At 43.1% G+C, this 66756-nt stretch overlaps 3 protein-coding genes across 7 annotated transcripts; all 3 read right to left on the reverse strand.

Moving 5' to 3' along the window:
• Positions 1 to 502: 502 nt before the first annotated feature.
• RBM38 (RNA binding motif protein 38) lies at positions 503 to 14827 on the reverse strand. Of its 3 annotated transcripts, XR_009275369.1 has the most exons (5): positions 14501 to 14827; positions 13692 to 13815; positions 13024 to 13078; positions 1392 to 1949; positions 1059 to 1297 (listed from the first exon to the last, which is right to left on the reverse strand). XR_009275369.1 is itself a non-coding variant. In XM_058814460.1 (4 exons), exons 1-4 carry the CDS (start codon positions 14666 to 14668, stop codon positions 1015 to 1017), a joined length of 675 nt encoding a protein of 224 aa, XP_058670443.1. In that variant the 5' UTR covers positions 14669 to 14827; the 3' UTR covers positions 503 to 1014. The 3 variants fall into 3 exon arrangements, 2 of the variants coding, with proteins under 2 accessions (XP_058670443.1, XP_058670444.1); XM_058814460.1 differs by lacking the exon at positions 1392 to 1949 and having other exon boundaries at positions 503 to 1342; XM_058814461.1 differs by having other exon boundaries at positions 1100 to 1949.
• A 12530-nt stretch (positions 14828 to 27357) lies between these two features.
• On the reverse strand, positions 27358 to 34960 carry RAE1 (ribonucleic acid export 1). Of its 3 annotated transcripts, none has more exons than XM_058814486.1 (12): positions 34802 to 34960; positions 34299 to 34395; positions 34062 to 34166; positions 33393 to 33485; positions 32915 to 33001; positions 32399 to 32485; positions 32093 to 32164; positions 31486 to 31593; positions 31073 to 31179; positions 30894 to 30969; positions 30194 to 30388; positions 27358 to 28686 (listed from the first exon to the last, which is right to left on the reverse strand). In XM_058814486.1, the coding sequence occupies exons 2-12, from the start codon at positions 34386 to 34388 to the stop codon at positions 28600 to 28602; spliced, it is 1107 nt and encodes a 368-aa protein (XP_058670469.1). In that variant the 5' UTR covers positions 34389 to 34395; positions 34802 to 34960; the 3' UTR covers positions 27358 to 28599. The 3 variants fall into 3 exon arrangements, with proteins under 3 accessions (XP_058670469.1, XP_058670470.1, XP_058670471.1); XM_058814487.1 differs by having other exon boundaries at positions 34842 to 34957; XM_058814488.1 differs by having other exon boundaries at positions 34882 to 34932.
• A 943-nt stretch (positions 34961 to 35903) lies between these two features.
• Positions 35904 to 46999, reverse strand: SPO11 (SPO11 initiator of meiotic double strand breaks). Its single transcript, XM_058814906.1, has 13 exons — positions 46902 to 46999; positions 44712 to 44825; positions 42238 to 42326; positions 41570 to 41636; positions 41269 to 41377; positions 40583 to 40669; positions 39233 to 39269; positions 38901 to 39010; positions 37910 to 38009; positions 37379 to 37416; positions 36656 to 36732; positions 36352 to 36463; positions 35904 to 36107 (listed from the first exon to the last, which is right to left on the reverse strand). The coding sequence occupies exons 1-13, from the start codon at positions 46997 to 46999 to the stop codon at positions 35988 to 35990; spliced, it is 1158 nt and encodes a 385-aa protein (XP_058670889.1). The 3' UTR covers positions 35904 to 35987.
• Positions 47000 to 66756: the final 19757 nt, after the last annotated feature.

Below are 66756 nucleotides of genomic sequence, written 5' to 3' on the forward strand. Positions count from 1 at the left end.
ACCTGCCTGTTCTGCTGGATCTGAGACACCCTCAGCAAATCCCCTTAACCAGGACAGGGCTCTGGCAGACTACTCTCTTTCAGAGAAATTCCATTTTAGAAAAACAACCCCCAACTTATTTTAAGCAAATAACAGAAGGAAAGTGATGGCCCGAAAACCCTGGGACGAGATCCCATCTGCCCCTGCTGCCTCTGGAGCTGCACCAGCATGGCAGCACCTCCCACCCTCTGCAGCACGCAGTGTGAGGAAGCAGCTGGCACCAGCCCACGGGGTTCTGTGAGCTCAGAACCCCTGAGGTGCCTCAGGACACGCAGAGCAGGGCAGTGTGGCACAGGCTGCAGGATGGTGGCAGCCCCTGACGCCTGCCAGCGTGGCAGCAGGAGCTCCTGTCACAGCCCACCCTGGCACACTGGAGGAGGGTGAAGCCCAGCATGGGCAGCCAGGTGGGCTGGGAAATACCCCCTAAGGCAGCCAAGCAAACATGGTACCATACAGCATGGAATAATCTTAAAAGTTAAAATAGTTTATTGCTGTCTTTGTAGAAATGCACTTACATCGCCTGTTCTCTTCCTTTATTTGGCTGTTGGATTACAGGCATAAAAAGGTTACATTTACCCATTTGTTCAGTGACATAACACCTTTTTCTCTACTGCTCCACTCATGATATTCTCCCAAACCTTGCTGGCCAACAGCCCCAAATCTCTTTTACATAAATACTGTAAATGTCTCCATAGGTTGCAGCATTGTAACAAAAGATCTACCAAAGTAGACAAAATGTTCAGTATTCTTGGTTGGTTTTTTGCATTTAAAAATATACCTAAATTTGAGATAATCTTAACAGAGTAACAATTACAATAAGAAAATAGTACAGTGCGTTGACTAAAGGAATATTCTGCTCTCCTTCAAGGCAATATTCCCTTTTGCATGTTGAAGTGATTCAGCAATTACTTAAGAACTTTTACCTACATACAATAATTTAGTAAAATGAGAATTAAACAAGGCAGATACTTACTACTATTCTTCTGTCTGCAATTCACAGCTCATGCGAATAAAATCGCAATAAATATTAAAAAATAGTTTTTCTTTTGCTTTTTTTTTTTCTGTAAGGCATCTCTGAGTATTACAAAGTTTTTGTACAACCAAAAAATAAGATTGCTTTTTTTCCATGTTCTCCAAGTACCTCTGTACCTCACCAGTAAATAAGAGGATTGTAGGCTGGATGAGGAAGGAAGGGGGCAGAAAGAAGACCACAGGTGATGGAAGCAGACTGCCATGTGTGCAAGAATCTGTCGCTTTCCTGTGAAACATTTCAGCCGCTTTTAGAACATCTTCAAGACAGTATCTGTCCAGATTGAAGGGAAAAAAAAAAAGGGGGAAAAAAACAAACTTACCAGAAGTCCACTTTCATAAGCACAATCAGACTGCAAGGATTCGGGGGTTCGCCCTCAATACTATAAATAGCTTAGGCATCAATATGCACCTACATACAGGGGAATAAAGGGACGGGGTGATTTCTTTTTTTTTTTTTTTTTTTTTTTTTTTGTGAGCGTTTGTTTTGTCTCTTTTATAATTTTTTTTTTGTCGTTTTGCTGTCCTAGTGGTATCCTTGCAGGGCGGGAGATTGTCCGCGAGGCCGGGCGGGCCCTCACTGCATGCGGTCGGGCTGCAGCTGCTGCGGTTGGTACTGCACGAAGGCGGCGGCGGGCGCCGCGGGGGTGCCAGCGCTGAGGGGCGGCTGCACCGTGCCCGTGGTGTAGCCGTAGCCCACGAAGCCGGCGGCGGGGGAGGCAGCGTAGGGGTACTGGTCGTAGGCAGCTGTGGTGTACTGGGAGTAGGCTTGGCTGGCGGCCGTGTAGTCGATGTAGGGAGACGTGATGGACTGCACGGGGGTGGGGATCACCACGCTGGGCTGGATGATGGCTTGGGGGTAAACATAGTGAGGCGTGAGTCTGTGGAGGGAAAGGGAGAGAGTCAGCGAGGGGCTGGGGTGGGCACAGCCCGGCTTCCCCTCAGATTCATGTGCGCCAGCCATGGAAATGGTGCTGCCCAGCAGTGCTGCCCTCGAGCGAGGGGATGAGAAGCAAACACTCCCAGACCTGAGGGTAGTGCAAGGTGAAGCATGGGCTGCTATAATACACACACCCTGGTCCCCACAGCTTGTAATCCAAGCTGCTGAAATACAAAATAAGCTCGCTGGAAGGCCGTGACACAGCCACCGGCTCACCTCATTTCCTCGGCCTGTCCCTGCCAGCCTTTCTGCCTCCTAAATTGTCCATGCAAACTTGGGTGAGGGTCCTGAGCACCTACAACCCCTGGGGGACACCTCAGCAGCAGGGACGTCGTGTCACCCTCCACGTGTCCCACCAGGGATGGCCATTGACCCCAGGCCCTCCTGCCTGCCAGGTGTTATCAGTTACTACACACACCATGTTTCCACAACACCGCGTGTTTAGGGAATGCTACAGGGTGTTTGTTGTAAAATACGAGATATTAATGCTGCTTTCCTCCTCCCAGTAGCTGGCAGGGCGGTGACACTCCTGAGTCCATGAGCTGTCACATCGGCCCCTGGCATCTCCGCTGCCCTTTCCATGAGGGCCCGAAAGTGCAGCTTCTCCCAGGCTGCCCCTGCCCTGAGGAGCTGTGCTGCTGAGAGCAACCTAACAATGTCACACTCAATTAAAGTCCATAGATGGAGGGATCCTGGAGGTGATTAATGCAGAAGTGCCTACTAATTTGTTAGAAACTGCTAATGAGGAGGAAAGGGGAGGGGGGAAAAAAGCATAGAAATGAAAGGGCTGTATTTTCCAAAGGGCTCATGTCAAGTCAGGCCTCAAACAAGGCAAAAACTGTGCAAACCTGAAGGTTTAGGTACATCCACACAAACGGCCATGGGCCAGGAAAAATGGGGAATTTATGTGGCCTGAAGAGTATGGCAGGGTGACACATCTGGGGTTTGTTTAAGAAATAGGGGGTGCAGGCTATCACCAGCAAATGGACCAGTGCCAGTGGAAGATCAGAGCCACCTGGGGGAGAAGGTCCTGCCTGCTGACCCACATGAGGCAAAGCCATCCCCTAAAAGCTTGTGCCACCCTGTCTCCAAACCCAACTCATTTTGGCCAATAAAAAAATCCCCAAGGCAAAACTCTGCAGAGAGATTATGCAGATTCAAATATTTTGGGGATTTTTGTGTGGATGTGTGTGACAGCACATTTTCAAATACAACCACTTTTAAAAGCCTCCCACAGGCTCTTCACAAGGCACAGGGCTGTATGTGGTTAGCCTTATTCCATCTGAACGTCCTAAATCTTAGCCACCACCTGCAGCATGCTGGGGTCCACCTGGGGCTGGTCCCTCCTACCCAGCACCTACAGGGCTGTTCCCACTTGCTTGACAACCAGCACTGGATGGTTTAATCTGCTCTTCAGACAGGAGAAAGGCTTCCCACAAACAAGGGCTCATCTGAACGAGTTTTCTCTCCTTTTCCCACTCCCATATGCAGTTTGTTTTTGCTTGAGACAATTTGCATGACAAGAGAATGACTGCTCTCCTCTCCTCTCCCCACACAGCAACACTGCCTCTGAAATCAGGCTCCTTCCATATGCCCAGGGAGGATGGATGGTGGTGAGCAGCACCTCAACCTTGCATTCAGTGCAAGACCTTCTTCTGAGGCCACCAGACACCCCTGGACAGCAAGAGGGACCTCACAATCCTCCAGCCCATAAGCACACCATCCCCAGCATCATCACCCTGTGGGTAACAAGAATGACATGAGGCAGCAGAAATGCACAGAATCCCTTTTTGTTCAGCTCTGATCTAAACTGGGGCCAGCAGAGCTGAATCAGAGCTGGAGCTCAGGCACCAGCTCAGCCCAAGGGCACTCCATGTCACACACTCACACCAGGCAGTGGCAGCCACCTCTTGGAGGAGCAGGGCTCAGTCCCACTCAGAGGTTCCTCTGGCTGTCACTGGAGGATTTTCTCTTTCATTTTAAGTAACTCAGAGGTGCAATGCTGCTCCTGGGCCTGCCCATGGTTATTGCTCCAGCCCTGGTGGATCAGCCAACATCCTGCATCCCAGACTGGGATGGATGCTCTGGCTGCTCCTCACTTCTCCCTGCCACCAGGCTTCCTGGTACTCCAGGGCCCAACAAAGCTAAAATCACTCCACAAATGCAACAAAAAATGCACAATCCACTAAAAACCACCCGGTGGCAGGAGCAGAGAAGGGGCCTGCACTTTTCCTGCCCACAGGAATTCCACCTGTGCTCACCAAACAGCCAGGACAGCCCTGGCAATCCAGCAGAGCATCACTCTGCCTGAGCAGCTCCTCCATGTCCCCTGCTGCCACCCAACTGCTCTCCTGAGCTGGCACAGCCCATGTGGGGGACGTGGTGCCATCGGGGTGAGTGGCCATCCCCAGCTCATCCCAACAAACTCTGCACTGTTGGCTTTGCTTTCACACACAGAGCTCCTCAGAGACAGCAAATCTGCAACATCCTGCACTGCATTTTTCCTTCAGCAAGGAAAAACTCCGGCTTCTCAGTGCTACTTGCAATAAAAAGCACCATTAGCTTGGAAGGCAGAATGTGCTGCTGGACCCTCAGCTCTCAGAAATCCATCCCACCAGCCCAGGGCATGCACAAGCACACATCACTCACAATAGCTGGTACTGCACTAAAAAACCACACTCAGCAACTCCAAAAGCTGCTTCTAAAGGGGATGTCGATGTAAAAGGGAAGGTTCTCTTGGTCTGTAGGATTTCAATAATTCAGCTAGAAATTTCAATCAAGGTATGATGCAATTTGGTCTTCTGAATTAGGTGGACAGATGGCAATTCATCAATCAAAATAAACACACAACTCAAAGTAAGGTCACTTTGATGACTTGCAGCTACAAACAAAACAAACCAGTGCAGTAGGATAAAGTTCTCTGCTGGCTACATTTAGCATCCACAGAAAATCTTAAAAGTATTTCCCCCTCTTCCATTATTCCAGAACATGATCTTTCAAGAGATAATTTTTTTTAAAAAGAAAGCTGTTCTGGAGTTCTCTTTCTAGAAAACAGCAAACTCTAATCTGAATTTCTACAGGATGAGTCACATCTGTGTTTTAAGATGCCTTTCCCTTCCTCCCTCCCTTGCAGTTCTCCTCCATCCCCCACGATGGGCCCTGCCAGCCAGGAGAGAACTTCATCAAAAACACACACGGTGTGATTATAAAACACCAACCAAGTGCTCAGCCGTGGCCACCACACACCAAAGTCACCCTGTGAACAGCAGATGGACGAGATGCTGCTGGCACCGCCGCGGGCACAGGCACCCAGCACAAGGAGCAGGGTCAAACCTCAGAGGCAGGGTCAAAGCCCAGAGGCAGCAGTGGCACAGGAGGGACAGCAGGGACTTGGCAGGGCCCTCGTGGTGCCAGCCCACACTCCTGACTGTGTGGCACCATGCCCCAGCAGCCAGAATTGAACCAGAACAGGGATGGTTACAGAGCCGCTGGCACAGGGACACAGGCTCTGTCCTGCTTTGGTGGGGACACAACAAAAGGGACCCCGTTGAGGTGCAGGCCTGGGTGGAGATGTTCAAACATGTCAGGGAGGCACCCATGACCCCAGGCAGATGAAAAAGTCCCTTTCAAAACCTGCCATCACCCAGCAGCAGGGCAGGGCTGGCAGGGGGACAGCAAGGAAAAAAGGACAAGTCAGGAGGAAATGTGTCCCACTTCTCTAACCAAACACTGGGGAAGAGGAACAAGCTCTCATCAGCAGAGCTCATCTCAGAGACACTTCATGTATTTGACTATTTTGTATCAGATTTACACCTAAAATGTGCTTTAGCTGCACCTTCTCAGGACTTCCTACACATGAGCCATGAGCTGTTCTGCAAGCTGCTCCTGCACGCTGCATGAGTTTGAGAGCAACAAGGTGGGAGTTCCTGACCCCTTGATCTCTGCCAGCCCTGCTGGGAGCTGGTTTTGTCAGCTCTGAAGAGGTGGAGACAGCTGCACCCCTCTGTCAGGAGGGACACGGCATCACACAAACATTTGGGAAACAAGGAGGGGCACAGGGCTCTTGGCAGCCTCACAGAGATCAGCACACAAATGCCACCACCTCGACCAGCCTTTTATTCCTTGAAGAATAAAAGAAACAGAGCCCTTTGTGTCTGCCACTGAAGGCACAAATTCTGGCATTTGACCCCAGGAATTTGGCCTCCATTTCCACTAGAGCTGACCCATTGGCTGCCACAGGGACACCCACACTGCCACAGCACGTGATGGCAGGGGGTGCTGGGGGTGCTGCAGCGCCAGCTGAGCACAGCCCCTGCTGATGTGACACCTCCAGGCACTGCCTGCAGGGCACACCCACCCAAAGGTGCATTTTGAAGTGGGCTCCTGAGTTTCAAGCTGCTCTGGGAAGCACACCCCACACTTGCACTGGCAGTGCCAGGGCACCACGGCACAGCTGGGGATGCAGGCACACATCCTGTGTGACTCACACTCCAAGGAATCGCTCCTGAGGGACACTCCCAAGCCAGCAAGCACTCACCTCGAGGAGACACTCAGTAAACGTGTGTGGAGTGCAGGCAGGGCTGGCCACAGGTATCATACGGGCCCCAGCCACGGTGACAGGCTGTGGAAATGTGAGAAATTCAGGTGCTGTTCTCAGTGCAGACATGAGGAGGAGGCTGCAGGATGTCCCTGCCTGCCCGCCAGGACTCCCACTCCAGGAGGGGATCACAGTTTATCCACTAACACCTGTACAGATCAGGACACGGGCTGTGCCCTGATCACTCCACCATCCCTCACCATTCCCTGACAGAGCTGGGCTCTAACCACAACATGACAAAGCTCCAACTCCTGAAATGTCCCCACTAAAGCTGATTTAAAAATGCCCTGAAATGTCAACAGCTTCTGCCTCATCAGCCAGCTACCCCAGCCAGCTCAAAGTCACACAGGGATGAACCCTGCAGCTCCATGGGATTTATCATCACCTGCTGCAATACGACACAAACACAAAATAGCAAAGCAGTCAAGGCAATTTCTGCTCCTCTTGTAACTGATTTGCCTGTCTGCCTTCTCCTCATCCTCCTCTGTCCCTCTGAGGAGATGCACACAGCAGCCTGTGCAGACAGGTACAGGACTGAGCTTCCTGCTTCCCTGCTGGGAGCAGATGTCACCGCATCAGTGGCAATCACCAAGGCATGACATGCCACAACAGACGGTCCCAGACTGCATCAGTGGGGGGAAAAACAGAAAGAAGCAAAAAAAGGCTGCAGACCAAAGAGGGGAGTGCACCTCCCAAAGATCTAACACTTTTCCTCAGCTTGACCAAGAGTCTGAGATCAACATGCTGAGCTCCACCAGGAGTTACAGCCAGGCTCAACAGCTTTATCCTCTGCATCTTGCTTCCCCCACACCCAAAGGAAGAAGGAAAAAAAAAAAAAACAACAACCTATGATCCTACACAAAGGCATGCTGGGCCAGACCAAAAATAGTTTTGGAGAGAAGCAGGCTGAAAAACACTCAGGTAGCAGGAGATAACATCTGCCTGAAACACGAGCCATCTGGCACCAAGGAAAAAGCCACATGGAAGTTTATCCACAACTGGTCAGCTCTCCAGAGAATGAAAAACCCCTCCCCTTTCCAGTTATCAGCACAGCCAAACCAGAAATTAACTGTCAGAAGAAACAGGGACTGTTTCACACCAGTGCATGACAGGAACCTGAGTCCTTAAACATCCTTGTGTAGGATGGTAGGGAAAACCAGGGTCTCCAACAGGTCAAGTCAGGAAGCCCCAGAATTCTGCCCTTAACTGAGCTCTCCAATTTTCTTCTGCAATTTAGAGAAAATTGATGGCAGAAACATCTCTAAAGTCTTCTGAAATACCTGACAAGTTTTGGAATAATACACATTAGTGACTACTTTCAACTGGTTCCATTTTTAACAGACTTTCCTTCTTTACACGTGATCCCTTCCACTGAACTTTAATTAAAACCATCCACTCATTTGATTTATCTAAACCCCTCTCTTGGAGATTAAGTGTTTTGAAGTAGACTGTTCAGCTACAGAAAAAGCAATGAAATCTCTCTTTTTGATAAAAGGCCTGCACTTAATAAAACAAGTAATTAAGTAATTTCTCAGTCAAGAAAGAAATTCCATTTTAAGAGTTTGTGATCTCAGCTACCAATTGCGCCTTTGTGGCAGTAGAACATTTAAGACATCTCAATCCAATCCATCCACACCTTCCTGCAAGCTGGAATCATGGGGGATGCCTGGATCCAGCACAGGTTTTCCAGCCTCTGCTGCTTTGGCCAGGACAGCTCAACTCTGACAGAGGAGAGCTAAAAGCTGGTGACAGGGAAATTGCAGGGGACAGCACAACTCTGTTTACAGCACTTGGAGACTGAGAAACAGGAGACTGAGCTTTAACTCCGAGGTCCAGGACTTTTCATCTTTTGTGATCATGGAGTATATTTAGTTCTGGTATGTAGCTTGCTCCCATCCGTGGGGAACAAGTTCTTCATAAAAGTCGTATTTAGAAGTGACCCGGTGTCCTTGCTACCAAATTATCAGCACAACAACTGTCTGGTTCCCTGGCTGGTGCCCTCAGCGCCAGGGCAGGGTGCCCAGGGCTGCATTCATCATTCCAATTACTGGGCATGTGCTTAATACTATGAGTTGGGGCCCATATGCCAGCAGCTGCTCAAAGGAAACATGAGATCAAGCACAAGCTGAGCTGCTCTGGAAATTCAGACGTGTGCATCTATCTGCCACATTGGGACTCTGTGGCACCAGCCACAGCAACACAGGTGGGTTTTGGATCTGCCTCTCCCCAGCTCCTGCACCAACGGGAAAGGACTCAGGCTTCTGCTGCTGAGGAGGATGAAGAGGAAATCCACCAGAGGCAATGGAATCACAGAGAAGATAGCACAACTCAAGCCATGTGCTGCAAAGACAAAGCTAGAGCCAGCTCAGGCTCTCTCCATCACACACAAGCCCATGCCCTGACTGTCCAGGAATGGCTCAGATCCTTCACCCAGAGCCTGTCCCTCGCAGCAGGTCTGAGCTCACATCATTCACATAGCCAAGTGTGAGGTCACTGTATCAGACCATGCTTTTGTATTGTTTTACAGGCAGAACATGAGCAAATTCTGCCCCAACCCCAAAAAACAGGCACACCAAACCCTTGGGCCTGACACCAGCATTTGCCATCTTGAAGTAGATATTCAAGAAAATTCTCAAAGTTGTCTGAGTTGCTTATAAATACATGTTTATGCTTAAAAAAAAAAACTAAATAAAATAACTAAAAAAATAAGAAAGGGATTTCTTTCTGACTGGCAAGCATTTGGTCTGAACAGCAGTCACCATGCATGAGAACCAGCAGCTGAAGCCGTTTGGAAAACGGATTTGGACATTTCTTAGGAAATGCCCCCTTTCCCCCCCAAGCTTTCATGTTCCTGGCACAGGCTAACACCAGGTGCTGGGTGCTCCATCCCCATGAGCCTGGCAGGGTGGGATGGGATTCTGCAGCCTCCAGCTCTGGGCAAGTGGGCAATGGGAAGCTGGAGCAGGGGGATGCCAGCTGACACAGGCTGGGCACAGCACGTGCCCCTTTTATAAGCATAACCACAGAAAAGATGAAAGTTTGTTGCCTTTTATTTTTAACCCAATAGAGAAATTTTAAGGATAAACAGCTGCAAGGGAGGCTGGGCTGACACAAAGAGAGACTTTCTTCACTTCCTAACTGCAGCAGCATCAACGCGTGAAATTTTAAACTCAAAGGGATTTAACTCTTTCTGATGTTGCTGAGGCCAAATGTGGGCCAGAGGCAGGGGGCCACCAAAACAAGTAACTACACACGGATGGGGTCTCTGGAGCAATGACATCCAACGTGCAACTATGGAAAAAGCTGGATCCTGCCACAAGAGACAGCTTTATGTTTGCAAGAGCTCAGTCACTTACTCAGCCACTGGTAGATCTCCCACACAGATAGCTCCTTCGCTGAGGCACAGCCACAGGAATGCATCTGCCATATGCTGTGTCCAGAGCAGCAAGCACAGAGGAGAACCAGGGAATCCCCACTCCCTGCACAGACTCAAACCTGCCTCCCCCTCCAGAGTCCCAGAGGAGGGAGCCACGAGGTGGGACCAAGCAGCTCTGCCACATCACCTGATCACATGAAGCATGGCAGCTGCAGGGACACGCTGGCACTGCCAGGTGCCTCCAAGCAAAGCACAGTCTGCAAGCCCCAGGCTGAGCCCCAGGCCCAATGCTGCTTCCCTAAACTCAGCAGCCGGATCTCCAAGTCACAGACAGATCCTTTGCCTTGCATTACTGTTAAGATCTCTGGTTACAACAGGCTAGAAACTTCTTTTCCAAACAGGATTTACTACTGACTCCGTGCTGTCTGCTGCGCAAGTGCCTCCCCTGCCAGGACAGCAGAAGGAAGGAGAGAGGCTCCTCGTGGTTTCTCTTTCTGTTCCGCATAGCCCTGGCAATATTTACAGCTGCATTGAGGTGTCTGGGGCTGGGGGGGAAGCCTTCAGTCTATAAATAATCCTCTCTGGTGTTTGGGTAATTTTCATAGTTTCCATTCATTTCAGGTTTCACCAAAACCTGCGTTTTGTGGCTTGATAGCTGGGACATGAGTGGCTGCTTGCTCTTTGTTAACTGCCCAGGAGTTAACGGTTCTTCATTCATTCCTGCCCTGCCAAGCCCAGCTCGCTCACCAAGCACCCTGTGCCCCATGACAATCATCTTTTGGAAACCACAATGCCAACCCCCGGGCACAAACACTTTGCAGAGGCAGGAACTGCAGGAGGGAGAGCCAGGCAACATCTCACACCAGGGGCAAAGCAGCCGAGCCACTGCGCTCCCTTTGGGAAAGGTCAGGATCCACCCGGCGTGGTGCAAACAGACAGCAGCAATTCAGTGACAGACCCTGACAAACTCCTCATCTACCACTGAGGGCCAAGGAAATTGTGGGTCCAAGGGAATGCAGGAGTGGAGCTTGGCAGGCTCTTAGTTTTGTTGGTCTACTGAGGAGACAAAGAGGGAACTGGCAGCCAAGCTCTGCTGCTCAACTGAGCACCTGAGGCTTTGCTCAGAAGCCACAGAGCAGCACCAGTTGTGGTGCTCAGGTAAAGGTGGTGCTCAGGTAAACACATTCTGCAAAACCTACATTTCCAGTGATTCTGCTGCAGCAATGACTGAATTCAATTAAATTCCTGTTTACTGATGCTTGCAAATAATGATATATAATCCCCTGCCTCCAGCCCTCCATTCTCCTGGTTCCTGTCTCTTGGCAACTGATAAATAATTTATAATGTTCTCCACTGTATGTGCTAACTGCAGCTCTGCTGGTTTAATGATGAAACCAATGCCTAAGAACTGCAACAGGAACTGTCTAGATCATAAGGAACATGTAATCAGTCGATCCCACATTCCTCTGGATGTGAAACCAAAAGCAAACTGTTGGTAAAAAAAAAATGCTTTCAAGAGCTGCGGCTGCGGGGTAGGAAGGGCACCCAGAAAACTGCAGATAATCTGCGAGGTGCTCCTGCCAAAAAGAGGAGTTTTAACGGGCTTCACCACTTTGTTCTTCTCTGCTCCCATGCACGGCAGGACTCGCCAGAGGCTGCTTTCATTGGCAACTTCTCTCCTGCACTGCCATGCAAAAGCCTCTGGGTTTGCATCTCAAGGTGCGGCTGCTTTGGGGGCTGTGAAAGCTCTTGCAGCCCCCATGCAAGGAGAACTATTAAAAAGCAGCATTTGGTCTATGCAGACTGATGTGGCTGTTGCCCTGAAGAAGGGGAGACTCTTCCTTTCATGGCAGATGTTTTTCAAGGCCTTCAGCAGTAAGTGCTTGTGAGAAGTAGCGTTTGAACCCCACACAGCACACGTACACGGGGCGTGCACTATTGTGGCAACACAGCCTCTCACATCCAGAAACTCAGAGGAATGAGATTACCCAGGCAGTTGGCAACTGCGGCTATAAGGGCAGAGGAATGAAAGTTTTATTGTTAGCAGATTTCTTTTTTCTTAAAAAAAAAAAAAAAAAAAAAAAGGAAAAAGAGAAAGAAAAAAACACCCCAAAAAAAAAGGAGCGGGGAGCAGGGAAGGGATGAAGTATTGCTGTTGACAAAGGCCAAAATCCCATCTATTTATATTAGAGTCACACAAAAACCACACCAGGGCAGTGCTCAAAAGCACTCATTTAAAAAATGCACCTACTTTCTTAATGCTCTTAGAAAATAATAATAAAAAACCTTATCAATATTCACTTTCTGAAATGGTGTAAAAAAAGAGCTGCATCAATCATTAAACAGTTAAATGAGGGCAGTATGACAGTCACTATTGTTCTCGTGAAGCACACTTGTCTTTTGCCGAGCAGCTGCCAGATCCTATTAGATGTATAAAAAGAGGACTTTTCTAACTGAGTAGGGATGGTATAAGCTATTGAAAACAGCAGACAAAAGCCCACTTTTGCAGACTATTCAAGCCTTGTATAACATCTGTCCAAAATCAATTTTTGACCTAATGTTACTTTCATTAAGTAACAGACTTTGTTTCCAATGCAATTTGTTTTCTAGGATAAAACTGTATCCTAAGCGTTATTACGTGGGAAATGGCACAGAGGAAGCAGAGGATCTTATTTGAGAAACATGAGAACAGAATTTGCTTAATTGTTTTGACACCTTAAGTACTATAATAGAGAAACTATTTTCCATTTATTTGAATTCCTGTGAATTCTTGAAGTTGGCAAAACAGCGAGCAATGCACTGGGTTTATTATGACTAAGATTTACTGAGGATAAAGAAGGATCTTTGGGAATTACATTAAAGCTGACAAATGCACAAAACTTCTGAAATCTCCACCAGAAATAAAGTACTCTGAACATTAACAACAGCTGTTGAAATTGTCCACTCCTGATGGCGAAGGCTTTTTTCACACATTTTAAATAATGAGGAAGTTGATTTGTGAATCTGATCTCAAACAGACCGTTAGGAAACATCTCCACTTACCCAAAGGGTCTTTGAATGAAGGCTGGATGTAGCTGCTGCACACCTATGGTAAAACCTAAAAAAAAAGTTCAGAAAAAAAAAGAAATATTAATGAATGGCATCCATTGTACCATTCAACTGGTAACACACAGGCAGAATTACAGCACACGTCTTTGCATTTGATCTGCTATGCATGTGAGCAAATTCAGAGCCCCATTTAGAAACAAGTTAAATTTAACATGCATATGTGATATGCACGAGGAGCAGATGGGAATTCATGATGAAAGCCCAGTGTGAATGTGCTGCTATGGAACAGACAATGGGGTATAAAGCCTTATTTTACACACTGCGTACTGTGGTCATTAAACCAAAGGCAGAAATGACAAAGTGGATCTTGCAGTTAATTCTCATGTAACAAAGAGGTTAACGGGCAAACAGATCTGCCGTGGAAGGAAACAGCTTTAACACAGTTATGTGAACTTTGCTGAGTAACATTAGTGCAGCAGGGCTGAATAAGAAGATACAGCAGAGAGGTAATTGGACCATGCAGTGTCCTCAGCCAACAATCAGAACTATGGTGGACAGATAAATGTGCATTGTCAGATCAGATGATTCCAGCCCGAGGTACTTGTTTCCTTGTCTTACAAGTTATTCTAATACAGAGAGATGTGATCTCCTGGATGCCTCACCAGTTTGAATACTCCGTGGTTTTGCTCCCAAATACGCCAGGTTCACATTTGCTTTCCTGCCGTCAATGATGGGGTTTGGGTCTTTGCAAGCTCTTTCAGCAGCAGCTCTGTCTGCCATGGTCACCTGGAATCGAGCACAGCCTTGTTTGTAGCAACAGCGCTTTGTAAACACTCCAGCAACAGGCACTAAAGTGGAGTTTATTTATTGTTCTATTTTGAATCGGGAGCCGAACTCCCTTCGTGCAGCCTCGCTTGCACGGCGAGACGGGAAGGGCTGCTGGGACCCGATGGAAAAGCGGGCGCTCCCCCCCGCCCGGTTTCCCCGCTGGGCCGGTGCCAGCTGCTTTCCCCTGCCCTTCCACCTCCTCCCGTGCCTTTTTTAAGGAGCTGCTGGAGCCCTTCCCGAAACCCCCAGCTCAGAAGAGCTCAGGGCAGCTGCGGCGGGATGCGGGGACCCGCACGGACACCGGGAGGGGGGAGCAGGTGCTGAACGAACGGCACGGCCTCAGACAACACGGGGGGCTCCTCCCGGGCCCCAGCCCAGCCTTTGTCCCGACCCAGCCCCTCGCTCCCGCAGCGGCACAAGCTCCGCGGCAGCCACGGGACGGGCGGCGGCTCCGCAGCGTCCTGCACCGGGGGGTCCGCCCGGCCACACCCGGACTTTGTCCGGGAGTCTGTCCGGCCGCACCGGGACTTTGCCACCGCACCGGCGGGCTCGGCAGCCCGGGGCTCGCTGCCGGCCCTTCCCCGGGGCGGCGCGCGCAGCGCCCGTCCCGCCGCGGAGCGGAGCAGAGCGGAGCGGCACTTACAAAGCCGTATCCTCGGGATTTGCCGGTCTGCCGGTCCGTGATCACCACCGCCTCCTCGATGTCCCCGAAGACCTCGAAGTACTTCCTGAGGGAGGAGTCGGTGGTGTGGTAGGGCAGCCCCCCGACGAAGATCTTGGTGAAGGTGGTGTCCTTCTGCACGGTGTGCATGGTGCCGGCAGCGGCCGGCCCCGGCCGGCATCCACCCCGAGCAGAGCCGCGCCCCGCCGAGCCCCCCGCGGCGGCCGAAGGCAGCGGAGCGGCGGCGGCTCCCGGGCCCTACAGCCGCCTCATGGCCGCGCCTGCAGCCGAGCGCGGCCCCGCCGAGCCCGCCGGTGCCGGTGAGTAGCGGCCGCCCCGCCGCCGCCGCCGCCTTTGTAGGGCCGCGCGGCCCCGCCCCGCCGGCGCGCAGGGGCGCTCGGGGCGCGTAGTCCGGCCCCGCCCGGGGGTCCCCGCGCCCCGCCCCGAGCCCGGCACCGAGCCCGGCAGCGCCGCACACACCGGGGGCTCCCCCGCTGCCGCACACACCGGGGGCTCCCCCGGCCGGACCCTCGGGCCGGGCCCCGCGCTCGCTGCAGCCCCCGGCGGGGCCGGGCAGCGCTCCCGCCAAAGATCCCGCCTGGGCAGCGCTGTCCCGCACCCCTGCCCGCTGCTGTTGCACAACCATCGCAACGGCGAGCGCTCGGTCCCCGGCAGGCTCGGGCACGGGACAAAGCCGTGGGCAGCTGGCAGCCCTTGTGGCACGCGGTGGAAGCAGGGCAGGAGGAAGGGATGGTGTTGGACGGAATCGCCAGGGAGAAACAGCCAGGGAGGGGTCGAAGAGTGAACAAAGGTTCAGAACTATCTGTCTTTTCTCCAGCAGGTGCTTAAGCCTCCTGCTTCTCCACTGGGCACCTGGATATGCACCTGTGCAGCCTCTCTGGGGACAAGGATGCACCGTTCCCATTCCCACTGGTAGTCAGCAGTGGGGCTCTCCACCGTCCTCCTTTTGCATTTTGTTCCATGAAAGGAACAGGCAGCTCCAGCCACTGACCTGACCTGCAGGTTTTCTGCCCTGACCTGCGATTCAAACCTGGGAGAATTGTTACTATAAGACAGCCCCATATTTGCTGCATGTAGCCCCTGGTCCATAACTGCAGGAAAACAAAAGCTGAAAACCCAACCCACCACTGGGGAACTCAATGGTGGGGTGCTTGCAATGCTTTAATCCCTCCTCTCCAGCATCAGCTGGAGTTTGGGGTGTGGGACAGGATCACAAAAATCATTATTTGTTCATACTTTCCATCACCCAGAATCTCAAGAACTGCCCCTCTGCCTTAGGTTTATCATTTCTCAGAGAAAGAGATTTTTTGCAACATGATAAATGCAGAGATAACATTTTAGAAAAAAAAAAAAAAAGCAAGCCAGTGAAGTTCTAAATCATCATCATCTACTTTGGCTTCTATACAGCAGGTTCAGACTCTGCAGACACTTTTTTTGTTACAGACCCCACCGAGAAAAGCCAGTTATTTCAAGAGAAAGGAATGCATTAATGTCTGCACTCCATAGTTATTCATTAATATTTTTCTTGCACTGCTTCCATAGTTCTAAACACCCTATGCTTCATAAAAGAGAGAGGGGGGGGAAAAAAAGCCAAGGAAAGCCATTAAGCTTTCAGTCCTGAACCACCAGACTCCAAGACTAGGGTGCATTTCCTTTGATTACTGTGAAAGAAAGATGGAGCTGGGCCAGCAGCACCCAACATCACTGAAAAACTGACATCAAATGGATGGTCCATGGAGCCTTTGTGTCTTGTGAAGCTGTGCCTGGTCCATCCAAACAGCCTGGAACACACCTTTGGGGCCAGGCTGCAGCCAGGGGCTGGGGCCTCTCCACCCCCTGTCACCCCTTGTGTCTGCATGACTTCCACCACAAACTGCACATCAGCTGCTTCCTGGGCTGCCCGAGCTAATGACAGCCCCGCTGGCATTCAGGCACTGTCCTTTACAGAGCTTCATTCTGCTCCAAATGATGGCAGAGATTCAAACCATCCAACCAGACTCTGGCTCCTCTGCAGGGCAGGCAGGGCTGGCAGAGCTCTCCAGAGACACCAGCAGCATCTCTGTTCTCCATGCTTGCGCTTGTCGGGGGTGGGAAACAGCACAGGCTTTTTCTTCTTCAAACACGAGCCCCACATCTCTCAAAGGAGAAATCCCAGCTCCTCTTCTTCCCTGGAGGCAGGAGCAGGAGTTTCCTACAAGAAAGGAGCTCAGGCTCAACCTGTGCTCAGTGAGCAGCACAAACCCCCGGCAGCAGCCTCGGTTCTGCCACATCCTGGAAAGCAGGAGGGGAAATGAAATCTCCTGTCTCATGCTGCAGCTATTGCAAACACAGGCTCTAATGAGCTGTTACCACAAACACAGCAGGAAAGGGAAGAGAAAATGAGTGAGGATAACTTTATGGAAGTTAATGAGTTTGCTTTTATTTTTTTCTGCCTCGTTCTCGTGAAAAGCACTCATCCTCCTCAAAACACCTACAGATAAAATCCAGCCATCAGATTAAAGCTGCAGGAGTTTGGCAGAGCCAGTTTGCTGACATCTCCCATGCTTTTACTGCAACAATAGGAGTATCTGAGAAGAGAAGAATATATTTCAACTTTCTTTGAGTTATCTCAAAGATAACTCCTGTAAAAACAAACATATCTCAAAGTATGGAGCTGCCTTGGAGAAGGCAGGACATTGCTTAGCACAAATCCAAGAGCAGACTGCAAGCAAGGAGAACACAGACCTGATATAAGCTATTGTAGGGTGCATTTAGTCCTTTGTTGTTATTAAGAAATAAAACTACACAGGTCAGTCAATGAGGAGGCTGGGAGAAAAGTCATGTTTTGCTATGGGTGTACAACCATCCACATCCGTAATGTACAGGATTTGTATTGCAAATCCAGAGCATCCTATTCTTATTCAGATTGGGAAGATTAATTTTATGATAATTCAGCACAGTTAAGAGGACTCACTGGGTTTTTCCTTACCTGTTAATACATTCCTCAAGGCTCAAGCAAAATTGATACACAAAGGCTCCTTCTGGTGGATTTCAGCAGTGTTATCCAAGAGGTGGAATGGAAGAGCTGTACCAATGTGCTGGATTCCACTGACAATCCTAGAGAAGGTGGCACTGCAAGGCCATCCAGGTACAGAACCATATAGAAGTGGTCCCTGCATAAAGATTAAAAATAGATTATAGCAGGAAGTTGTACCTTTGGGAGCACAAGAACAGGACCGAGGTGGGGAAAGAGCAGCAGGGAAAATGTTCCCTTGTTCCCTGTTCCTTGGCCTCTGCAAAGCCCCAGAGGCCCTTCTGTTCTTGTCCCTCCCTTGGCAGTGAAGCTCTGTGCTGCTCTCCTGTAGACTTGTCTGAGCATTTTCCTTCCTTCCCCCAGTGTCTTTGGGAAAATTGATTTGAGACACCCCAGGTCTGACCTGCAAGCCATTGAAGAACCTGCCTCGTTTCTTAGCAAGCTGATGGGCTTTATTTTTAAAATGGAGCAGGGCTGCTGTGGAGCTCTGACCTTTTCCAGTTCCTGCTGCTGTTTAGCCAAGACTTCATTGCCGTAGGGCAGTGCCCTCGGGTTTTGCCATGGATACCCGCTTATTGCAACAACAGCACATGAAACATCCCCCAGAGAAGCTCCACAGTTAAATAAGTTAACTGGAGAGCAAGGCACTTACTGTGGGAACTGTTTGGTTTGTTGGTTTTGCTAATGCTCAGTCTGGATGCTGGCCACCAGCGAGGCTGTGAGCAGGGAGATCTTGAGGGAGCTGCATCCAGTGGCATTTGCTTTAGGTTATTGCAGGGAATTCTGCGTCTGGGTCCTCTGTCTCAGATTTTTTGGTTTGGTGCCCTAAGCACACCATAACAATTGCTTAGCCCAGAGCTGCTGCTGCAACAAGAATTGAAAAATGAAAATCATTCTTCTTTGGGCCACTTGTAACAAAATAGTTGAGCAGAGGGGGTTCCCAATCAGGGCTGCTCTTTGGCTTTGGTTTCTGTAGGAATCCTCCAGAGTATTTTCTCTTCTGGGTGTTCCAGAACTGGGCATGCTGAGTGAACTCTGTTTCCTTTTGCTGGCTGCACTGGCTACACAGAAGCAGATCATCAGCTCTAGTGGGCATCTAGAGTGACCTGATTTATTATTCCAGTAACCTGCATTTAAAAAAAATATGGCTATGGGCATTGGTAACTCTGGGACTGAGAGAACACAAATGGACACCTCACTCAATTCTGCTGGACCACAAGCATGTGTTAGAGTGTGGCTAAAGGAAATGTTATTAAAAATCTAATTCTACTTCCTCAAACTCTCCTGCCCTCCCATTTGATGTCCCTTCAGAAAATGAAAATTGCATATCTGTGCCATGACAAAGGACAAACAGAATCATGGTAATTGCAAACAAGATTCCTGAAAAAGAAGAAGTCTTGGAGGAATATTGCAGAGCTCATAACTACTTGGAGGATCTTGCCACAGGAAGTGCACTGCAAGCCTTGGACATAAGTCTAGATGAAAATAAAGGCATAAAATATGGCCAAGGAAACTAAGAGGCTGTGCCATCACATTGCTCATACTCTGCACTGCCAGCAGGGAGAATGTCTGATATTCAGGAGTCTTGTGCTTTGCTCTTTGTGCCACCATCACCATTTCCCAGGAGTTTCTCAGAGCACAGCTTGGCCCTTTTCCTTCCCCATGCCCTTGTGTGTCAGGGGAGGATGAAGCACCTGCTTGGAGCAGGAAGGACCAGGTCAGCAAGGAAAGGTGCTTCAGTGGAGCCTGTGGTGGGGCAGATGTGCTGCAGCCACCCTGAATGGGCACACCTGCATTTCTTGGTGCTTTTTACTCTGCCCTTGGGGCATTTCTCCTCCACCATCTGCAGTTCTCTGTTTGTGCAGGTCCAGCTCCTGGGAGCTGTGTGTACAGACTCTCCCCAGCCCTGGCAAACACTCTGGGGAGCTGGAATGACACTGGGCTGGGGATTGTCACAGTGTGACAGCAGGGAGCTGGGCTGGCTCTCTGAGCAATCAAAATACTGCCCTTGATTAGGATGGTGCCTTGTTTGCTGGCATTGCTGGCATCTCTGCCAAATAGTTTTGTCATCATCACTATTGTAATGTCTTGGCCTAGAGCAATGGTAACCCTTGCCTTTCCTGTGACTTGGGGATGATCTCTCTTTAACCTCTTAGAGAATGACTAAGGAAAAGTGCAGGTGTTCATATTGCAGCTAAATTATGCAACAAATCCAGGAAACCCTTCACTAGCTGATCTTAGTTTCTTCTTTACTTCATAGAAGGCAGGAAGGGGATGATAAAGGGTTAGAAGCAGAAAAGGAACAGGGCAAAGCAAACAGCTCATGGTGGTTTCTGGGACAGAAGTTTCTCTCCAGATTTTCTACCACATCTCCATTGGCAGTAAGCAGTGGGGAGCAGGAGCTGTGAGATAGATGCAGGAAACATTTTCCTGCTATGACAGCATCTAGATCTCAGCAGAACATTAAATATGTAGGCTAAAATACTGCCTATTTCTCCATGGTTTGGTGATGTCATGGAGGAAGAGTCTCTGTATTCCCAAATCTGCAAGGCAGGGCATTGAGAGGAGAGACAGAAGGATTAGGAGATGAAACCACTTGTTATCACCTGCTAAACACAACCTCCAATAAAGATTCTGTTCCTTCCCTGAACCCCTGCCCAGAAACTCTATCTCTCTTTAATGGAAATATGGTCCCATCTCTCTCAGGCTGGGATTTAATCATCACAAGGGCTTTCCTCCCACAAAAAGTTTTTTAGAAAAAAACATTCCATTTGAGTCAAACATGCAAACTACATCTCAAAATAGTTAAACAAATATTTTTTCTATTTCAATTTTATGTTGTACTTGGGGAAAATATTAATTGTAACTTTATACTTCTGAAGTTTGAAAACCATAAAACTACATTTTAAAATGAACAAGAAATCATTTAATATTCTTTAAAGGAAGGGAGCAGAAAAAGTAAGGCCTTTTAAAACAGCATTAATAATTATATTTTTTCCAAATATTTGTGGAGTTAAACTAAGTGGTATTTTCTGATTTAAAAAAAAGGAAATGCCAGAGGGCTTCTAACAATCTCTGCCAAAGCTGCCAGGGCCACATCCCATGACCTTTTCATGGGAGTGCATGTGACACTGGTAGCACAAACTGAGCAGGAACTGTCCACCCACTCCAACCAGGGAGCAGCCAGGACACAGAACAACATTAAACAAGATGTCTCAGCTCTGGGATGTAGAGCACAGCTGTATGGACACAACAGATATTCTCAACAGCAGAAGACTCTCACCCATGGATCCCCTCCTTAACCTCATGGTCCTTTTCCCCAGGTTGCTGTGTTTTAGTCCTCACTAATCCAGACCCTTCTGTCACATCACATCCAATGAGATAAATAATCTGTCTACTCTGATATCACTTTTCCACTTGTGATACTTGTAGAAATTGTTTAATGCCCACAATGAACCTGGCCAGAAGAACATACACAAAAAGAAAAAGTGTTGGCATGGCAATTAACCTTCCTTAAAGGTTTTGTTTGAAACTCTTAGAGCCTTCTAGTTACCATGTCTACTCTATTTAAACACAAGGCAGCAAAGGTTCGTTGCAGTGGCTCTGAACAGGATATAAACACAATTGGAATGTCAAGACAACAAACCAACATATCAGATACAGAAGCTTTTTCCATGGAGCCTGGAAAGGTATTGAAAAAGAAAAACAGAGTTACCTGCACTGAAATCTGGGCAGGATGATTGCAGCTTCTGCTTGATCTCAAAAAGTCCAAAATGGGCCTTTGACAAAACAAAAAGAACCAGTTACAATGGTGCCCCAGCAGGGCAGCACAATCACTGACTGGAGGGGACAAAGCTCACCTGGGCAGTGCCACTGGCTCCTGAGAGTCCAACATCCACATCCAGTCTGCTGGAGCAGTGATTCCTGGTGGGGAAAAGCCACCAACAGCTCAGCAGGCAGCAACACGATGTCCCCAACACGGCCACAGGACAATGGCATCAGCTGAACATGACAAGGGGAACAAAGGCAGGCCAATCCTGCTAAATCACACAGCCCAGTTAGTGCCCATCATGCCTTTAGTTAGTGGGGAAGCACATGGAGAAAGGTACAAGACAAGAAAGAGGGCAGGTTTTGCATCCTCAGGAGGACAAAAAGGCTGGCAGATGGGCTGATTGTAATTTGAAGTCCAGCTTGTGAATGAAGTGTGTGGATCAGTACTGAATGAGGAAATCCATTCTGCTGCTTGGAGTGTGGTTTTCCTTCTGCCAGCCCTGGGGTGCCAGGGCCAGTCTTACCTCAAAGAACATTTTCATCAGCCTACAAGGAGAAAAAACCACTCCTCTATTTCCAGACCAGTGTGGCTGTGACAGCACCAGCCCTGTTAAGCAGCAAGTAGGTCACTAGTGGGAAATGTTACCCTGGGCCAAGCCACGTTCAGAACAGTTTGGGGAATTAAATCATCCTCTCTGTCATCTCCCTGCTGCTGTTTGCAGGACCACCAAAGAAAGGTGCCCAGATGATGAAGTGGATGAGCTCAGGCATTGTGGCAGACACAGGTCAGCACTGCAGAGTGGCCCCAGCTGCATCACACAGCCAATGGCTGAACAAAAGCTGGAAGGGCTCAATGACAAGGTTTTGCTAAGCTGTTCTCTTTAAATAGACCATCTTTCTGTGGTTCTTTGAAAAGCTGTTTCAGCCCAGTTAAAGTGTTTCTGAAATGCTACATACTCATGTTTGAAGCCTGACAATGTTCCACAAATGCAGATGTTCTTCTTTACAATTATATAGATCCTGCTCTGTAAATTAAACATTAATGCCCAACCAACCAACTGCTGTCTGCAAGCCTGCTGCTACAGACCAAGAATGGGCATTACTTAGGAAAGGGAGACCTCCAAGGAAAAGAGTCAGGTATCTGCAGAAAGCAATTACCTGTCAGTGAGTGATACCTGACTCCAAATAAATCCCACTGTTACAGCAGGAGCATGGCAGACAGCTGTCCTTCCAAAGAAAAACAGTTGTAAAAATTGTATTTGAGCTGCAGTTTAGTCATTTGAGAATAGTTTGAGCTAGTGCATTATCTCTGCCCTTTACTGACTGCAATAATCATGGCATATTCCAAACCAAATGGATCTCCCTGTGCTGTAGATCAGTAGTGAGCTGTGTTTTATAGGCAAGGGAAGGAAGGTGATTGAACCAGTTGGCAGGGGGTCAGAAAAGGACATTTGAGCTTACACCCTTCTGGGAGATGGCACAATTGTGAGCCAGTACCTTGGGAAGGGTTGAAGAAAATCCATTACCTGAGTTTTATTTCACAGTGTTCCCAGGAAATGAACATTGCCCCTCTCCTTGTCTGTCCAGCAGCAAATCAACAATCTGCATTTAAGAAACATGAATGACAGAAAGCCCTCCCTGTCAAACTGCATTTGTTAATGCAGCCCAAGGACAGGCTTAGCTGACCTGGGTGTTCAACATGCAGTTTGCAGCATTCTCCCATTCCTGAAACAAACTCGTTGCTGGATCTCAGCCCATCCACACCTCACACTACAAAGCAGTTACTGCCTGCAAAAGACACCCTGGGCAGCAAAGGGTAAACTTTCCCTACACCCAGGCAAGAGCATTACCCTAATCTCTTATCTAGGCTGCTTTTCAGTGGCACTTGATACAGGAGCTATACCAAACACTTCCTTGAAAACATAAAGCCAGGGATTGGGTTACACACGATTCCAGATCTGTGCCACCAGTAAGACAAAAGCTGCTGTATTACCTGGCACATGCTGCTAAATTATTGAAGTGTCCCTTCAAACTGAATATATTCACTGCATAATTAGTCAACAGAAGAAAACGGTCTCTCTTTACAAAGCTAATGCTGGCAGCTATTGTATCTTTTATGCACTGTAACAAAAAGCATTTGCAGAACTGATGCAACACAAACATTTGGAATTACTCTGTCCATGCACGAGTGTTCCCAAGGCACATGCTCCCCTTTGTGGTGCTGCCTCAGTCTCATGTACCTTGCAACCAAGACCTAAAAATGTGAATTACTTTTCCCAGCTGTAGCACCATACCCATTCCAGAAGCAGGTAAATGGTGCAAACACCTGCAAGTTTGCTTTGCCCATGAGGAAGAAGTGAGATCAATTTGGTCACTCAGGTCCCATTCTGCATCAAGTGGGACCTACCTGGAGCTCTCAGCTCACACTGCTTGCAGCTGATGCCACTCCAGGGGCTCTGCTCTCGTGGGCTTGTCCCTGCTGCTGATTCCTGGGGGCACTGCTGCTCCAGGTGCACACAGAACCAGGGGCAGTCCCAGCAGTCTCCCACAGCCAGCTGCTGTTGCTCCATTTATTCTGACCTGGCAAAGGAAGAGCAGCAGCAGATTCCTCTCAGGGAATGGCTGTGCTGCTGCTGAGAGCAGGATGGGCCCTGCACTGCTGTGTATAAACCCAAGCTTACCTGGAAATGCAGAGATGGCTTCCAGCTGTTAGAACGCCAGCTGCAGGATGAAATGCAGTTCTGCCAGCTCCAACCCACAGCCCAAGGTGTGCAAAGACAACATTCTGTCAGTGGAAATATTCCTGGGTTTTTCCCCTTTGAATTACACCTGTTGCACCTGACACTAATGGGACAGATGGGTTCTTTTAGGGGTTTTTGGCAGAATAAAGACAGCACTAAATTGTAGTTACAACCAAGGTTTTCTCAGCAGGATATTCTGATTAGCACAGCACAGAATTTATGATTAGTATGGCACAGGATTTCTACAAGTAGCATCAATATGGTACAAACTGTAAATAGCACAATACAGAATTTATAATTTCTTTTTAGTCTGGACCTTCTGCAAGTCTGAGGCTCCTAACACATGGTTTAGTAAATCAATGTAACAGCCACATACACTTGGAAATGATGTTCCAGAATGAGCCACTCAGCCCTGAGGAAGCAGAGGACAGTGGAGGGCTCACAGGTCACTGCCCAGCAGCAGTTTTGGGTCCCAGCTCTCCCCTGAGCATTTCTAACTCCATAATTTCACAGACAGAGCCCTGGGTGCTCAGCAGCAGCACTGGGCTGCCCAGGAGCCTGGGGCCTTCAAGGAAGGGAGGAATGGAGCCCAGGAATTGAGGCCAGCAGCCAGGGGAAGAAGAAACTGGTTTGGTTGGCTTGGTTCAGGGGACCTTCAGGGCCTGGTAGTGAGAGAAGGGGACAAATCCATGACCAGCCTGGTCAGATGTCTCACTGAGCAGCTGAAAGAGCATTGCATAGTTAGTTCTAAAGACTTTGTTTATGTGCATGGGTACCAGGTACACTCCTGAAAACTCAAAAATGGAAATGATTTCCATCTTTTTCTGTTCCCTGAGTATTTTGGGAGAAGCTGTTTTTACAAATAACTGTACCTTGTATTCCAGCAGCACTCCAGCTCCGTGCAGAGCCCCAGGCGTGCTGCAGCCCCGGCTGCGAGGAGAGCTGCGCTCAGGAGCCATCAGCACTGCCATCGCCTGGCACCACAGCAGCGTTACAGCCGCGGCTTCACTGCTGCATTCCGGGCACCCGGAGCTGCCGGGGTGGGGAAAGTTACCGGGGAATTGTTCCTGTCCTGAATCTGCTCCAGTCGTTACTGTGTGCTGCAGCTCCCGGTGATGATCATCACCTGGCTGTAAAGCTCAATAACCCAGGGGAAATGCTTTACACAATGAATCTGCACCAGTTTTGTGAAATAAATCAGTCTTACCCAAATGACTGCCAATGGCACTTAATTAGCCAATCTGGAGACTTAGAAATTAACAGCCATTTCATTTTGCTCAGGTTCATCTCTGCAGAAAGCAAACAAATTGGGAATCAGTAGTTTCTGTCATTTCAAAGGCTGGAGAGTGTAAAACGTCATGATAGTGATCTGACACAATTCCTTATCGTGGGCAGCTGTCCAGACACCTCATCTGCAAACAGCACTTGCTCAGCACTCAACTGAGCCAGGCACAGCAAGTTTTATTGAAATATCCCATGCACACCAATCCCACCTCAGTCTCAAACCCACTCCCCTCTGCAGAACAACTCAGTGACCAAGTTTTCTGGCCTAGGAGCTAAACTGGAATACTCACCAATTCAGGATTGCATTTCCTGTGGCAGATGGTAAATCAATACTCTGCCTGTCTGCCATTGTGCAAACATGTCTTGTTTCATCTCTGAAAGGCTCTAGCAGACAAACTTTGCCAATTATTTCGTTTTCTGAAGTACATTTCATTAAACCAATGTGCAAAACCACTGACATGTGAGAGCAGCAGCAGGAAACTCATCTGAAAATGTAAAATGTTCCCCTTATGAGGGGTTTAACTGGGCTGCTCTTTATGCCAAAGATTATTTGCCTGCAATAAAACACATTGACAGCAAACTTTCAGAAAATTAAAGAAGTTATTTTATACATCATGTATTCCTATGTTAGCTTTGGATACATGTTAGCATCTTACATTCTTCACTCAGTTTTTTTGGACAGGTAACTGCCACAGAATAGCAAGTGAATACATTTCCAGAAATGCATTAACACTTTAAAGGGTGTGAATAAACTCCATTTTTGATGCTTGAAGGGATACAGCTGTGTGTACTTTACAACACAACCTCACAATAATTCCAGGGAAGAGCAAATTGCCAATGTGCTCTCTTAACTTGGGTAATGGAAAACAATTCAGTTCAAAGCCTGACTCTCCTCCCAGCTGAACACATCTGATGTGCACAGCAACATAATGGAAACTATGTCCTTCTAAAATTAGTCTGAACGAGTAGCAAGTGATGATTAAATAATTCTGAAGCCTCAGTGACAAAGGAATTCAGGCCAGCAGAGTAAGCCCTCAACATCCTGACACACAATGTGTTATGAAAGCAGACTCACCAGTGCTGGCCCCAGTGGCCACTGAAGCAGGTGCAGCTCCACTGGATCCCAGAGAAATGTAACCTGCTCAACTCATCTATTTTCTCTCACTCACTCACATTGGTAGGTATTTAAACAAAATGAGATTTTTTTAAAGCAGGAAACAATGACACATTCCATTCCTCCCTGTTCACTCCAGTGGGAGTTGTGCACACTTCAGTGATCACTCACACCTGATCTCCAGCCTGCAGTTGCTTGGTGGCATTCAGTTGACTGGGAAGGCTGGAAAAATGTGCTAACAACCAAAGATTGTTGCATAACAATCACAACCTCAGGGAAAAATCAACAGAAACCAAAGAAATGTTTGAACAAATGATCAGCTACTGATTTAAGTGCTGGGAACTCTTTCCTACCTTAAAGAAAACAAATTGTGCATGAATGCAAAATCTAAAACTATGTAACACAGAGGTAGCAGGGAAAAAAAAACCTATGTTGAGAAATAAAACAGAAAAAGATAATGCCTTAACAATGCAGAGTTGGGTGTATTTAAAGGAGTTTCCTCTATACCAAACAAGAAATACCCATCCAGCACAAACTGATGAACTGAGGGAAGAGTCTGCAGTGAAGACAGTGGGCTGGAGGGAGTCTGAAGAGTCTGTGACTCATCTGTACTCACCATGTCAGGTGTTTGGCTGCTGAAATAGCAATGAACTTGATTTGTCTCAGAACAAAAGGCCTTTCACACCAGCTCTCCCAATTCTCTGAGGCAAACCCACAGGAATCATTTGTAGTGGAACAGAAGTTGGAAAATGCATTGGGTTCTCAGCTTAGGCAGCTGGAGGAAAAGGAGCTGACTTTCAGAAATGTCCCTGAGTTGCAGTGAAAGGCCAAGAAGCTGCTTTGAAACAGGAAGCACATTGCCTTGCCCACATTATTGGAACAGAACTTCTGAATATAAAAAAGCATTTAGTAGAAATTTTATTTGAAACTCAGCATGAATCCGTAACCACCAGCATTAAACCATAACAGTTTTACAGAGAATTTGTACAATATGCCATGAAATTCTATACATGCTCCCCCCATCCCCTTTTTATTCAGTCATTATCAAACAAACAATAGTTAGACAGGAATAATAAGCATTCACTTCCAAAAAGAAAACTTTGGCATGTATACAACTGGCTAGTTAAAAGTAAACAGTGGTAGATTCAAGTCAGAAAGAGACCCACTCATTTTGTTTCACAGCATTTTTGATCAGGATGAAGCTTCCCAGCACTACTTTCTAGTTAATACAAAAATGAATTTTTCAGTCCTGAACACCCTCTGACAGGACAAAACCATGTTAAAATGCTCAACTTACAGCTCTAAAAGGTGTCAGCTTCAAAGAAGCTTGGGTAAAAGGGATTTTGCACACATTGGTTTGGTCATGAATAAAACCTTTAAAGGTTTGCTCATGTTCCTGAACTCTGAGCTATTTCACCACTTGGCACCACTGCAACTTCTCCTTTGAACTAGAAACAGCAGTTTGCTCAGAAGTCATGTCCACTGCAGGAGTGCCAGAAAAATCTAAAGTTTGCACGGGGCCCATCTTCTGCCTTGAGTTTCTGTCACTGCCCTTGGCCCCCTACATACCTTCCTAGTCATCTAAAACAGGAGGGAAAACTATTTGCAAGGCATTTCTTCCTGGCATACAGCAGACAATGCTTCCATTTCAAAAACCAGAAAGCAATGAAAGAACCCCTGAATTATTAATAAGAAAAAAAACAAGCCTCCTTTGAGAAGAATTACTGGTGATTCTCCAAGTACTTACAAAAAATACAGTATTTATACAACTTCTCCAGAACGATTATAATTAACATATTTTAATGTAATACTAACAAAATAAATCCAGAGATACCAATGGTTGCACTTCAAAGCAGGAATATCCACCCCAGATTCTGATTTTGCTGCAATTTCATTATTGCTGTGGAACAGAGAGTGGTTAAGTCACATCAACACGAGCCTCTCTTTCTTATACACATCAGAGTATCTAATTTGGAAACGTTCTCCAGCAAGTCAGAATACATTTACTGTCATTTTTACAGTTCCTGCTAAATGTTTGTGATCCAAAGTTGACTGAACCATGGTGCAACAGGGCACAAATGGCCAAAGAGCAGAGGCAGGAAGGGCAGAACAAGTAGAGGAGTTCAAGTCAGACTCACTACTTCTTATTCCTGGGCTTCAGCTCTTCTGCTGCATTTCGCAGAAAAATGTAATTTTTCTTCTGTGGATTATAGAATTCATGACCCTAAAGACAAAAATAATCTACATTTACTCTCTTCAAAGAAAAAATATCAGTGTTACTTAAAATGTGAGAATGTAAATATTCCATTAGTTTGGTTTATTAAGATTTAATCTTAAATTTAATCTTAAAGCCTTTAAGACCAGATATTGGACCACACTGGTGGATTAGGAACAGCTTACTTGAACAAGCAATTACAAGAATTATACATATAAAGTAAAATTTAAGAGACTTTTATCCATTTTTAAAGTATGAAATATTTTTAATTTAAAAAATAACCACATATCTCTAAGTTCTACTTTACAGATGCAGCCAAGGAACTCAGTATTGTTTCTTTTAAATGTCATTTGAGGCACAGAAAAAACAAAACCTTTAATGGCCACCCAGCTTCACTTTAGATTTTCTATCTTTTAAATGACATAAGGTCACATTTTTCCCAAGTGAAGCCCAAGTTCTACAGGCAACTGCAGAATTTTGTTCCCCAGCTGCAGATGCAAATGTCCTGTTTTGCATATCATTTTCATACACATTACCAAATGAATACCCAAGTATCCAAATCAGGGAGAGTAAACACTAATAAAGCTACTGAGGTCCAACAGGCAAGCTGGAAATTAGCAACGCCATGGACAAGAAATGGCTCTGGGAAGGAAGGAGGGTTAGCACTTAGCACCAACTGATTTTACTATTTAATACTGGTTTACAGATCTGAAAGTCTACCCAAGCAGCAGAACTGAGGAATTCATCTGCCCTGACACCAACAAATATTTTAATGTGGGCAGAGGACTAAATACAATGCAGTGAATTAAAATTTAGCTCTCTGTGGCATGCAGTTGAGTTAATCTTTGAGATTTCTGCATTCATTTCACTCAAAACCACAAGAGCATTATCCTCCAAGCACCATGAAAATTAGTTACATTCCAAGCTTGCTGCCCTCCCTCCTTAAACTATTAGGAAGTATTGATTTTCCACAGATCATGGTTTGCTGAGGTTCTGCTGCATCTGCATTGTTAAGTGTGGAAGAGAAATAAATAAATAAGCACTATCAAAAGCCTCACTAAGTGGCAGTGAAAATTTAATAGAGAGCATTCAAACACTGGTGTAAGTGTTTATAATCACAGTGACAGCTTTTCTGCCTGCACCAGCAGCAGAGATGTGCATTTCACAAGCTCTGTGGGAAGCTGTCAGGGTGCCACACTGCCCTGTGACACTGCCCACGGCACAACCGTGCTGTGTGAGCAACCATAGCAACCTCTGAATCAGGGAATTTACAGTTTGCTCATCCACATTTGTCAACCAGCAACATTTAGCAATCCTGTCCTGCTAGAGCTGAAACACCACAGATTCACAGCTTCAATCTTAAACTTCATCAAGTGGCCAAAATGGCCATTTGAAGCTCTCTTAGAAATCAGAAAGGTTCACTTACAACTTACTAAAAAAACCAGCAAAAACCTCACAAGAAGAAGAGTCTTAGGTGTCAACTGAAAGTATGAACATGAGTCTAAATCCTTCTTACCTTTGACCAATCATAGCTGGAAGCATAAGCAAATATATTGCCATTGTGGTTGAAACAACAAGCAGATATTGGCTGGTCCAGCTGCTCTGAGGTTTTTAGCTTTGTCCGTGCATCTTTATCCCAGAAGCTGAATCTCCCATCAGAGCCCACTGTGGCCAGAGTACCATGCACAGGGTGGAATGCAATCCCATTAACCTGCAGAGCCACACAGAACACCATGAAAAACACCACACACAGCAACAGGTGATGGGCACACTCACAGAAGGTGAGCTGAAGTCTACGAGAGTAAATACATTAAATTTCAACTAAATACAGCTCTTATTTCTTTAAAATTTCTTTGGAGAAAGAAATCCCCAAAAACCAGCTAAGAAAGCCCACCAAAGCAACAAGAAAAACACCATCTTTTTGGCTGAGTACCTAATAATCCAATGCATAATGCCATTACACAACTATTGTTTCAGTATCTGCAAGATCAACAAGTGTCAACTCCACTTGTTGACAAGCAGATTCAATGAAAGGCTGATCTAGTGCTTGTTTTATGAGAGTATAAAAATTTGCCTTTCCTCTTAAGGAATGACTATGACAGGTTTTTAAATGTGTCCAAGAGCCTTAGGCAAGATAAAAGGTGAAGGAGAACAGTTCAGAGCCAACTTTACATTAGGAGTGTACAGTGTATATATGACACATGTTGGATACTCACAGCATAGATGTCCTGAGGTGCTGATGTGTTTGTTCCATTGGAGCGATGGCATTTAAAAGTGAAATTATCTTTTGCACTGGAAAGGAAATTAAAAAGTTTAAAATATTTTTAAAAAAAGCTTTTTATTTCCATCCCTGTGACCTGAGCAATAAATAGTGGATGTTTTATTGAATACTTACGGGTTTGGGGGGTTGATATAATGAATAGCTACTCTGCCTTCAATGCTTCCAAGGGCAAATCCAGTTGGTTTGTTCACTTTGTCTTTGAAAATAGCAACACAGCGATGCTGAATTGGAGAAAGGTACACAGGAGTTTTAGGCAGAGACATCTTTTTCACAGCAACACAAAACTTCAAAGTCATCAATGCAAGGTAAGGGAAAACCACTAGCAAGGTCAAGAGATAGCACAGATTCTGTTGAGAATTTGGGCAAGTTTAAATTTCTAAATCCTTGTAAAGATCAGCAACAGATCACTGGCAAACCAGGTCATTGCCATGCTAAGATAACTTGGTTTTGAAACATTGCATGTTTTTACAAGAAATGTCAAGCCCACAATGTCAATGATCTGTATAAATACAAATATTATTATTTACCTGGTGTTTCAGAGGAGATTCTATTCTTCTGAATTCAGAAGGTTGGTTCTCTAACTGATAAACTATCAAACCCCTTTCTGCAGTGGCCACAGCTGCCATAGGATGAACCTGGATAAGGTTGTAAAACAGGTTGGAAGAGAGACACCCGTGTTAATTGCATGGCAGAGCACCCTGAAGAACTTAAAGGAATGAGAGGGAGGGAAATAGGAAGCAGATAAAGAAAAAGTTCATTTATTCACACATCTTTAAACACATTTCAAGTTTTTCCCTGCCACTGAGAAATTTAACACACCAAAAATCTTTTAATTATGAGCTAATTTTTCCAGCATGAAGTGCAATAGTGGTTTACAAACTTGTCCAGAACTAAGGGTGGGTCAGTCCTCAATGCTGACTTTTGTGATGTTAAAAGGACACCAAGGGTGTTTTGTATGATGAAAATCCCGATTTTCCAGGGCCTGATCAAGAAGATCAGATAATGTTCTAGCACTACAATCACACAGACATCAAACACTAACAGTATCCAAATCCTGTCCTGCAGAAGCCCCCAAAAGTCCTTCCTCCTCCCAGTTCTCCAGCTGGCACCAGTTTGCCACATCTCCTGACTTACCACATCTGCACAGTAACACCTTTCAGGGAGCTGCAGAGTCATCATGGGAGTTGGTGAGCGGGTATCCCAGAACTGATGGAACAGAGAGACAAACAAACTCACACCTGGAGCTCAGGACACATTCTCCTGTAGTGATTTTAAGTGTAACTGTTTCATTCTTGTTACAGTCAGAATAGTGCAACTCCCTCTGAAGTGAAGCTATTCCATTAATTATTAGAGATTAATAAAATATTTTCACTGCATGTAAATATTTTTATACACAAATTATTAGAACTCTTTGTCCATGTGTTCAGGTAAAAATCATACCTTCAAAGTTTTATCCCAGCTTCCTGTCATCACACAGCTGTAATTTGGGGCTTTAATCCAGTGGATGGTCTTCACAGGAGCATCATGCTGAGGAAAGAAAGGACAAACACACATGCAGGAAGCAATCATTAAAGAGAACAACTCTGCTTAAATTACAACTGGTAACTCATTTTAGTCACCACAATTACATATTCTACAAACAGACATTAACGTCTCATTTGAAAATGTAAATTGTAATTCTGTTGTTGTTGCAATAAAAAGCTGGTATTTATGAAGTCAATAGAATGACTTCTTAAAAATATTTTTCCCCTCTAATGCATCAGGGTGACTTAGTGAGATCACTGCAGCAGTGGAAAGAGCTCCCTTAAGTAAAACACAAGAAACAGATGCACAGGGATTTTTAATCACCTTGATCACCTGTTCAGGTGCACCTCACTATCACAAAAGTATAAAAATTAGAAAGATAGTTTTTAATAAAAACAGAAAAACACATTTAGTACTTTGGGCTTTACTTACTTGTGCAATCTGAATTGCTTGATTACTGTTGAGATCCCACATTTTGGCAGTTTTATCACATGAAGCAGTAAATACTTTACTCCCATCCTAAAAAATAAGAATAAAACCAAGAGATTAGTGAACAGGAAAACTGTCAAGTGTTGTTCTCTTCTAGAAACAGTGTAACATCAATGTAACATGTAGAGGGATTGCAAGACAAAGAAGAAACATAAATTCAAATTTATTTATTCCTACGTCATAGAAGAACAAACAGTGCTATTTTTATCTAGCTTTTAACACATCCTAACTTTAAAACTGACTTTTACACCCATGCCAGCCCATCCCACTAGGACACACTGAGCACACATTTACAGCAATTTCAGTCTGTGCAACAACCATGGGCTGCAGCTACCTGTGGCAATCATCTGCCTGCAAACCACACACCAATTTATATGGAATTTAGGTAAAAATGTACATTTGTTTTTAAAAAGCAACTTACATCACTCCAGCAGGCATCGAGTACAGGCCCTGTGTGCATCTGCTGAGCCTTTGGAATTGTCTGTCCGTTATCCTGAACCTCCCAGCAGCGAACCTGCAACAGGAGAAGCAAATGCAGATAAACCACATTAACAGGAGCTTAAAAAAACTTGTCCTGGAGATTCCAGCCCTAGTTTAGTCAACAAAATGCATGGTTATAAATAACAAAGTCTGTGTTTTTCAGAGCCAGTGAAACCTTGGTTTTTTTGCTTATATTCTTCTCAGCTGCAAACCAAAACTCAGCCCCACAACTCCAATTCCACCTCAAGAGTGCCTTGCAAACCTGTAACCCCTCACCACACTGTCCTGGAGAACCCTGAACCCTCAGCTGGGCAGAACATAACAGTAAGAAAACATGCCCACATTTGTCTTCCCTCCCTGCCTGAGCCAGCTGGAATTTCATCCTCCAAATAAACAAAAAAAACCTTGCTATGATAACTCAATTAATAACTTAAATAGTTTGGGTTTGTGATGACTTATCAACTATGTTAAACTTAGTGCCTTGACACCAGACATAAATCTTGCAGTACTTCAACAAGTTATGTTTTCAGGTGCCCTGCACAAGCTTTTAGGATCCCATTTTGCAGTTTAGGCACTTTATTCATCTCCATGTCTAACAGAGAATACTTACATCATTTGCCCACGATCCTGCAATGAGGAAATTACCCGGCAGCGTTGGTGGACTAAATGCTAAACAAGATATGCTGTCATCAGGTGGAGATGTTACTTCAATATCCTATGAAGGACAGGAGACAGAACAACTTTTGAAAACTGCGAACCGAGCCCTTATTACTTTTATAAAGTGAGTCAGTAGGTCCTGCTGTGACAAAGTAACACACACAGCAGCACAGGGGGCTGGCACACGCACCTTCATGGGGTTGTGGTTATCGGCTGTGGTGCTGCCGAACATGCTGGTACCGCCGGTACCGAACCCCGACGTGGATCCGAACAGACTCATCCTTGCCCTGCGAACGAGAGAAAGGTTGAACCCCGCAAGGCCCTCCAGCGTGCCCGGGGCGTCTCAGCGCAGCCACCACAGCAGCACGCCCCTGGGAGGCACCCAGGGATATACAAATATATCAAACAAAATACAGTAAAATAAAATAAATAAATAACAAGACACTTCTCGTTGCTGTTGGACCCCCACACCTCCCACCTGCCCTCTCGGGCCGCGCCCTGGCAGAGCCAACCCCGCCGTGCCCCTCGCTGCACCCGGGGAGCCCAGACTCGAGCGCGGCCGGGGGTGCTGCCGCTCTGGCGCACACCCCAGCGGGGCTCTGCGCCCACCCCCCAGGCCGCCGCTCCGCGGGGCTCCCTTTGCCCGTCCGGCGGCACCGGAACGCCCCCCGGCCCGGGGCTCCCCTCACGCACCGCTGCGGGCCCGCTCCGGCCGGGGGCTCCCCTCACGCACCGCTGCGGGCCCGCTCCGGCCCGGGGCTCCCCTCACGCACCGCTGCGGGCCCGCTCCGGCCCGGGGCTCCCCTCACGCACCGCTGCGGGCCCGCTCCGGGCCGGACCTGTGACGCGAGCGGCGGCGAGCGCGGGACGGGCCGCGCCTCCTGCGCAGGCGCGAGGCGGGGCCGCGGCTGCGCCCTGAGCGGGCGGGGCGGGGCAGAGCCTGGGGCGGGGCAGAGCCTGGGGCGGGGCCGGCCGGATGTTTAATTCAAGTTTACTAGTGGTGTGACAGTAAAAAACCCCAACTAAATAAATCTAAATAAATCTGAAAATATCGTCTGCAAGATCTGTGCTGATGCCTGTGGAGATCAATGTTGGAGGCATTTTCTCTGCAGTCTGACTCCCTCACATAAAAATTAATGTACACTTCAATCACCACAGTTTTCTGCTTCTCTTTACTGTTTTACAGACAACAAAATAAATGAAATCAACGAAATGAATGAATGAAATGAATGAAATGAAATAAATGATTCTGTTATGATGTGCATTATTAACAGGATTGTTTATTAAATTCTTAATCAGTAACATCCACTTTCTTATTTGTTCATTGAAAACAAATAGTAATATGATTGCCTGAAGTTTTATAGCTGCTTGAGATATACAGTAATCAGGAATTATTTCTGGTTTTTAATAATTTACAGTAAACACAAAACCCCACAATGCAGTACCTAAAATAATTTCCAAAAAAGAGGCACATATAATTAATTCTTAAGCAAGTCTTTCACTCCCTTCAAATACCAAAAGCTTGGTACAACATCATGAAGTGCTTTAAGACAGAAGGCAAAACAATTCCTGGATATGTTTTTGACCTTCACATTTTTCTGGCCAGAAAGAACATATTTCATTATCTTTTCTATGTGTACTATTCCACATGGCACTGTTTCACAGCAGAAACCACAGAATGGACGTAGCAGCAGTCTGCAAAAATCATAATTACTCTTATAGTTTGAACAAAGGAAGAGAAAAAATTATACTCTAGGTACAGAGATAAAGAAACTGAACAAGAAACTGACAGATACTCCTTTGTCTCTGCACTTTTTTTCCTTAAGTGCAGTCAAATTAAATCAATATATAGAAAAACATTTCATTTGCAGAGCAGCATTCACAGCCATCCACCAAACTGCAGTTTGTTTGGTAAATAGACTCTGGAGAGGTAATCTGCTGAGACAGTAGTTAAAACTTGAATTTCAGCCTTCAGTTTAGATGCTGCCATAATTTCCAGCTAAAAGGGGGAAAAAAAGGAGGAAAAATTAATGTGTCTAGGAAATTAAGTAAGAAAATTCCATCCAGTCATTGTATGTGCATGTAGAGCTGTAAAGTGGTTCAGAGAGACATCCCAGGTTTTCTCAGTCTTGCCTTCTTTTAAGGCTACAAAACCTGGCTGGTTCTGCTGTCCTAAGAGCTTGTCAGATATAGGATCTGTCCTGTGGGGAGTATGAAATAGAAAACAGTAGGTTTATACAAACCTCTTTTTTCCACAGTGGCTGACAAGCAATGTAAGGTCTCTTCTGAATACTTGCTAACTTATTTTCATCTTGCTTTGTAAATGGAATCAAGGCATCTTTGCATATGTTTAATCTGCAAAGAAAATAAAATTCTTACATTTTCTCACACACTTAAAGATATATTTGTCCATCTTACTTCCTTATATTAAGCCAAAATAATGCATGGAAAGAGTAATGGATTTAAATGGGTTTTTGTGTAGTAAAACTGCATTTGCTGGGTGTGAAGCAGAAGGATACTTCTGTTTCTCCTGAGGAAATAACTCACCTCTCGAGGTCAGATGGAAGGAGACCAAGCCACTTGATAGAAGGAACAGTGAGATGATGGGCCTCAAAGGACATGGACTAAAATAAGAAAGGTCACTGTAACATTCAGCGATCTGTAGTTTAACTTGGGATGTTGTTTTTCCATTTCTCTGCTGAACAGTTCCCCCATCCTGCCCTCTGCCTTCATCTCTCTCTGCCTGCCTTCCCTGCAGTGTGCCCATTCCTTGTCTGTAGCCATGTAACAGGATAATATTTCCTTGTTCCTCTTTCCTTCTTCCATAACGTTCCACATTACACAAGTATGCCTAAGCAAATTCTCAGGCCAGAATAAAATCTTTAGCAATATAACATTATTTTGTGCAAATCACCCATCTCACAATTAGGTTCTCCTGCTCCCAAGGTCCCTCCAGCCTTCGTTCCTCTTCTAAGGCAGAAACAAATCTAAATGGAGAGCCCTTTTCTATTGGGACTGTCTGAAAACTGCCTGAGCAGCAGAGAAAAACTTGAAATATGGTTAAATCAAACACCTGGCATTTCTATCCACTTTCTTTTTGTTGCAGGAAGAAGCTGTTTCTGCAGACACAAGGCCTAAAAATCACCTCTTTGTGTTGAATCAAAATGGTAAAAGGCAGCACACATTCTGAAAAAGCTGTAGCATTTCATGCATTCCAGCTTCCAGGCTAGGCTATAAAACAAGGTATTTGAAGGAGAAAAATATACTCACCACAGATCCATATTTGTAGACACACATTATTTCTACACCTGGGTTGCAGAATAGCAAAAGTCAAGTGTCTGTCTGTCTGCACAGTGGGCATGCTTAAAGAGGCTGTTTAAAAATCAGTTTCGTGGCACAGCAGTTATGGCTTAGAGATTAGTGGTTTACATATATTTTTAGATTATGTCAAAACAATCAGAATCTCAGCATCTCACCTTCATGTAGTCAAATGTTTCACACTATCTGTGTACAGTCAATTCAAACCTAAGGATAATCAGCTATTTTACACATTGTCCAACATCTCTTATTAAAAGTGTACTTCTTTATCCTGTGTAATTCATATCTCTTAATACTATTTCTTTGAGCAGCTGCTTCTCACTTTGCAGTAATCTCCCTAATTTCAGGGGGGATCAATGTAGATACATCACCTTCTGATTGTGTGGGATTTCTGAGCTCTCAGAACCTTCCCATAAGAGTGAGAAAGGACATTCTAAACAAATTTTGTTTTCCTTTTATGCCTTTGAGCCTCTACAGATTTACCATGTGGATCTGCATCCATAAGGGTGAAAATAGGAATTTGAAAAGAATCCCACAGCTTCCTGACCAAAAGTCGTGTATTAAGATCTGGTATGCCTCTTCCCTAAAGAAATAAAAGAAAAGCAGATGGTTTTATATTAACTGAAACAACATCTGGCTACATATGTGTTTATATTTGCCATTAAAAGCAAGCAAACAAACAAAATGCTGGCAGAACCATTTCTCCAGCAGCTGTTTTGCAGGGAAAGTTCTATGCTCCTATTTTGGCTTTGTGCAGAGGGAGGGCCAGGCTGGGAGCAGCTGGGCAGGTGTTCTGGATTATGGGCACTGCAGGAGCATCAGACATTCCTCTGTTCAAGGAGTTGATTTGTGAGGTCTGGGAGTTCATACATAGATGTACCCTGGTGTCTGCATAAGCTGGGGTAAGAAGGTCACTTTTTTATCTTAAAAATTATTTATTTATTTATGGCACTAATGGAACAATATGAAATAAATTCTTGCTATGACTGACTGAAGTTGGACCATTTGTGGCATAGCAGAATAGAAGTGCTTATCTCTCTTAGGAATGGCAAAATGTTTTTTCCTCATTGTATGCATATTTCATTTACACATTCCTGTTAATTCCCCTGGCTCCAGAGCTCTTTCAGTACAGTCCAAAATCAACCAATTCTGTTTCATTTGGGTTTGCAAAACCTCAGGTCCTGAAGGACAAAAGGTCACTCAACAGCTGAGCCTTTCTGAGACTGAGCAGCAGCTTTGCAGCAGCACAGGAAGCTGATAAGCTACCAAGCTCTGAGGAGATGTTTGGAAGAAATAAGCCTTTAGAGCATGTATTTCATATTTCTATGAGGATAATTAAATTTTAACAATTATTGTTAAATATGTTTCATATTAATTTAATTATGGCCTTTTGCCCAAGTTTGAGCAGCTCTACAATGCTAAAATATTCCTTAAATGAGGTGCAGCTGGAGGATATGAAATACAAGGTGCATACCGTGATCATGATACATGGGGACACTTTACTGAAGAAGTCATCATCCAGGAGTCTCTGGAAAGTTGCATCTTTTTCTACAATTAATATAAATTTGGCATGTGAGGTTAAATCTTTTGGTTAAGGCCAGCTGTGTGTAAAATGATCCATCACACCAATCAATTAAAACTAACTGCTCTAAAATACCTGTTCTGGGGCCAAGAGCAGTGATCATGACTCAATTTCAGAGCCAACAAGGAAAGCAAAAATTACCAGAACGTTGTTTTACTTGGAATATTTCTTGTTTTTACTTTCTTTTTTTCTGTCTATGATTAGAGTCCTTGCTCAAAGGATACTTTTAATTCCTTGAACATTAGATGGCACAGTGACTGCCTAAAACAACAAAAATGAGATTAATCATTTTAAATTGAGAAAATGATATATTTTAAAATAACAACATTAGGTAATGAAGGACACAATTTCATCCTGAAAGCACCATTCCTCCTCTATAAGCAAGATCAGTTCTGACATTTTCACCTCTTGACAAGTGTATTCTACCATTCATGTGCACTATTGTGTAGTGGTCTAGGAGTCCCCCTGTCACAAGATGCTTTTCAAAAGTATTTGTGCCACTGTTGCAGAAAATTGTTCATCCTATGGGCATGATGAAGATAGTAATACCTTGATTAATGTTTTATCTGTCTTAGCCAGGAAAAAGTCTGCTTGGTGAGAAGATTGCAAATTTAATACAGACTTAAAACATTTAAACAATATTTTTGTAAGACCATTAAATTAATACTTTTGCTGGCCTCTAACCTGATTTTATGAGTATTTTGGAGCAACAGCTTGAAGACATGGTGATGTTTACTTTACATCTTCAGTTAGGATTGGCTGAATCTGGCAAGCATATGGATGGGAAAACAGGAACTGGGGGAAGAACTTGGTCAAAGATAATGTATATATGGAAGTGTGTGGTCTGTTTTAACTCCTCACTGTAAATCACCCCAGTGCCAAAGTGGAACAACTCAGCAAATAAAAATATGGAGAACAGTAACAGGGGATTTAGTGCTTACAAACAAAGTGTAATGGGCAGCTAAGGTTACCCTTCAATTTTGAAATGACCGACTAAGGCTTACAATGAACACATTTTTCAGAAAATTGTGACATTAGTCAGCAAGTCTGAGTTTTATTTCTGCTTTCATTCTCTGCACTGCTGTAGAAAATCTTTCAGGACTAGGCCAGTTGAATCTCCTCCCCTTAAAGCAATTTTGACTTGTTTTCTCTCTCTGCCAGAATTCAATCTGCAGTGACAGAAATGCTGTATATTCAGAGTGCCCAGCATTCTTTCCTTCAAGAGCACTCATTTGACAGAACACTGTAACATAAAGCCTAAGATATGAAATATTATATAATGTAATACACCTTCCTCTGCAAGGATCTCATGGTAGAAGGTAGTGCTAAAAACCATATCCAAAGATTTGTTCCTGGTGGGTCTAGCTCAGAATTACAATATAGAGTCTGAGCTCCAGAATTATAATACAGTTCAGCAATATTTTCATGTCTTATTCACTCAGGTTGTAATGCCTCAATTTGTCCCAAGCAGAGGTTTGTGTAATGAATGTACACTGTAACCTGAGCCACAAGGAGTGCAGGTTATCATGTACAGGCAGATGCTATGGATTGTGTTTGTGGTTTATAATACATACTGTTGCACTGCAGGTACAATTCACTTTTGTACCATCTTCCTCAGTGTAACTTAAATTACCAGCAACAAAACCTTTAGTTGTAGACAGCTGGGAAAAAGAAAAGTTGTACAGAGTAAATGGGAAGCTACTATATTGCACAGACAAAGCAAGAAATCTCAAAAAATAATTCCCACTGATACTAAGCAGTGGTTCACAGCCTTCAGCCTTTTAAACACTAAGAAATGTTTTGCCTTCATGGACATAAGGAATTACAAAAAATAACTTTAGGTATGAAGGAACCCTTGTAACATATGAGATATGAGTCAATTTGCAGGTAGTTACATTTCTGATGTACTTTAAATTTTCATTTAACCCCCAAATTATCAATTCATGTGAGTAGAAACTTGTAAACAGGTTGCCTTGCACTCTGAATTTTAAGCACTTCTCTATATGATAACCAAAGCTCCTGCGATTTTAACTAGCAGTTTGTCCCAAACCCTTTGGAAAAAGCAAACTCTGGATTTTGTGTGAAGAAAAAACCCTTTTGAATGCCACAATAAATCATAGGTTTCATTAGCACCAATGAGACTTTTTATTTTAACCGTTTAATTCTAGCTGACAACTTTTTGTGCTATTTCCCCTTGTAGTTGAATCAGTTTAATAATATTTGGAAATAATGACAGAAATACTGACAAGAAGCCGCTTACCACATGCAGACTTCTCCGGGGTATCTTAAGCATGCAAGAAATGTCATTGATTATTTGGTCCACAACACTTTGGCTACCAAACAGGAGAGTATCTGAATAATATATATCTCTATCAAGACAAAATATTGTATTTGCAATTATAATACTGAAACAGCTGCAGGCCCATGAGAATTTGATAAAGAACAAACCTAAAGCATTCTATGTGCAAGAATCCTGCAGGTTTGTATCCTGCAGGTTGATTTTCACAAAAAAATACTTAAAGCACAGCTTTATTTGAAATTGCAGAAATTGACTCCATTACCTTTTAGTTGCATAAGTGTTGCTCTGCACCATCTTATAGATCATTGATAATATTTTGAGTGTCAGAGCTGAAAAAAAAAACATTTTACAAAATATTCTATCTCTTTTCAGAAATGTGTATGCAATAATTAGTCTTTATATAAGACCATATTTGTGTCATATAAATAAAAGTTTGACATGTACTGTGAAAATACAGAGATTGTACTATTCAATAGACTCATTAATTCCTATCATAATGAGAAAAAATATGAGGGGGTTAAGTGAGGGAATGTATGCACTAATGTCCAGGCCAAGAAATGAAATGACTGAGTTAGAAAGAGAAATGAGCTTATTGTCTGTATTCCAAGATTCCTTTCTGGCCAGTTTTTTGAAGAAGGGTGATGTTTTTACATTAAGACTTATTGAAAATGCCTTTAGTTGATATCCATTAAGGGAAGCGAGAAACTCTAGGAATATTCTATTAAGTTCACTGTCACTCACTATAATTTAATAGAGAAAAAAAGAGAAAAGCTGAAAGGCTGACCATAGTATCAGGTTATATCAGCCATACACTTCCAATTTGTAGTGTATAATATTTTATTTTTTTGATCTTCTTTAAGAAATTTGGAACTAAGAAAAAAAGAAAAAGAAAAACCCAAGAACTCCACTTAGGACTTTTTTTTAACTTACCAAATCTTCTTGCTGATTGAGGGCAGTCACTTCTTATTTGTTTTGTAGTACAACCTGGTATCATCTGTAGACCTACAGAATCTTTAAATCTGACATAATGTAAACAAACACAATAAACTGCAAACTCCCTGAGTACAGGTGAATTGTTGTCTGCAAGGTAACTCAGACTCAGAAACCTCTTTCCTATGATCAAGTGCTATTTTCAGAGTCAGCACAGAAACCATCAGCTTGGGTGGGCTTGGGGTGGCCAAAGGAAAAAGGCAGCAAAGACTTTCTCAGGAAGATGCTCCAATACCGAATTAAAGTATAAAGTAAATAAGTTTCCAGACAGAAATAGAAGAAAAGGATTTGATACATGTTTAGAACTGTTAATGTATCAACATTAGTAATTACTTAGTATGAAAACAAAGAAGAAATCAGCAGAAAAAAATCTGAATCATAATGAAAATAAAAATCATCTGACACAAGTGACTTCCTCAGGTAGATTATATGAAAAACTGTTACTATTTCAAAATAGAATAATATTATCTAAATTACGCCCTTAAATTATTATCAGGATAACTTAATTGTATTCTAAGTGTTGGGAACAAAAAGGGAGTGTATCCTTCTCTAAACAGTTGTTTAACCTAAATGAGCTGCAGTATTTCATGTTTCACCACTCCACATCTGAAGGTGCACATTTCACCAAAAGAATCAGTTATTTTCTTAAGGACACTCCATTACTTTACTCTAAAGTAATTTAGTGCCTTATGATCATGCCTTTAAAGCATTCTATTTCATTTCGGAGTTTTGTAGGTACATTTAAAAGTGCTGGTGGTTTAACAGCTGTAATTTGATCCCAAACCACATCGTGTTCCCAAATTCTTTTGTGCAAGGTTTTGCTCCGTGCGTCCTTTGGGTGGCAGAGCGCGCACGCTGCACAAACCCACAGGGACAGCCCGTGCAGCATCTGCCCGACAGCTTTAAAGTAACTTTATTGCCTTTGTGTTGCAACATTTTAAAGTTATTTGTGCTTTTCGCTCGCCTGCTCCCGACATTGGAACTGAAAAGAAGGAAAACTGTAACCAAGACTTCCCTGAGTTACTCTCAGGTTAAACCTGGATCATTCCCGTTCTTCCCAGGACTGTGCTTACTCCAGCAGGGCAGTTTCTGTAAGGCATATCTGAGATTACACTTCTCCACCAGAAATAATGGTTCTGCTCTTTTTGATGTGATTGATGACTCTTATTTTTAACATACTGTGATCTTAACTCTTTTTAATTTGAACATTTTCCCCCATATGTGTTCAGATGGTAACTAACAGCTCACATTTGTTTTTCTAGCATGGAATGCCATTTCCCCAAAGACTGCCAAAAATTGCAAAACTTTGTAAGAGTATTTTAATTTTACAGACATCTGAGTGAAACATTTTTGTCAAACTATCAAGACACAAACCATTAAATTCCCTGGAACCTACAAGCTTTTCAGTTAACTGATTGCCTTCAGGCCCCTCAGGTTTTTTGATTGGCAGAAGTTTATTGTTCTCATTAAATGAGTTTTCCACCAGAGTGTTACCCTGGAAAGTTTGCTGTGCTTCCTCAACCTTAAGTGTTTGTAATGTGTCCATTTAAAAGCACCTCTGCAATCTTATCAATCTGAATATCCTTTAACCCACTGATGTCCAAAGCTCTTACAAGGCCAGAGACAGATTTGTGTTTTCCTTTATTATTTTGCTAATGTATTGTAGAAATCAGCTAATCTCTCATATTTGATGATTTTCAGTTTAAGTGAATTCCTTGGAAAAATACTGTTGCACAAGCAACTTCCACAAATCACAGAATGTGCTATAAAGGAGGACAGGTTTCTTTTTCTCTGATCCTGTCTAGGTCAGCTGGCAGAAGATCTGAAATTTAAATAATGTACTGGAAGCTTGGTTTGCTGTATTTTGCTGGTAATGAACCCAGAACAACAACACACAGGTAAGAAACACAGCAGGGAGAGATGGGATGCATCTTCTCTGAAGAAAAAAAGGATAAGTTTATCACTATCATTTTAAGAAATATGACACCACGAGGAAAAGCAGAAGAAAAGAAAGTAGGAAGCACTCAAAGGGTTTGAAGAACAGAATTGCCAGTAATTTCTTCCAGCCTAAACCAGGTTTTTTCACTCTAACACAACCTATCATTTCTGGCTTCTAGTGCTTCCAGAAAAGGATTGTTTATAGGACCTCCCTTTCCTTTCCAACCCCTATTACAGTAGTTTTACATTTCCCTTTGTGCTGTGGTCTGCTATTACTTAATACATGATGATGCCTGTTCAGAGTGGTTACTAAGCATTGCTTTTTATTTGTCCATTACTTTTAAAAATTATTTCTTGATTCTAATGCTTATATAATGCTTATGTATGGTTAAGTTTTCTGGAAGTTACATAATCAAATTCATATTCATAGCATTTGTATTAATAGAAGGCAGGACTTTAAAATATTTCCTACTTACTCTATGTTCCTCCAGTCTGCTCTGTTGGCCACTGTGAGAACAGGTGGTTTTTTTTGGGCCAGGCTTTGAACGACACCTTGGATAACATTTTCAATTGCTTCAAGAACCTCAGAACTGAAACAAAGAGAATTAACAACACAGATTATTTGATAAAATCTAGTTCTACTTTGAGTTTTATCAACTATCTCCACTCTTACAAAAATCATGTGAGCCAAAACTGCTTACAGCATACGTTGTGTTCAAAAATGTGGAGGAACACTTTCATTTTTTAATTTTGTTTTGCTCAGTTTCCCTGATACCTTTGCCTTTCCATTGCAAATGCATGAATAGGGGACAAAATTTAAAGTATATTTCTGTTCAATCCTGTAACCATCAAATTTTTCACCAGCTGAACTTCTAGACCAACTGGCTGGTTTGTGACTAATGATTAATGTTTTACTATAAATGAGGTAATATTGGCTTTGGCCATGATTTTGGCAAAGTTGTTTTTAAATGCTATAAATTTAAAAAGTGTTCAGGACTACAAATAAGTGTTCAGGACTACAAATACTTCCTGTTGTAGCATTGCACATTAACCTTTTGATCTGCTGCCCTGAACTAACTGCTAAGGATTTTAATTACATGAAGGTTCAGTCTCAACAGACACACCATGGAAAGAACCAAATCTGTATCTTGCACCTAAAAAGACAAAGCAGCCTTGCAGCAGATCCCTTACAGTAAAACTCCAGGCTGGGTTGAGTGTTATGACAGATGCTTTTTATTTTCATAAGCAATCTGACTCCAGTGTTTCAGCTGTCCTTAAAATTACAAGCGTACTCTGCATTATCGTGAGTCTAGGTAGGAATTAAAGAATTCATGGAACTTATTTTAGCTCAAAGTTTTATCAGCAAAGTCCAATTCTGTCATTAAGTAATATACAGAGGAAAGATGAGCCAATACCAGTGAATGCTACACAAAATGAATTATCTCAAATCAGCAAGAATGACTTTTTAAATTAAGCAGAGTCTTCTTAAACAATAATAAGCTGTCTTTAAAGCTCCCTTCTATCAGCTGAATATGTTTCTTCCATTTTATAGCTCAGCTCCCACACACTCCCTACATTGCTGAAACTAGATTATAATTTTTAGAGCAACTTAAAATTTCAGAAGAAAAAAAATAGTGTTGAAGACAAAAATATCTGTATAGGCAGGTGGATGAAAGAATAGATAGGTTGGAATTCTAAATCATGTCATTACTTTGATACTCCTAAATATTTTGTTTATTAATTTTATTCTGTCCAGTGTAACTATCTTAATATTCCAGATGTATTTCAGAGTTTGCTGAAGAATTTGCAAGCCCAGGTTTGTGTTCCAATCCCAAATTCTCCTTTTGCTAGCCAACAGAAATGGGAAAAGTAATATCTAAAATGCAAAATAGAAGGAAAAGGACAGGAAGTCTCCGTGTACCCCCTGCTGATATTCTGCCTCTTTTTGCAGAGATTATCTGAATTTTAATAAGCAAACATATGATACTGGCCAAGTATGCCTACTTAAAATTCACTGTGGTTTAGTTAACAATGACATCTGAGCAGAGAAAGGGAAGGTGCTGCACAGCTCACAGGGTTTGCTGATCATTTCTAACAGATTGCAGCAGAGTGGATACTTGTTTCTATACAGAAGGAGAACAGATCTTCGACACAAATGGCACAAAATATCAGTATTATAGCACCTTAAGAAAGCTAACAAGATACACAAAAGAAACAGTTAAAAATTAAAATCTGCAATGTAAGAATCTAACACACTCCAAAACTCAGACCTGTATATTGCCAAAGTCATGAGCCAGAGACCAAGAAATCTCCAAATAATGTTAATAATATCCTTTTCTTCTTAAAATACCTTCATGATACTCCCAGACTGGTCTACCTGCTGAGGCTGATTTCTGTTGTGCAGAAAGGCTCTTTAAAAATTGACAAGGGTTTTTTGTTGGTGTAATTCAGTAAGCTCATTTTGTCACAGTTTTCTGTATTTCTGTAGCCACAGACTTTTTGGAAAGGTCTGAGGGAATGAAGATGCTGTTTGCAATCCAAGACCCCATTTGTTTTTGTATTGGATTATGTCTTTGCTTCAGCATGAGCCTGTTTGGTGCAATAGTGTCCTACCTACTTAAACATTATCATAGGGAGTGGAGGTGCTATTTTTTACATTTTTTTACCTGGGGACGTGGCTCTCCTGAGCAGCCAGACCTGTTTCCCTGAAGCTGGCCTTGTTCCCAGCTGGAGTTTCAGTGGGACACAGACTGTGCTCCTCCATGAAGGCTGCTGCAGGTCAGTCCAGCTTCTCTGGATAGGGAAGAAGCCCTGTTAAAAGGAGACAAAAAGAGGTTATCACAGAAATTGCAAATGGTTCTTCTGCTTGCTGGACGTAAAACACATAACCTGAGCTCAAACAACAGGGTCACAGAGAAAAGGCAGAAATTTGCTGAAGAAACCAGTCAAGGTTTCCCCACCCCTCCTGACTGACCAACTTAGGGCTCCTCCCTCCCCTTATAAAAAGTGGGAGTTGGCACACCCCATCCTGGCCATCTGAGGGCCATGTCTGACTGAGGGCTTTTCCTGACCATCTTGATCTACTTGGAGCTTCTTCCACCCTTCCAGACCAACCAAGCTCTTTTCCTGCTCTTCCTGACCAACCAAGGGATTCTCCCACTCTTCTCAATTGACCAAGGACCTTTCCTGCCACTCCAGAACGACCAAGGGCCGTTTCTGGCCTTGCTGACCAGCTGAGGCTTTTCCCGCCCTTCCTGACCAGCTGAGGGCTTTTCCGATCCTGACTGACCAATGGAGAGATTTTCCCATCCTGAATGACCAACTGAGAGATTTTTCTACTCTCCTTAACCTACCAGTGTTTTTTCCCACCCTTCCTGACCTGCCAAGGCCTTTTCCCTGCTCTCCTGGTTGCCCAAGGGCCGCTCTGGCTGCTTTGAACACCTGAGGGTTTTCCCGCCCTTTTCTGACTGACAGGTGCTGGCCCCGCCCACCCTTCAGGCCATGGCCGCTGCTGGACGCTGGCCCTCAGGCCTGGCCATGGAGCCCATGTCTGACCACAAACTCCACAGCATCCCAATTTCTGGAATAAACCCAACCAGGCTGGCTTGGAAGTGGCCCAACAGCTGATCTTGATCAGTACCTTCCTCATCCAGCCATTTTCCTTTTCCCGTAATCTCAAATGTCTCTTCCTGGCTGGCGGGAAGCTGAGGGAGATAGAACTCCAGTGCAGCTCGAGCTGTTGAAAAATCCACGTCCTTCCCCAAAGTGGAATTCAAACTTCTACTGAAGCCGAATTAAAGATTTAGTGCTACTTTTTATCATTTGCCTTCAGCATTCCGAAGGTTTACGACAGTCTTGCAATATGTTGTCAAATCTTTCTCAATGCGCTGTTAAAGTCTTGTATTCTGAAAAACAATAAATCCCAATTCTAAGAGTCGTGAATCACTGGCTTCCAGAGAAGCTGAAATTTAAGAAAAGAATGCTAAATTTTGTAAAGATTATGGCTGAACTGGGATTGTTGCTATTCACGTGGCGTCCCCAGCCAGAGGGCAGCGCTGCACGATGAGTGACACAGGCAGCCATAGATGGTGAATTTGGGAAGAAACCCCAAATATTATGAGTATTTTGGTGCATTTCGCCTTTAGACGTTCAGCTTTTCCTACAAAAAATCCTTTCTGTCAATTCGGAATGTTTAAATTCATGGTGATTGCAAAGAGAAAACGCAGCACTCCTGGGAATTCTGGTGAGGGCCAGGGGAGCAGCCCCTGGTATTCCTTGGCACTCCCTGGTTCTGCAGTTATTTTGTGTGCAGAAATCAGGGCTCCTGCTCCATCAGCTCCGTGGCAAAAAACCCCAAATAACACAAACTTTAACTGCTCTTACCTTAGCACTTATCATATGCCAAGTTGCATTTTCAACTCATAACTATGTCATCATAATTGATTCCTCATTAGACATCTCTCTGAGAGTGTTAGAAGTTACTTAGGAGATAAATATCACAAGGCTTGTCCTTTCTAGGGAAAAATTTTCAAAGCTCACTATTGATAACATCATGTTTAGTGCACAGCAGTCAGCAGTATTGGAAGCTGTGCTCAATCCAGCTCACAGCCAACAGCGTTTCAAATGTGGTGATGCTTGGACTTGTTAGCAAGTTAGATGATGTAGTTTTTAAGATGTTGCTCCATTAGCTACTGCCACTGAACCTTTTTTCTTTGGTACTCATATGAGTGAGCAATCCAAGTCCAGCCCGGGTAGGTAATTAAAAATTCATGCCTTGATTTATTCAAGGAAAACCTCAGGCTACGATGATATGAGCACAAGGTGCTTCAATTAACAGAGGGAAGCCAAAGAAAAGGGAAATAATAAACGGAAATTTTCAGGGCTTTCATCTTAAGTCTTTGGCCTTTAGGTATCTTGAGATCATTCCGGAAATATTTACGTAAAATCTCTGTAGCTCTTTCCAACAACTCTACATCAAAATCAACAGATTTTTTTTTTATATAGAACTGCCAAAATTATACCATGCCCCCAGCAACAGACTGCAAACAAAACTAAATACACCAATACATGAGAAGCCAATTCAACTACTTACTTCTTCTTCACAGCATCAAAGAGCAATCATAAAAAACCCCAACTAGTTATACCTAGTGTTTATATCTGAGTCAACAAAAAAAGTAACAATAACAAAATTTTCAATGCTTCCAACTTAATACTGCACACATATATGTAAATATAAACATCTCTTAACCAGATATATTTGTATCCAGAATATGATAAGTAAATGAATTACAATCAAGAAGTGGACAAGCAGATTATTTTTCTAGAGTCCTCTTTATTTATTTTCTCTTTTAAAAATCTTCTTTTCAAAAACCCACCAAAATTAAATTCCAGATATCCACTGCTATGTTTAAAAAAAATACAGAAATACGCATCTATACATTTATAGGTAAATGTGCATAAATATATACTCTAATATGTATTTATATACATTTATATATGTGCATAAGAAGGAAAATTACTAGGAAAGCAAATGAGGGACCAGTTTTAAATGTTCAGATGGGAAGGAAGACACAAATGCAGCAGTGTAGGGTTGCAGTTCTCTTGTCCTGCCTCTACCAAGCTGTGCAGTAGATGGCACCACAGGTGCCAGAGAAAGTGTTACCACTCAGAAACTGTTAAATTTAACACTGTGATGAAACAGGAACAACATCCATCACCTGCCAATTACATGAAAATTACTGACCTCTTTCTAATGAGCAAAGCCCAGAGAAATAGCAGATGAAATGTCATTCACTGCTAACAGCTCACAACTTCAAACTTCTCCTTCTAAATAATGTTGGTGGTTAAAAAGAACAACCCAAAAATAATGTATGTGTGCAGAGACACCTGGCTCCGGAGTGAGAAACACCTGAAAAATATTTATTCTGTGTTGAGTCAAGTCACTGTAAGAGGAAGTGGGGTTTTGTTACTGAAACTCCACAGACCATTCTTAAAAGGAAAAGTACCTTTCATCTAACCTCTGTCAATTCTGACATCCACATCTTCTAATGCTTTTAGGGATAGTAAAGTATTTTTGGTGGCAGGGCATAATAGGTATTTGAGACAAAGAAACACAAAGTAGATTAAATAAAAGATTACTTTTTGATAATTGAGCATAAATTCCATGTGCACTCATAGTAGTTAAGCTACAAACAGATAGCTCTGTGTGACTGAACATTTGAACACATAATTTTTACATGTTGGGAAGTTTGAGCTTGCCCAGTACTAACTTAGTCACTGTTCCTCCCTCTCTCCTGAATTGGTCTCACACTAAGATTGGACACTTCTCCAGCCTATTAGGAAAAATTCTGATTAAAAAAATATGTTAAAGGGGAAATATTTTGAAACAAAAAAATGAAAGATATTTGTACTAAAATACAACTGGAAAGCATGAATGGCTTCAATTCCATGCTCATATGACAGCTTGAAAATAGCAATCTTGAAAACAGCTGCACCATTTCTTCTGGCTTTCAAGAAGTAAACTGTCTTATTTTCTGTTTTCCTTTTGTTGGCAAAATCCTAGAAAGCACGAACACTCAGGTGTGGTTTTACTCTTTAAATACAAAAATGCCACCTGCTGTACATTAAAACTGTTTGAACCTAAATCTGCTGCATTTATGGGAATGCTACACTAGTGGTGTCATGACCCCAAATTTCTGCCAACAGGTAAAACTTGGGGTGGACTTCAGACAGTTGTTATTAACTATTTAATAAACCCTGGGGAGAATGAAGTCAGAGGATGATGTAGGAGTTCTGACACTGAGTACTCTGGGCCATATAAATGGTGGGTGGGGCAGTTGATTAACATTCTACTTCATTTTTGGGAGTCTAGATTAAAATCAACCTTATGTCATTCTTTAAAACGCATTTGGTGATTTTAATTGAGCTACTAATCTTAATTGGTCCACACCACAAAAATGACAGGGGCACTGTGATGTAATTTTGGATAAAGGGCAACCTTTGCTTTTGAGGGTCTTAACACTCAGTATAAAGTATATCAAATAAAAAAAATAGCATGGATGTCTTATCTTAGGTTTTTATTCTTCTTCTTTTTTTTCCCCTACTGGAGAAGAGAAAAAACATGATTCAAATATAAATAGGAATTCAGCCCAAAGCATGTCTTACCAAGCTGCTCACAAACAGTTCTGGCTGCAGTGACATTGCTGGTCAGCCTTCAGTGAAAATTCTGTGCTGCTTTTTCAGGATACAATTTTAACCCATTCACACATTTTTCAGGTCTTTCTGCACAGACCACTCTTTTCTCAGTTCTCAGAGCAAACTCAAAAGTATCAGCTAGATATCACTGCTGTGACCCATCCCTGTACCTGGGCATGGAGGAAGGGATGACATTTTGCCCTGTTTTGCCTTGTCCAGCTGCTGCTGGACACCAAACACCTTGGGTTTGGTTTGATGGCAACTTTCTGCCTGCTGCTTTAGGGATCCAGGAGGCTCTGAACAGAAGAATCACCCAGATGTCCCACAGCCAAAGGTGTGTACAGCTCACAGCCACAGGAAGGTGTTAATGAAATGTGTAATAAAACCGTGGAGTCTGTGCAAATAAATACAAACTCCTATATTATAAAGTTCTCCCTCACTGATCTCACATATGGTTCCCAAAGGGAGCTGAGTGCAGAATTTGGGCCTTAAAGAATTGAATAGAACAGATTTATATTATTCTCTAAAGAGAAAAATCTTCTGGCAGAAAGAGGAGTTTGGAGCTGTTGACTAAGGACTTTTCTACACTGGAAGCAGACTGGAATTGCTATTGCAGGATCATCTGTTCTACAATGACTTATTTGACCCATGACTTTTCCAGACTAGAATATCCACACAGGGAGCTGTTATGGATAGTTTATTCAGAAATAACTATTTTGGTCACTATTCCCACATAGAGAAATGTACAGTGTCCATGCCTAGCTGTAGTAAGCTTGGTTTATTTTTTACAGAAAAATAGTTTTTGTCTGATATATAACATACGGCAAAATGGGAAAGTAGAAAAGGAATTTTGAATAAAATCATGATGCAATTGATTAAGATGCTTTATTTAATTTCCTAATATAAGATATATTATTATAATTTACTATGATTACTTACATACTAAGAACATCTCTACATCTGCAAGGTTATGTCCATTACAGGATGTTGCATCAGTTTAACTAAATCATTTAAAAAACCCTCATTTCTAATTAAGTCAGTGCAAAAATATTAACAAAATTAATTTCTGTAGTCTCTACTGGATTTCATATCTCAGTCATCATCCCTGTGGTTACATCATACATGTTATTAGAAAGAAATGTACAACAGTTCTGTGCTTCTGTAAAATTCAGGCTTTTTTGGTGTTAGCACGTTCATTTCAATAAACAATAAACGAACAAGCCATTTTTTGCCAGCAGTACCTTTGCTAGGTTGGGAATTCCTGTTTGTGCCTTGCATGACAAGTGAGTTTAGCACTTGTTAACAGAGTTGCTTTCTAAAAATCTGATGTAGTGTTGATTTATTATTTCAACATTTTCCTGCATGTCCTCTACTCTGTAATGTTACAGGGTCTCTCATGCATTGTACTGGAATTCTTCCATGTTTGGATCCACTCATGAGGAGTTTTGAATGCCAGGAATGCAAGATTGGGACCCTAGCATGTCAAGAAAAAAATAAAAATATAGAAATTACATTGTTGAAGACACCTTCAACCATCCATTAGTCCTAAGAAAAGAATATCTAAAGCTTTCTTTATAAATTAAACTGAAGATTACCGTTCAGCTCTTTAGTGAAGTTTGATACTTCTTCAGAAGGAAAATTAACATGCTCATCAACCAGTGCAGATCCTTAGGTGGTGTGGAGAGCTGGATGAGATCATATCCTCAGCAAAATTATGGAATGCTGGGAAGTAAATCAGGAGAGCCAATTCCTAACTCTCATTTTAACGATGGGGTGCCTCATGTTAGTCATGAAATGTAAGCAAATAATAGGTGTTGCTGAACAGCTGCTCTTACACTATATTGGCTCTTCCCTCTGAAAGATTCAAGCAGGAGAGAACCATTCCTTTAAGTTTAAATACATTGATTTTCTACACATTTCAGCTGCTTTGTGATGGCCAATACATCAAAATCTTCATCAATATTTATGGAGATTCAAACTGATTTCCAATCCTAGTGGAAAACTTCTCTTTTCATAACCTCTGTAGTTAGTGCCTGCTTTATGAGAAATGTTCTCGTAGAATATCCAGTCATTATCCTCATTCATGTTAATTTTCTGCTGTTATGGGGTAACAACAACAGTCTTGATTCTTTTCCTGTGTTGCAGATATTCTGTTTTCTATTTGAGAGCTAAACTGAAAGTGAACTCTTACACTGAAATTATACACTTCAGTGTTTTATATGACACTCTTGTTATAAACAAATTATATACTGTGATGCTAAAGCACTGTAATAAAAGTACTTGCTGCTGAGTGCTTGAGAAATTATGAAACAATTGTTTTCAAGTTTTCATAACTGTAAAATCCCCAAATGGACTTGATGTTGGAGAGACATTTCTGTGCAGCACAAATGCATAATTTCCAAAAGAAAAACCTGTAAGTTTTGCCAACTGACCTCCTAGGTAGAGCCTTGCCCATAAATGCAGCCAGGCAGATTGGTGCTAACGATATGTAAAGTTCATCTTTGTACTCCATTCATTCTCACTTCATTACTGGCAAGATTAGTAATAGCCAATTTGCATTGATTTATACCAGCTACTTACAGTCCCCAGGGCACAGAAGTTATTCATCTATGGAAAAACCTGTCATACTCTCCTTTTTTCTAGCCATGCCTCTATCTATGTGGTAATAGAGGGACGGAGTTTCTGCCTCTGGTGTGTCCTGCACAGAAGCCAGTGTCTCCAAAGCCAAACACAACAGAAAAATATGGCTCTGCCAATAGCTGGGATGGTGACCTAAAGATTACAATGAGAAAAAGGCTGAAGTTCTCAAACCCTCTTTTACATTGATTTGAACAGGCACGAGCAGCTCTCAGACACCTCTGTGTAAAAATTGGCAAAGAAAGAGGCAGAGATGGAGCAGAGCAGGGTCCTGGCAGTGAGGCTGGGCAAACTCAGATAGATGGGGCTGGTTATGGTGTGCCCAGTTTTGGCTCCCCAATCCTAGAGCAGTGTGGAGAATCGACAGGAGGTGCTGGGATACTCTGGGTCAAGAGCACAGGGGTGAAATGGAGGAACTGAAGGTGCTGGGCTTGCTTGTCCTGGCCAAAAGAGGCCAGGGACTGCTCTCTGCCTGCACAGCACTTACAGAGATGACAGCCAAGTTCAGGGTAGGTAGTGTCAAAACACAGAACAGGGAGCAGTGGCCATAAATCACAGCGTGGGAGGTTCAGTCGAAAATTAGGAAAAAATGTTACTCATTTTTCAGGCATTCTTTGAAAAGCAAAAACAAACCCCCCTCACAAACGACAAAAACAACACCCAAGTATGAGTACAGCTGAAAAACCCAATAGAAAACAAAATAATTGTCATCTTCTGGTTTCTTATTGTTTCAGATATCTCCTACCTTTAACATTACACAAATTACAGTACTACACACATTTAATCTTACAGGCATGTTACATACATGTGTTACCTGGTTTTGTTTAAAATCCTTTGTATGCAATTAGTAGTTGACAGAATGCCATCTTTTGTTGAGGAACAAATTCTTTTTCTACAAGCAAACCCCAATAGTGCTTAATTTGCAATGCAATATTGACTATCATCTCTGAATCAAAAATTAGTTCTTCACAATGGATTCATTCAATTGTTTGGGCACTATTGCATCACCGTGTCCAATGGGATTAAAAAGAAAAGTTGAAAAAAAACTCAATTGAAAGGAAACTGCAAAACTCCATTGGCCCAAAATCCATGAGCATGCTAATTAACTAGAAGCAGTTACTTGAATAATCAAGACAGGTTTTTTCTTGTATTTATTACCTGCACTTTCAGGTATTTGTTACATCAGATGTGATATTTATCTAAGCATTGGTTTACCAGATGTGCACGAGTGTAAAGGGGTTAATTTTGATCACTCAAACTACAGATACTCCATTTAAGGCACTTTGTGACACCAGCAAGTTTTCACCTTTCCCTCAGGATTTTAAATCCACCAGCACTTTTCAGATGGCTTATAGCAATTTTAATGCTTCCCAAACACAGTTCCAACCATTCAGCTGCTCAGCACCCACTGAGAAAATTGGTTTCCTTTCCTTTGCAACTTTTCAGTTTCCACAGACCAGTGGTTAATATTTTCAATACAGAATCTCTATTCAAGAAACACAAAATGTTTACAACATGGTGACATAATTATCTCTACAGTGTTAAAACTCAAGACATGGATTTGCCTACAGGCAAACTAAGGCTTTCTCCACAGAAAATTTGTAATGGTAAAGATAATGTCTGGAGATATAGAAATATAGATTTATGCTTTATTACATTGATTAGTGTTTGAAACTTCTTTTTTTAAGTCACTCCTGAGATTTTACCCCTGTTGTACTGAGTCCATCAGTTTGGATCTGATTTAACAGTGTGTCTGTGCTTCAACATACTACTGCAAGGATTCATGTGCCCACACATAAATTTTCTTGATGAGAGGAGCTTTTGTATGAACTTCTTAAAACAGTTGGCAACAAAATATAAGAAACATCTACCACACTTCACTGGATTGGATTAAGGGATGAAAAAGTAAGAGGAGAGCAAACACCACAACACTTTGTAGTCCTGTTTGACAACTAAGGGACAAATTGCATCCCGCCCTCTATTCTTAATAAAAAGCATAAGACCTATTATACTTGTTAATCCAAAGTCCACCTAGACTAATATTCTCCTTCCGACAGCAAGAAATACTGGACATCATGAGAAGAGTACAAAACCAGTGTTTAGTGATGTATTCCCAACATATTTACAACTCAAAGACTTCTGGAATAACTGGTGGGAGTTTGTATTCAAGGATTTCTCCTGGTGTCTTTGTATTCATCAGGATTTTTTAATGGATTTCATGCACATTTTTAACATAACCCATCCTGTGACAGGGAGTTCCACAGGTTAACTACTCATTCTCAAAGATGTGTGTTCTTGAACCTGCCATCTCCTAATTATTTATGATGCTCCTTACTCATGAACAAGACAGTGAGTAATCAGCCTTTTTCCACCTTTGCCATGCCACTAGGTTGAGATTTTGGTGGGATTTTTTCTGAATTTAATGTATTTCCACACTGCTTCCCCTGATTCCTATTGTCATGGACTATGGAAGGAAGAAAAGAAAAAAAGAGAAAAAAAAAATAAAAGAGGGTGAAAATGGGATAAAAGACAGAACCACTTAGGAGCCTGAAGCAGAATGGAGGGAATGCAGTGCCCAGGATGTTTGCATCTCTGTCTGGGCAGAGAGGGAGAACAGGAAAATAGGCTGGGCCCAACGCAGAGGAAGGAGAGTTGAAATCCCCAAATGACAAGAACAGGTGACAACTTCAGGCAAAACCCTTTGTCTTGTTTTGATGATACAGATATTGAGATTCAGAAGGAATTTTAGCCATCAGAACTTGGTTGGAATCTACATATTCTCTCTATTCTTTCCTTTCCTCTGTATTTGTCAGGTCTGCAACCAAATGAAAAAAATCCAGTCCTAAATTCCTTAACATCTGGGTGTACACAGGAAGGTTTTATCTCCTTTATATCCCTGCAGTCCTGCTAATATTTCATCCCATGAGAACCTGAGATCATCGTTTGTCTTGAAGGAAATTCAATGTACTGAAGTACCCTAAGGAGAGACACCATCCTCTTTCACCACTGGAGGGAACATTTTTGCCCTTGACAAAGAACTTGGGTGTCATTAAGATAAAATAGATTATGGAGAATTTGATATAGGTGTAAATGCTTTCAGATATTTAATCAATGGGGAAGCAGTGGAACAGGTTTAGGCAGCCCACAGGTTGATGACCTGTTCTGATAAAAGCTGGCTGGACTATTGAAGTCATTCAATATCCATCCCTGCTGCAGTTTCTCATGGCCAGCTACTTATATGGAGCACAGATTCCTGATTTTATTACCTTTTAACTTGCCACCCTCATACAGGTTATTGGAACAGGATGTAAGAAAGTAATTTGAAAGCAACACTGAAGTTTTACCTATCCAAAAAGACCCCCAAAAAACCTCAACAATAAACAGCCCCCCAAAAAATGCTCAAAAAACCCTCAAGGACATAACCAAACTATTATATATATATCCATATATATGGAGAGGAGGAAACTGTAGGAAATATTGGCTATGAGTCCTACCATATGCATAGACATGAAATCTTGGCTGCCCACTCTATGAGCTAAAAGGCTGGATAGTAACAGTGCTCTAGAAAAGATTGAACCCTGGGGCTTACTGTGAGGCAGTGATGGATTTAATGAGCTGGGTGTGACTGGAGGGAATGAAGGAGATTCTTCTCAGGATGTGCCTGCACTTGAAACTTTGTGGATTTTGTGCATCTGTGTTAAATGATTTGAAAAAACTATTGTGTGATCAATGGCACACACACATACCTCCTCACAACAGTGCCCTGCACACATGATATTCTTATTTCTGTCATTACAATTCCTCCTGCCATCACAACAGGCTTTTTTAGGAGCTTTGTTTAATTTCTCATCTTGTTTAAACTCCTTTAGTGTTTTGTGTTATTTACCACATGTTCAGATGCGAACCATTTCACCCTTTTCCTCTTACAAATAGAAAGAAACCTGGCAGATTAACATGCAACTAAAACAAAAATGCCCAGTGAAAAGGCTAATGCTATGGTTTTGCCTCTGAGCAGCAGGCAGCATTAAAAAGCACATTTCCATTTACGCAACAGAAGATTTTGTTAGTCAATAAATCCCTGCAATCTCAGAGGAAAGAATTAATCTTACATAATTGGAGTTTTGTTTCAGGAAATGAATTTATACTAAGAGATTCAATCTCTTAATTAAAAAGATTTAGTGTGTTTGTGTTCCACTTAGCAGTTTTATTTGTTCCTTAATTTGCAGGAGTCCATACTGGGAAATAATTGAATGAAAATGCCAGGAGGAATGGGATGTGCATACCAGGTCTGTGTGCAGACAAGAACCAGGATCTCTTGAGCTCTGCTACTAGTTTTGACTTTCAAAGACCTCAGAAAATCCCTGCACATGTCAGTTCTCTGTCTGTAAAATGAAATTCAGCAGTGGGTTATCTCACAAGGCTGCTGTTACTGCTGGAATTCAAAGAAGGAGCAGTTGGTAAATGCACTACTGGTATTACCAATGTAACAAAATCAAAGAGAGCAGGATAAGATTTCATGGATGGGAAACACTGCCTTAACAAGAGCCTTTTTCAAATGTCTTCCTCTCCTGACAAAAGATGAGGAAATTACTTGTAAATGCATTAAATTGTATTATATGAGGGGGAAAAAAACCAAGCAGCCACCTTTATATGCTGCCAGAGGAGAAAACCACCATGGAGCTGTACTAGGTACAAAAATGTTTGTATATTGAGAGTGATCCTGTGCAGAGTTCGTGTCTCAGTGTGGGAATTTTGTTTGCAGACCTGCTGGGATTGTTCTGCAAAGAGCATCCAAGCCTCCAGACATGCCTGCCCTTCCCGGGAACTCTGGCTGCTTGGCTTACTCTTTGTGGCTGGGAAGCCTGAAAAGAGTTCACACGGGAGCAACAGGATCAGGATTCCCCTCTCACCTTTTGTTGCAGAAAAAGAAAAGGGTTTGATCCAGGCCTCTAAAAACTGAACTGAATCACAACAAACTGGTTACATTCACAATACCATTGCATTCCTAACTACCAGAATAAAAACTGTTAAACCTACTGCTTTCAACCAAATATAGCCAAATGTCTTTTTGACCTGATTAAAGATTACTCTGGAACTATCATTTGCTATGACTTAGGTAAGTATTCCACAGCTTCCATTGAAAACTGATGTAAGGAACCCTCACCCATGGACACAGGCACATATTTCATCCAACCCACCACTACCAGTTCCAAGTCGTGCTGATTAATGCTTTTCACATAAACACACGTCTTATTTCAAATGTTAATGCCTTCTTAGTGCAAGGTGAAAGTCTATCCAATGATAGAATCCCTTAAGAGTGTTAATTAAACAGGACAATAATAATCCACTGGTGATTTATAGTGAGGTGGATTACTAGAGCATAGTGGTTGGTCTGATAGGCATTTATTGCCTACTTAACCATTTAAGTATAACAAAAAAAATCATCGTGGGACAAAAGGTGATGAATGTTTCTGCTAAAACAGTCCATTAAGATGATTCATTAACATTACAAAGAGGTCTGCAGCCTGTGTGCCACTCGGAGCCTTTAAAAGTCTGGGAAAGTGAGAGGCATTACCATAGGAAATGCTTTATGCTAAATGTGCGCTGATAGAATCTAAAGTCCACTTTCTGCAGATAACATCACTTTTTACATTTTGCACTACAAGGTCTGAGGACGCTTTGTACTTCTCAATTCCTCGAGAATGTATCTTCCCAACAGAGGAGAGGAGCAATAAAAGTCCCAATGCTCTGGCATACATTGGCGTCCCTCACACTTCCCTTTGAACTGATGGGCCTGGAATGCTGAATCGCTGGTTGCACCACTGCGGAATGACATGGGAGCCATGAGTTATAGTCACAACAGCTACAGCTTTATTAAATGCACAGCAAATAAAGCTCCTATAATGATCTTTTCAGGTCAAATAACAGCAGATGTCTGCTGTGTAACAGCAAGGTGGTGTACCAGCCCTGGCTGCTACAGGAATTATAGGAGGGTTAAATCAGCGTGTAAACGCATCCAAAACAGCAAAATAAAGTCTTCAGTATTTTCCTAACAAATTATTCTCTGAAAGTGGAGCAAATGAAGCTTGGTTATTCGTGGATTTATGTTGCAGTTCTTACATCTCCCTATTGGAATAACCCCAGGTGTCCTCCACCATATCCCACTCCAACCCTCCAGCCCCCTTCATCCCTCACCTCCCCCCTGCAAGAACATATGCAGGCTCCCTTATTCCTTGGGGAATACCCTAGCTAGCATGCCTTGGCATCTTCTCTCAGCCATTCCTTGACTTTTGTTTTTGATTTGGCAGCTGAATGAAGCAGTGTTTTCACCAAGGAATATCAGAGCAATGTGCAAATCAGTCGAGAGCCTCGCTGCTGTCAAACACAATGAACAATTGCTGAACTCTCCCTTCTCCCTCAGTGGGAGAATTAATAAGGATTCCTTCCTCTCCTTAGATGCTAATTCTTGCAAAACTGGTAAGGACAACTGGTAAGTGTCTCCAAATCATCTACATAACCTGTGACAAATGTGTCAGCATCCTGGAAACTGGGTCAGACAAATAATTAGATTGTGTAAGTGATTTCCCTAGGGAACCAGACTGAGAGGTGTGATAGGATCTGCACTGACCAGAAGTCAGTAGAATCTTGTTTATAGAGTGTGCAGCACCTGTCCAGACTAACTGCATGGTCTCAAAAACAAGCTGGACCAGGTTCTAGGAGCACAACAAGACACTTGCATCAGACCTAATAAATTCTGCCTCTCAGTGGATAATTACCCTGGTTTATTTCTCAGTCAGCAAATTAGCACAGCTACACCAAATCCTGGGCTGGAGATGACTGAGATAGATTTGTTGTCCCTGCATGGCATGAGTTGTCACTTCTAGATGCTTCAGTTAAAAGTGAAACACTACAGATACTGAGTCTGGACAAGGGAATGGAGCTGAGGGACAATGTGACAGCAAACACAGCTCCCCCCAGTACTGTTCAATATCTTCTAACTCTCTGGGGAGTTGGGCAAGCAACATTTAATGTCTGGTGCCAAATATTGATTCCTCTAGGAAACAAGGCTCTGACTGCATTCATGATCTGTGACCAGGCTTTATCACAAAGTGCCCTGCCCTGCACCAACCCCAGCTACAGAAATGGGATAACTGTTTCCAAGCAGGGCCATTAACCTAGGAATCCAAAACCCAGCCTCAGACATGGTGAACATCTTTCAGATGAGCTCTGCTGAATAATGAACGAAGAGGTGTGGAGCTGTGTCTGGTGAAACACATGCTCCCCACTTCTGCAAACTCCTTCAGATCCCCTGGGACACTTGCAAGTCTCAGTTCTTGGTCAAGAATGCCCAAGGGTGCCCAGCAGTGGGGAAGAGCCTTTGTGGGAGGATCAGGCCTGGGTGTCAGACAGAAGGAAGGAACACACACCAGTGGGAGGCTGCCAGGAGCACAGGCTAAGCCAGAAAGAGAAGCTGAACACGTGTGTCCAGTGGCTTGATGAGATTCAGAGTGGGAACAAGGATGAAAGGATTGGATTGAGAGATCTGTGTTTGCAAAGCAAAGGAGAAGGGTTGAAATTTCCACCTTTCAATGTATTTTCTGATTTCCCCCCCCACATACTCAATTTAACCTAATTTCAGTAAGAGCTGAGAGACAGTCACCAACATCTCCTTGTATTTTGCTCTAGATATTCCTTACAAAGTTTCCACAAATTTACCCACCAGATTTCATCACCCCAGAGCACACTTCACTTATGATCTCTTCTTCAACCCGCAAAAATACTGAAGGTAAACACCTCACATTTGTCAAATACAGAGAAAGATCTCACCTCAGAAAACCTGGTTGAGAATTTTTAGACAAAGTGCTTTTTTTCTATCAGAAAATGCTAACTTGCAAAAAAAATTATATTTTTGCTGATTTCCATGGAAATACAGTTAGGCAGGTTCAGATATTTCCATGAGAAAAATCTGTTCTGAATGAGAATGGAGTAGAAATGTGAAGGGTGATTTATGAGACTCCCAAAGCCAGAAGTATACCCAAATATATGCTAGCACCCTACCAAACACAACAGAATAACTGTCTGTTCTCCATGCAGCTATTTTATTTTATTTTTTAAAATAAATAAATAAAATTCCCCAGGCTGAAGAGAAGCTGCCTGATGAAACAGCTGGTGACTAAGTCTCACCTACCAAGCACAGGACTCCAAGCAAGCTCTTTTTCAACCCACTACAGAGCCCAGATTTCAGTCTGACAAAAATAATGTTGAAAACATTATGTCAAATGTCTGCTCCAAATCCCATAAAGCACTCCTTGGACAGGGCCCAAGTAAATACCCTAGCCACTGGATGTTGGCTATTCTGGGATGTCTCATTCTTTCTATTCATGTTTTGTTTTTTAAATCATTCTGTGACAAATCTAAAACAAATGTCAAAACCATTAATTTTTTTATACGCTAGATTTTTTTTTCTGTTTCTGGTCAACTCTAATTCTCAGTGCACCACCCTTAACTCTTCATTTCTTCTCTTCTAACTTGGTCCAACTTGCTGGCCTTTAAAAGAGTGAGAGATACTTAGCTCTTGCATGGGGAAAATTAATTTGTTTTGTGCATTCTGTATTGTCCTATATCACTGATTTTTAAAATTACTTCACAGGCCTTTGGGGCCCATAATCTGCTTTTACAGGGATCCAAAAAGGTAAATAAGACACATTGCTTTGGCATGACATAAAGAATTGGCTGCCACCAAAGTCTGCAAATTAGAAAACATTAAAGATCACTGCTTTATACAGATATACCTGTGTCCTGCTGCTGTTGGTATAGGTTGAAAGCTTGCAATAAGCTTTTATTTGCACTGGGATAAAAAAACTATTAACATTATTAAAAACTAAGTGAATCACAACATTTTTTGGAAGAGAGTAAGAAGAATACTTTGGCTCAGGAGATGCATGTATAACCAGATCCATCACTTTCAAGAGAAAGCAATTTTACAACAGTCAAAGTTAATATAAAGTTCATGCTGTTACTTTAGCTTCATGCACCCATATGAAAACTGGACAAAATTATCACTTTGACACATTTGTTTCTCATGATTAAAAGTTATCCCATCTCTAATGTGATCCCCAAGCATGTGAGTGGCTAATCAAATGCTAAATAAAACCTGTTTTACGTGGCATTAAATTGTTAAAAATCCATTTAAATTTTTTTCTTGTTGGTCAATTAATTCCCATAAACTTATTTCGATAGATTAAAAAAATATGTTTTTTCTTTTGTCTATCCCCTTCAATTTCTCTGAGGCAGCAAATTTTAGTCAGATACAATTAATACCTTGTTCCCAGAAATTTTCAGTAAAAACTGTCTTCAAATGAGTATTTTTGAGAAAAGATGTGACAAAATGAATACTGTACTTTCATGCTATCACATTACAATAATAATGTTTAATCCTGAAAACTAGAGCTACCACACTCTGCATCATGCCTACATGCATACAGACAAGAAAAATAAAATCAGATTCGTGGAAACACGGGAATATGCTCATAGATCTCGGCCGTGCTGCTGAGAAAACAGCATTTTCACAAAAGGCAGGGTCAATCTCAGCTGCTGCTCCTCAGAGCTGTCCTTTAACAGCAGCATTTTCTCTAACCCCAGCATAACAACCAGCCAGCAGACAATGGGGCTCTGCAGTTTATGAGCTCCCTTGATGGCCAAAGTGCTCTTCCATACCTACCAAATATAGTAAACAGTCAATGCTCGGCTTTTTGTTCTTGCCTCAAGGCTTAGAAACAACTTGCAAATCCTCTCAATTCGCTTTTTCGTCCCCATTCCTTCCATTAGACTTGCTAACAGTATCTTTCACAAAGATTCTTTTGTTTCTCCTGAAAATCTCTTCGAGATTTCTTTGACATTTCTCTTTCTCTAAGTATCCTGTCACAGGGCACTGGACCTTCATCCTGGACTTACCCAAATCCTTCCTTTTTCCAGGACACACTAAAACCTTCCATCCCACGCTTCACAAAGGAAGAGTGAAGGCACTATCTCTAACAAAAAGCCAAAACCTTAGAGCTATGAACTGCTGAACTCCTCCCAAAGATGGCAGAGCCCTCAGACCCCCATCACACCATGGAATTTTTAAGATTTTCTGAATATTCTTACTTTTCTCCATGATTTAGCCTTTATTCAATGTGTACTTTCTGTCTTAATGGACGTTCTCTCTTCTCCTTCCTCAATTTCTCCCTGCTTCCAAATAAAGCAGTAGCCTATGCTTTAAGTTAGAAATACCCTTATTAAATCTGATATTAAAACACAAACCCCAACTTCTTTCAAAAGAAACTGGCATTTCTACTTGCAAATGTAGCCAGTGTAAATTTCCCAGCCGTCCGCATTAGGGATGTTTGCTGTCTGACTTGTCATCATTTCCCAATTACAGACAGTAAGATGCTCTGTAAACAGGTTTTTGTTGAAATGGAAGGTCTCCTGTGCTGTTCTCCTCATGTATTCAGGACATGGAAATAGGGACAGGAATAATCAGGAAGTGATTCAAAATCTCCATAGCCCTCATCTGTGTGAGGACGCTGCCTGTGCTGCACGTATCCTGCACTTACTCAGCTGGAAGAACAGGAGGTTGGTCCTGTGTGGTTTCAGTTTATCTTCATAACTTCAATTTCTGTACACATTAAACAACTGAAACCTTTCCCCTGCTCATGATAAACATGCTATTCACAAAGATGGATTTTACCCCCAAAACAAATGTGGGGATCTGTCTGGAATGTACAAATCTTAACTTCTCTGGATTGTGCATTTTCACGAGCTCAACAGACAGCAACTTATCCCAAGGAAATAAGTTAAATTTTTATATGCAACTCTAAATAGTCTATTTTATAGCTCCTTGATTTAAATAAACAAAACAACAAACATACAAACTGCTTCCTTCTGCTCTTTTCCCGACAATCCAAATATTTAGTAGCCTTTATAGGATGCTAACTGTGGAAATCCATGCTTTTGAATTATGCTTTTTGGGTGCCTCGAACAACAAAAACAACAGATTCTCTCTTGCGGTCGGACCACCAGAGCGGAGTAAAGTGCAGTAACTCGCAGAGTTTCTGCCCCATGTTCTGCTCTGCTTGTCCTTTTCAAAGGGGGCTCAATGAAGAGCCTTGTTGAGACCTCCGCTGGTGCCGCTGTTTATAGAGGGGGTCATTAGGAACAGTTTAGTCAGAACAAAAGGGGTTTTGTTTCTATTGTCCCGCTTGCAGTTTGACGATGTCTTAACTGAAAAATTATCTTAATAGTCTAACAGTATATATTCGCCTATGGGGCTCAGACAACTGCAGAAAGGGCTTTGGATGAATGCTGAAAAGATGCACTTGACAAAGCCAACTCAGTGCACGCTGAGCACCATTTAGGAAGCGCATTTGTTCTGACTGAAAACTTAGAAGTGCCAGTCTCGGGAAGATAAACTCCTGCAGCTAAAGCCCCCTCCACAAAAAGGGGACAGCGGTGACACCGAGAGCTCCACACCCAGCCCCGGATAGGGGCAAACACGGACACCTCCATCCGCTCACACAGCGCTGCACCAACACACACGGGCAGAGGAAATGATCTCTTCAGATTATTCTAAAATCCTCCCGATTCATGATTTTGTGCTGCTTGAAGGTCTGGGAGATTGCTTCACGCAGGCACTGGTAATGTGGCAAACCTCCTCCCCAAGCCCTGCTCTGCTCGGGAGGGGATTTTTGTGGCCAGGGCTTTGGAGAATCAAATGGCTCTCCAGCTTCCATCTTCCTTCAGCTGGTTCAGAAACGCTGCTATAAATCACCGCAAATATAAAGAAAGTTATTTTAGAGGCAGAACCAGAAACAAAAAAATTGCACATTGTGTCTCTGCAGCCCCATGCAGCTTGGAATTGGCAGCTCAAAACTTCCAATTGGAGTGGCTCTAATGTGTATTCAAAATAAACTGTGAAAATAATTGTTCCTATGGAAATGAAATATAAATAAAAAGTAGGAGCTGAGACCATATAAGATAATGTTGGACCAAATTCTGTTTCCTGCTTATTGAAATGCACAAGATAAGCCTCAACAGGAGAGAAGCTGCGGGGTGCAGCTGTTGTATATAATCCTGCTTCCTTCAGACCTGTAAAACCAGCAGTCTCCAAAGATCTCTCTGCTCCAGCAACATGAGTTTTATGATTCAGGGGCATGGTACATATGGTTTAGCATACACACCCCAATTTTCCATGCAACCTCCCCTGTTAGGATTACTAATACTTGTGGCATGAGTAGTTTGTACAGCAGCTGTGCAAGGGTTATGCAAGCATTTATGTACACATTGGAATAAAGGCACAAAATAATGGTTCTTTTGAGGTATTACTCTGCACCTGCCTGGAGAGGAAAAGTAAAGCCATCCAAATTCATCCCCAGGTCGGGATCAGTTATTTTGTTCCCTTTGAAAAAAATGAATGTGTTTTATATGCTTTTTGTTCAGTATAAAAAATAGCAAACATCCCTGCCTTTAGTGAATGCAAACAGCAGGAAACTGAAAAAGACATAAATATATGTTAATAAGAAGAATCCTGAACGTCTGTAGGAGCAAAGATCACCATGTATTGTAAGGAAATGTGACAGCTAAGCAGATTTTCAGAGGCACATTTCCAAGGTGCTGCAGCACAACTCAAATCCGCTCCCAACAGTGACGTCC

The sequence above is a fragment of the Ammospiza caudacuta genome, chromosome 15 (assembly GCF_027887145.1).
Source record: "Ammospiza caudacuta isolate bAmmCau1 chromosome 15, bAmmCau1.pri, whole genome shotgun sequence".
NCBI classification, from domain to species: domain Eukaryota; kingdom Metazoa; phylum Chordata; class Aves; order Passeriformes; family Passerellidae; genus Ammospiza; species Ammospiza caudacuta.

What these genes read in the sequence shown, in the direction of transcription:
- RBM38 (XM_058814460.1), bottom strand. Translation starts at nt 14,668, where the DNA reads ATGCACACCGTGCAGAAGGACACCACCTTCACCAAGATCTTCGTCGGG. An exon ending in AATCCCGAGGATACGGCTTT is followed by an intron (nt 13,816 to 14,500) that starts GTAAGTGCCGCT and finishes GCTCGATTCCAG; the next exon opens with GTGACCATGGCAGACAGAGC. An exon ending in ACCACGGAGTATTCAAACTG is followed by an intron (nt 13,079 to 13,691) that starts GTGAGGCATCCA and finishes CTTTTTTTTTAG; the next exon opens with GTTTTACCATAGGTGTGCAG.
- SPO11 (XM_058814906.1), bottom strand. Translation starts at nt 46,999, where the DNA reads ATGGAGGAGCACAGTCTGTGTCCCACTGAAACTCCAGCTGGGAACAAG. An exon ending in ATTGTACCTGCAGTGCAACA is followed by an intron (nt 39,270 to 40,582) that starts GTATGTATTATA and finishes TTGTTGTTTTAG; the next exon opens with GCAGTCACTGTGCCATCTAA. An exon ending in CTTCCATCTGACCTCGAGAG is followed by an intron (nt 36,464 to 36,655) that starts GTGAGTTATTTC and finishes TTTTCTTTGCAG; the next exon opens with ATTAAACATATGCAAAGATG.
- RAE1 (XM_058814486.1), bottom strand. Translation starts at nt 34,388, where the DNA reads ATGAGTCTGTTCGGATCCACGTCGGGGTTCGGTACCGGCGGTACCAGC. An exon ending in CAGGATCGTGGGCAAATGAT is followed by an intron (nt 33,486 to 34,061) that starts GTAAGTATTCTC and finishes CTCCTGTTGCAG; the next exon opens with GTTCGCTGCTGGGAGGTTCA. An exon ending in TCGATGCCTGCTGGAGTGAT is followed by an intron (nt 33,002 to 33,392) that starts GTAAGTTGCTTT and finishes CTTATTTTTTAG; the next exon opens with GATGGGAGTAAAGTATTTAC.